This window comes from Heptranchias perlo, chromosome 16, assembly GCF_035084215.1.
Source record: "Heptranchias perlo isolate sHepPer1 chromosome 16, sHepPer1.hap1, whole genome shotgun sequence".
Lineage (NCBI taxonomy): Eukaryota > Metazoa > Chordata > Chondrichthyes > Hexanchiformes > Hexanchidae > Heptranchias > Heptranchias perlo.
The window spans coordinates 9302706-9374794 of record NC_090340.1 but is presented as its reverse complement, the minus strand read 5'-3'; the positions used below and the strand labels follow the sequence as shown (position 1 = coordinate 9374794).

The 72089-nt window shown below is 44.5% G+C and overlaps 1 protein-coding gene across 2 annotated transcripts; it reads left to right on the top strand.

The window, feature by feature from the left end:
* Nucleotides 1-24684: 24684 nt before the first annotated feature.
* Nucleotides 24685-68451, top strand: aars1 (alanyl-tRNA synthetase 1). Of its 2 annotated transcripts, XM_067997637.1 has the most exons (21): nt 24685-24744; nt 28248-28412; nt 31448-31636; nt 32381-32526; nt 36135-36326; nt 37875-38019; nt 38703-38848; nt 42676-42784; nt 44851-45001; nt 46800-46924; nt 50040-50184; nt 52225-52403; nt 53209-53322; nt 53512-53718; nt 54587-54771; nt 56075-56183; nt 56897-57010; nt 59170-59289; nt 60341-60427; nt 65949-66062; nt 67696-68451. In XM_067997637.1, the coding sequence occupies exons 2-21, from the start codon at nt 28269-28271 to the stop codon at nt 67879-67881; spliced, it is 2907 nt and encodes a 968-aa protein (XP_067853738.1). In that variant the 5' UTR covers nt 24685-24744; nt 28248-28268; the 3' UTR covers nt 67882-68451. The 2 variants fall into 2 exon arrangements, with proteins under 2 accessions (XP_067853738.1, XP_067853739.1); XM_067997638.1 differs by lacking the exons at nt 24685-24744; nt 28248-28412; nt 31448-31636; nt 32381-32526 and adding an exon at nt 35460-35638.
* The last annotated feature ends 3638 nt before the right edge of the window (nt 68452-72089 follow it).

The following is a 72089-nucleotide window of genomic DNA, read 5'->3' as shown; positions in this document are numbered from 1 at the left end:
CCACCTTTCCTCCTCAAGACCATCGAACGAATTATGGCCAACCATCTCCATGCCCTCTAGATTCTATTACTGCATTGCTTCTGTTCACCTCATCTTCCACCCTGCACGAACTCCAAATTGTTCAAATCTGAGACGCCCGAACCTTCTCCTACATGAATCTTGCTTGGCCGTCACTATGGACCTCATTGACCTCCACTCCCTCCCGATCCTCAGATCTTTTCCAAACCTATCTCTGCAAGCATGTACCTCTACCACCTAGATCTTAATATCCCTTGGCCCACTCTTTGGCCCTCCGACTCTGGCCCCCTGTCCATTTATATTGCGAGGAGATGGAGCGTGCATGGACCTTGGCTTTACCCTCTGAAATAAACACAGAAAATATTGGAAATACTCAGCGAGTCAGGCAGCATCTGTGGAGAAAGAGTTAAGGTTTCAGGTTGATGACCTTTCCTCAGAACTGGAAGAAGTTAAAGAGTTAACAGTTTTTAAGCAAGTACAGAGCCAGGGATGGAGGTGTGGGGCGGAGGGGAGTAAAAAACCAAAGGGAAGGTCTGTGATAGGATGGAGGGAAAGAGTGATTAAATGAGAAAAGGGATGATGATGGGACACCCTACCACAGACCTGCCCTTTTGTTCTTTCCTCCCCTCCCTCCCCCCTTTCCATGATTCTGTACTTGCTTAAAAGCTGATAACCATTTAACTTCTTCCAGTTCTGATGAAAGGTCTTCGACCTGAAACGTTAACTCTGTTTCTTTCTCCTGACTTACGGAGTATTTCCAGCATTTTCTGTTTTTATTTCTGATTTCCAGCATCCGCAGTATTTTGCTTCTTACCCTCTGAAACTCGCTCCGCCTTTCCACTTCTCTCCCCCGACTTTGAAACCTTCCCAAAACCCAGTCTTTCGAGCACCACTAACTCTCCCACCCTGGATTGCTGTTGGTACTTTTACGATTATTTGTTTATTTATTGATATTTGTTTATTTATCTCCCCCTCCAAAGACTTCTGGATGTTTTCTATTTTAAAGACACCAAATAAATGTCAGACGTTGCTTTTTTTCCAGAGGATACAGAATACACAATGTTTCTAACACAATCCAGGATATCAGTTCTTCTAATTAAATAACTAATTTTTCAAGTAATTTAACAAGTGCAACCAATGGGTATTTCACCATTTTCTTCAACTGCTCTCTGAGTTTAGTCTGGGTCATCGCATAAATACAAGTGTTTGTGCAGCAACTCAGAAGCTGAAGCATTGTTTGGGTACGGTAGCATAGTGGTTATGTTACTGGACTTGTAATCCAGAGGCATGAGCACACATCCTACCATGGTAGCTGGGAAATTTAAATTCAATTAATTAAATAAAAATCTGGAATAAAAAAACTAGTATCAGTAATGGTGGCCATGAAATTACTAGATTGTCATAAAAACCCATCTGCTTCACTAACGTCCTTTACGGAAGGAAACCTGCCATCCTTACCCAGTCTGGCCTATATGTAACTCCAGACCCACAGCAATGTGGTTGATTCTTAATCGCCCTCTGAAATGGCCTAGCAAGCCACTCAGTTGTTCAAGAAACGTGGCTCACCACACATCTTCTCAAGGGTAATTAGGGATGTGCAATAATTGCTGGCCCTGCCAGTGACGCCCACATCCCATGAACGAATTAAATAAATCCTATTTCTTTAACTGCATAAGGTAGATTTATAGAACGATACCCAGCCACCTTATTTGGTACCATACAGAATGCATCATGCACACTGTCCATAAAACTATAAAATTCCCTTATATAACAAACATTACATTAACAGATTTGTTTCAGTTCTCCATCTCTGAATCATTTTGTTTCTCTCCACTGCGTTGGCCCCTGAGTCTCTGGTGGATTCTGTTGGTGGCTAAGATGTGTCATAGAATCATAGAAAATAGGAGCAAGAGTAGGCCATTTGGCCCTTCAAGCCTGCTCAGCCATTCAAAATGATCATGGCTGATCGTCTAACTCAGTACCCTGTTCCTGCTTATTCCCCATATCCCTTGATCCCTTTAGCATTAAGAAATATATCTATCTCCTTCTTGAATACATCTAATGAGTTGGCCTCCACTGCCTTCTGAGTGAAGAAATTTTCTCCTCATCTCGGTTCTAAATGACATACCCCGTATCCTGAGTCTGTGACCCCTGGTTCTGGACTCCCCAGCCATTGGGAACATCCTCCCTGCATCTAGTCTGTCTCGTCCTGTTAGAATTTTACATGTTTCGATCTTATGTTTCAATGTCTTTACATTGATCACTGATCAAACCAATATTGTCAATATACAACCTTGGCACATCACTCATTAAATTCATACTTTCCATATCCAACCCGGACACATCACTGATCTCACCTACACTGTCAATATCCAACCCAGACACATCACTGATCTCATCTACAGTCTCAATATCCAACCCAGACACATCACTGATCTCATCTACAGTCTCAATATCCAACCCAGACACATCACTCACCTGACTTACACTTTCAGAATCCAACCCGGACATATCACTGATCTCAGCAACACTTTCAATATCCAACCCAGACATATCACATTACAGGAAAGATGTGATTGCACTAGAGACGGTACAGAGGAGATTTATGAGCATGTTGCCAGGGCTGGAGAATTTTAACTATGAGGAAAGATTGGATAGGCTGGGGTTGTTTTCTCTGGAACAGAGAAGGCTGAGGGGAGATTTAATTGAGGTATATAAAATTATGAGGGGCCTAGATAGAGTGGATAGGAAAGACCTATTTCACTTAGCAGAGAGGTCAATAACCAGGGGGCATAGATGTTAAGTAATTGGAAAAATGATTATAGAATCATAGAAAGGTTACAGCACGGAAGGAGGCAATTTGGCCCATCGAGTCCATGCCAGCTCTATGCAAGAGCAATTCAGCTAGTCCCACTCCCCCACCCTATCCCCATAGCCCTGCAAATTTTTTCCTTTCAAGTACTTATCCAGTTCCCTTTTGAAGGCCATGATTGAATCTGCCTCCATTGCCCACCCACACCCCCCACCCCAACCTGGAAGTACATTCCAGATCCTAACCACTCGCTGTGTAAAAAAGCTTTTCCTCATGTCACCTTTGGTTCTTTTGCCAATCACCTTAAATCTATGTCCTCTGGTTCTTGATCCTTACGCCAATGGGAACAGCTTCTGTCTATCTACTCTGTCTAGACCCTTCATGATTTTGAATACCTCTATCAAATCTCCTCTCAACCTTCTCTGTTCCAAGAAGAACAACCCCAGCTTCTCCAGTCTATCCACTGGAATCATCCCTGGAATCATTCTAGTAAATCTCGTCTGCACCCTCTCTAAGACCTTCACATCTTTCCTAAAGTGCAGTGCCCAGAACTGGACACAATACTCCAGTTGTGGCCAAACCAGTGTTTTATAAAGGTTCATCAAGACTTCCTTGCTTTTGTACTCTGTCTCTACTTATAAAGCCCAGGATCCCATATGCTTTTTTAACTGCTTTCTTAACCTGCCCTGCTACTTCCAATGATTTGTGTACATATACCCCCAGATCTCTCTGTTCCTGTACCCCTTTTAGAATTGTGCCCTTTATGTTGCATCTCCTCATTCTTCCTACCAAAATGTATCACCTCGCATTTTTCTGCATTAAATTAAATTTAAAAAGCTTCAGAGCAGGGCTACTCAATTGATACCTAGTTTAAGGGCTTTTAATTACCAGCATAGGCAGAGAGCTGAACTCTTCCTTTAGAAAAGCATAGACTTCAAGGAGATTTGATTGAGACCTTTAAAAATAATTGAAAGATTAGCCTTGGTCCATGTGGATAGTTATTCAAGCTAGATTAGGAGGACCAAAAGATTGTTACACAAGCATCAAACAACCCCCGCCCCACCTCGCCACTACCCCCACCCTCAGTTCTATGCTTGGAAGGTAATTTTCATAGAGCTGTCCAACTCTAGAATAAGTTATTGATGTGCAGTGAGTGTGAATTTGTTGCAAGTTTCAAAAGGGAGTTGGATGAGTTCCTGCATAGCTAACCTACATACAGAAGGTAGGTGAGTCAGTGGGGGGTTGTCACTGAATTGCTGTGGTCTCCTGGAGCTTGCTTGATTGCCTGTAGGGGTTGGATAGGAATTCCCCAGACTCTTTTCCTAATTTGATCTAAGGTTTTTTTGCCTCTTCCAGGTGGCTTTATGAGGTGGATGGGAGGATTTGGGCCAATGACGTACATAGGTTGCACCATGCTAGGATGGGACAGGCTCAATGGACCAGTTGGTCTTTATCTGGCCCTTTTCATATGTTCACTTGGCCTGCAATCTAGGTAAGCGTTTGATAATATGTCTAGGTTAACAAACAGAAAACCCTTCCTGATTATTTTAGCTACTGGAATTAGCGTACGTCTTCATTAGGTTCTTCAGTAAACTGTAAAGCATTACATGAGATCCTGTTTCAGATTTTAAACTAAGTGAATTTAATGAAAGATAAACAAATAGATAACAGTAGTACAACAAGCTATCTCACTGAGTGAAAGGGAAATAAAAGGTAACAATCCCTACTAAATGGTTACTTAGAATTAACATTTTATATACACATTGCTTCTTACCACTAGAAACTGAACTAACCTGACTTAGCTTTTGAAAGTATCAAGTAGATTCTCAACTCAATTGCATTCAGCCCAACTTAGCCACTTCCATATTTTCCTGCAACAGTTCTGGATTTGACTATCCAATGGCTGGATTCAAAAATAACTTGGCAGTCATGCATGTAACTGAACATCTCTCTCAATCTGTAGTTGCTTGAATTTAGCCACGATGTTCTGGCTATCATGAGAATGCGGCAGGCTTGATGGACCAGCTGGTCTTTTCCTGTCTGTCAATTTCACATGTGCCTTCGGTCCTGCTCTCTAGCCTATCCATTTGAGCTGTCCTTCCGACATTTATACTGATCTGGGCTGGAACTTGGATTTTAATTGCAGATGGCTTTTAAGCTCCTTGTGCTTTGTCACTGGATGTGAAGGAGCAACAAAACTTTCATTTTGTCCCATTTATGTGAAGATGTGTAGATGTGGCATGGCTGAAGTCTTAGATTTTTTAACATAATCTAAAAGGTTGTAATTAAACTATAAATTCAAGTTGTACAGAAATTCACTGTCTTAACTGCTTACAAGAGTCATCTTGTTTTGGGCCTTGTCACATATCAAAACTTACTCCAGTGATGTTAAGTGAAGCAGGCTCAATTGCCATAGTTACAGAAGGCCACACTGCACAAATTCACTTACGGCAAGCATCCATTTTGCAATGGGCTGGTGGACTGTGGCATTGGATAAAGTGCAGAGGAGTCGGACTGGAGGGGGGCCACCTCAAATAGTGGCCCTGACAGAGGCGGAGGAGGAGGCCTTGGAACTGAGCCTCACGGTCAAATGCCTGGCTGTCAGAGATGTCGAGACTGGCACCCCGCAAACATCTGGTGACAGAACTTTAACATTCTTCACACACGTCATGAAGTGATGTTATCAATGATTGACCTGTTGCATACCTCAGTCTGCTCATCACAACATAACTTCTGCAATGATTCTTAATATTGCTTTATGTTCTCTTCCAGGGCCTTCAATCATTGCTGAAGGATTATACGACAAGGACGAGGGCGATTCCTCAGAGGAGCTCCATGCCTCTGAGGGCGCACCGTCACATCATATCCAGCCATACACCAATGCAGATACTCACACCTTGGTGGGTCCTGTTAGACAGTTAGTTGGGTTGTCACCTGGTGATTCACCACTCACAAGTGAGCACGAGCAGACACTGGTGGGCAGGGGAAGCTGTGGAGAGTCCACGTCGGGGTGCGGGGAGCGCACACCTCTCCAAGCTCTGCTCAGCTGGACGCAGATGCTGAACCCCGGGCGCCATTGTTGAGATTGAGAATGATGGAGGTACAGTTGTATCTTTGCGAGGTGCTGGAAGACGTGCCACGCGCACTCTCCACAATAGCGGAGAGGATGGAGGAGTCCACCTCCAGCATTAGTGGATTGGTGACACAGGTAAGTGCGGGAATGTCTGTGATGGAGAGAATGGCGGCCTCCATTGAGCTTCAAGCACGGCTCACAAATGAGTCCATTCAGGCCATGACAACGGCCTTGTGGACTCCGGTGCCAACTATTCTGCTGCCTTAAACAGGCGGACAGATACTTTAGCAGTGGCCTTACAAAGCGTCACAGATGTGCTCCAAGCTGTTGTCCAGCAGAGTGGTAGGAGTGATGTGGCCGTGGTCCTGGAAAGCGATGATGGTGAATGGGGACATGGAAGTGGGGACTCCACTCAATGTGCTCCCATGTCTCACCCGTCGCCTCCCCCTCCCTCCCCCCTCAACCAGTACCTGCAATGCTGTCTCCTTTCCCTATGGCCGAGTCTGCCCCAGCACAGGTGCAGGTGGAGCAGTCATTGGCAGAGTCCTCACGGGCTCCAAAACCCAGAGGGCTTGGGCCGAGAGCATCTCAGCAGTCAGGGCAGGGACCTGAGCAATCTGCCACTATCTCTGCTGAAGCTACAAGGGATGCACCATGTAGAAGCAGTAGGAACAGGAAGGCGAAGGTTTTGTAATCACCAAGGGTATGCACAAGGGTGTCTGACTAAATGTCATGTTTTTAATTTATGTTTTTTTTGTTACATTCACATTAAATGTTGTACTTATCACCACTACTGCCATGTCTTGTCCATTCTTGAGTTCCTATTGTGAAAGCACCCTTGCATGTGCTTTATTATGAAAACCAAGACTTCATGCCACCCATTAGGCATTTATAATGGGTGCATGTGTGGTTGAAGGATTGTTTTGTGCTGGTGGTGGTGGTTGTTCCGGACGGTCTGACTACTTCACTATCTTCAGTTTGCAAATCTCCTTTTGAGAATCTATCAGATATGAGTGACTCCCTGGCATCACGAGCAGCCATGTGTGTCGCTGCTCTGCCGATGGGTTGCCCATCTTCGTCCTCCTCTTCCTCCTTCTCATCTTTTTCAATGTTGCCAGCAGATATGGGTGCTTCATGAGCACATGGAAGTTCCTCCACCTGTAACCCTCTCTGCTGAGCGATGTTGTGTAGGTCGCAACACACCACTATTATTCTGCACACCATCACCGGTGAGTACTGAAGGGCTCCCCCAGATCGATCCAGGCACCTGAAGCATATCTTGAGCATTCCAATGGCTTGTTCAATGTCAGACAGATATGACTATCATTGTCCCGCTGCTGTGCCTCGCCGGTGGGGTTCCTCAGAGGTGTCATGAGTCACATCTGCAGGGGGTATCCCTTGTCTCCAAGCAGCCAGCCCTTAAATCTGTCTTGTGCGTGAAAGAGGTCTGGGATGTTGCACTCATGCAAAATGAAGGAATCAGGGCAACTTCCAGGGAATTTGGCACACACCTGCAGAAACCTCTTCTGGAGGTCGCAAACCAGCTGCGCATTGATGGAGTGATATCCTTTTTGGTTTAATGAACAGCCCTGGCTCATGTGCAGATCCTCGTATTACTACGTGTGTTCAATTAATTGCGCCCTGCACCTGTGGGAAGCTAGCCAAACTGCAAACCCACTGCCCTCTCAGTATGGCTGATGCCGTCACAGGGGAAGTTGACGTAGTCGGATGCCCTGGCAAACAAGCCATCCGTGACCTGTGGTATACACTTATGTGCAGATGGCTGAGAGATCCTGGTGATGTCACCGGTGGTGCCCTGGAAGGATTGGGAGGTGAAGAAATTGAGGGCAGTGGTGACTTTAACTGTGATGGGCAATGCATGGCCACCAGGCCCAGCCAGGAGCAGCTCTGCATGAAGGAGCCTGCAGATGTCCATGACCACCTGGACACTCAATCTGAGCCTGTGTAGGCACTGCTCCTCAGACAGGTCCAGGAAGCTGTAGACCCTCTCACGTGGGTAATGCCTCCTGCGACCTCTGTTGGTCCCCTCTCTGCTCTCCTGCAATACCTTGTGGTGCACCTCTGTCTTGCAACTCCCAGAATTGCACGCCGTGCCTACCGCAGATGGTGATGTGCCTCCTCCTCAGAAGTACTGTTGAATAAATCCATTGCGCCCCCCCTCCATCCTGATGTTATCAGTTTGAGGGAGTCCAAAATGTAGGTAAATATGTCTGAACACAAGAATTCTGAGTGTGAACCAAGAAAATTCAAAGAACTCCCAGCCAAAGGATTGTCTGAGAGAACTGATCATCCTGATGCAAAAACTCACCTTTTCTTCACTTGTGTCAATCACTGGTTTAAAGGTCCAAATGAGGGTCGGCTGCAACTCGCCTCCGTTTCCAATGCGTCTTTCAGAGGCCACAGGATTCACGTTCAGGAGCAGTTAAAATGGTTTGTGTAGGTCAATACACAAAAAGTTAACAGTTTAAACCCTTTAAATACCTCAATAGACCCTTTAAATATCGGCCAGCGGGACTTCCATGTTTCAGAATGCGTCTGGGTCAAACCCAGAAGTAGGCATGTTGGAGCCTGGATGCGGTCCCGCACCGGAAAGAGAGAATTTTTACTCCCCATCTGCCCCCAACCCACCCGTTCTTGGGGGTTAAAATTTACCCCAGCGTTTCGGGTTGATGACCTTTCATCGACACTTGTTGTTTAACGCATTTGTTCTCGTGTAACTGAAGAATCTCCTTATCTTTTGCCAATAAGACTTGCTGTTCCACAATCTTCACAGAACAAAACTTGTCTGCTCCTGACTCATATACCTCCAGAGGGTAAACTCAATACCTTTGTTGCAAATTCCATTCTGCTGTAGGTACCTTCTCTGGTTCAGTGACGTCAGTCGAGCTCTTTGTGATCTGAGTGTCTTACTTTTATAGGCGTTAACTCATTTTGCCCTATATCTGCATGTTAGCATGACCCAGGAGTGTATTAATCATGCCCCCTTATGACCTGAACTGAATATCTGACTTTCGCACATGCAGTTCTTTAATCTCTCTGATCTTTATGAAGGTGGACTTGGTGAGATGAGGTGCTTTATTACACCATAAGATGAACCTACAGAATAGCCGTTACGATCGGACTCACTTAATTTAATTGGTATAACGTAATACAGAAATAATGAAGGTGATATGCTGCCCCACTTCAGTGGGTTGTCTTAGAATCATAGAATCATAGAAGTTACAACATGGAAACAGGCCCTTCGGCCCAACGTGTCCATGTCGCCCAGTTTATACCACTAAGCTAGTCCCAATTGCCTGCACTTGGCCCATATCCCTCTATACCCATCTTACCCATGTAACTGTCCAAATGCTTTTTAAAAGACAAAATTGTACCCGCCTCTACTACTGCCTCTGGCAGCTCGTTCCAGACACTCACCATCCTTTGAGTGAAAAAATTGCCCCTCTGGACCCTTTTGTATCTCTCCCCTCTCACCTTAAATCTATGCCCCCTCGTTATAGACTCCCCTACCTTTGGGAAAAGATTTTGACTATCGACCTTATCTATGCCCCTCATTATTTTATAGACTTCTATAAGATCACCCCTTAACCTCCTACTCTCCAGGGAAAAAAGTCCCAGTCTGTCTAACCTCTCCCTGTAAGTCAAGTCTTGCTTGGCTTAAAATAATTTTCGAACTCCTCTCTCCTGCTCTCCATTTTTCTTGCAGCCTTTTGCTGCCTCTGCAGCATCCTGGTTCCCAAATGCTTGACTGTCTTGTCAGTGTCTGTGGCTCTTTATTTCTGCCTCTTCACAAAAACCTTCCAACACAAAGGATGTGAAATGTTTATTGATTTAATGAGACAAGCTGACTATTTTCAGTCTGAGGAAATTATATCAAAGCTAACTCATGAGCATCTGAACTACCTACCATCTCAGGCCATTTTTTAAAAACTTGTAAGAATGTATTGTTCTTTAAAATATATTTAAAATATTTTTCCCAAATTCTTCCTGTGGAAAAATGGTCAAAACATCCCAAACTGTGGTGACCTCTTACATGGTTACATTGAGTTACATTGGGCTCAATTTTACAATGGTGGCGGGTTGGCAGCAGAGGGGGTGAAGGTGCGCGTGGCAAACCCGCATGAACAAAACTTACCGTTTCCGATGTGATCACATGTTGATTGATAATGATTAACATCCTCTCTGAGTTTAGTACCCGGCAGCTAGCCTGATTGACAGGCTGGCTGCTGTTAGGAGCTGCAACGAGGCGGGGGGGGGGCGGGCGAGAAACAGAGAGAGCGAGACATCATCCGGCACTGGAACGGAAGACCGGGGTGGGGGGGGGGAGAATGGAAGATCCTGCGCTGGACGGGAAGTCTGGGGGGGGAGGGTGGAGAGGAGAAGATCGGGGGGGACATCGGGAGGGTGAAGAGGGGGACATCGGAGCGGAACACATCCGACATCAGGCGTGAATCAAAAACAGTGGGCAAGCCGCCCAGGTAAGTTAAAAATCTTTCTAATCCCTTCATCTGTCACAGGTAAAGTGTCTTAAGTACCTCAATGAGGTACATTTGGCTCTTTAACTGTCATCCCACTGGCTTTAATTGCCGGCGGGACTTCCGTTTTCGGATCACCCGCGTGCACACAGGTGGGTCCCTGGGAAACTCGGAAGTCGGCGGGTTGGAGCCGGCTTCCAAACCCGAACGGGATTTCCACGATTTTCAGAGCCCCACGCCGCCCCCAACGCACCTGCAATTGCCCCCTAAAATCACCCTCATTGAGTCTACAGCACAGAAACAGACCATTCGGCCCAACTGATCTATGCTGGCATTTATGTTCCACACGAGCCTCTTTTCTCCCTAATTCACCTACCCCTATCAGCATTTGTTCTCCTTCGTGTGCTAATCTAGCTTCCCCCTTAAATGTATCTATGCTGTTTGCCTCAACTACTCCTTGTGGTAGCGTGTTTCACATTCTCACCACTCTTTGGGTAAAGAAGTTTCTCCTGAATTCCCAATTGGATTTATTAGTGAATATCTTATATTTATGACCTCTAGTTTTTGGTTCCCCCACAAGTGGAAACATTTTCTCTACCTTTTTCAATTCTAACCCTTTAAAAATGAATCCCAGTACTTGGTTTGCCTTTTTTTGGCCTGATTAACCTGCGGTGCTACTTAGTGATTTGTGTATCGGTACACCACGATCCCTTTGCCCCTCTTCCCCATTTAAACTCTTATTATCCAAGCAATATGTGGCCTCCTTATTCTTCCTACCAAAATGCACCACCTCACACTTATCTATATTGAAACTGTTGACCGGAGGTCACCGGTTACGGTTACTGGCTTAGCACACAGAGGAGAAGAGTCAATTCTCTCTTAACTCTCAATTCACTTTATTCACACCGTTAGATCATATACATATAGCTTATACGTCTGGTTAGATAGAGGCATGCAGTTTACACCAGGTTATGCAGTTTTATACCCAAACTAGGATCTAAACGCACACCCACTAGGTTTCTCTGACACTCCCTGAGTGATCACAGAATATAAAGGATAATACCAGAAAAGGAGAGCTGACGCTGGCCAGGCGTTCCATTCTCTCTCTCTTTCGACGTCGTCTCTACGTCCCTGACGTTGGTTCTTCCACTTCTGCGATGGTTGGTCTCCGGAGTCTTCGCTCTGGCTCCACGTCCCAGATCTTTCATTCTTATTCCGAATCTTCAAGCTGTGCTGTTTCTCTCCCTTTGGTCTAGGCCTACTCGCTTTTTGCCTGTGTCTTCTCCTCATTGGCTCTGTCCCAAGGACTTAGGTAGCATTACCTCATTACTCCTTTTCTAAATAAGGACTTTTGTCTTATCACATTTCCTTTGTCTTTCACAAAACTTGGTTAATTCAAACCGGTTCCAGCCAGCTGAGGCCAGGACTGAACTCAGGTTACTTTAGTTCAAAAGTCATTCCTGCCTGTGTGTATCAGCAGCTGACGTCTCAGGTTACTGCAGCCCCTGGCCAACAAAACGCATTTGCTAATTACATGCCCATTCTACAAGTTTATTGATGTCTTCTTGCACTTTAACGCATTCTTCCTCTCCATTAATTTCACGTCCCAATTTGGTGTCGGCCGCAAACTTTGAACTTGTATTTCCAATTCCAGAGTCCAAATTGTTAATGTAAATGGTGAACAACATGGTCCCAGCACCGATCCCTGTGGAACACCACTTCCCACCTTTTGTCAGTCTGAGTAGCTACCCTTAATCTCTGCTCTCTGTTTTCTGTTCTACAGCCAGCTTGCTATGCATTCTGCTTCTTGTCCCCTGATTCCACCTGCTCTGACCTTAGTCATGAGTCTACTATGTGGTACCTTATCGAAGGCCTTTTGAAAATCCAAATACATTACATCTACTGCATTACCCTTGTCAACTCTTTCTGTTACTTCTTCAAAGAATTCAATAAGGTTGGTCAAGTATGACTTTCCCTTCTGAAATCCACGCTGACTATTCTTTATTATATTTTTATTCTCTAGATGTTTTTCTATTACATCTTTGAGTGAAGATTCCATTAGCTTTCCAACCACCAACGTTAAGCTAATTGGTCCATAGTTCCCTGGACTTGTTATATCTCCCTTTTTTTATTCGTTCATGGGATGTGGGTGTCGCTGGCGAGCCGGCATTTATTGCCCATCCCTAATTGCCCTTGAGAAGGTGGTGGTGAGCTGCCTTCTTGAACCGCTGCAGTCCGTGTGGTGAAGGTTCTCCCACAGTGCTGTTAGGAAGGGAGTTCCAGGATTTTGACCCAGCGACGATGAAGGAACGGCGATGTATTTCCAAGTCGGGATGGTGTGTGACTTGGAGGGGAACATGCAGGTGGTGTTGTTCCCATGTGCCCACTGCCCTTGTCCTTCTAGGTGGTAGAGGTCACAGGTTTGGTAGGTGCTGTCGAAGAAGCCTTGGCGAGTTGCTGCAGTGCATCCTGTGCACATCCTCTGTAAATATAGAATCACATTAGCTATCCATCAGTCCTCTGACACTATTCCCCTTTCTAATGAATTTTTATATATATGCAATAGTGCCTCTGCTATCTCTTCCCTAACTTCTTTTAGTATGTGCAGATACAATCAATCTGGACCAGGGGTTTTATCCTCTAAGTTTGATTGGTTTATTAATTATCTACCCCCCTTTCTACCTTAAATAATTTTTTTTTTATCTCATCTTCTAATGCCATACCCACCTTGTTTGCCTCCCAGGTAAATACTGAGGCAAAGTAACTGTTCAATATTTCTGCCATTTTGCTGTCATTAACTGTGAGTTTATCTTGTGCATCCCTTAATGGCCCTACCTCTATCCTGCTTTTTCTTTTGTTATTCATGTGTCTGCAGAATACTTTACTATTTTTTTTATATTCCTTGAATTTCGTAGTTTCTGTTTGCTTTTCTAATTGTTTCTTTGACATTCTTCCTACCCTCTTCATGTTCCCTTTTGTCATCCTCCTTTGTTGTCTGTTACTCAGAGTATGCCTTTTTTTTAGTTTCAATTTTACCCTTATATCATTATTCATCCATGGTGTTTCATTATTGGCTGGTTTGTTTTTGTATTTTAGAGGAATATATTTCTCCGTTTTACATATTTCCCACTGCTGTTCCTCGTATCATAGTATCATAGCAAGGACAGCATAGGAGGAAGCCAATTGGCCCATCGTTCCTTTGCCAGCTCTTTGAAAGAGCTATCCAATTAGTCCCATTCCCCTGCCCTTACCCCATGGTCGTGTAATTTTTTTCCCTTCAAGTATTTATTCAATTGCATTTTGAAATTTACTATTGAATCTGCTTCCACCACCCTTTCAGGCAGTGCATTCCAGATCATAACAACTCTTTTGCCAATCACCTTAAATCTGTGTCCTCTGGTTACCGACCCTTCTGCCACTGGAAACAGTTTCTCCTTATTTACTATCAAAACCGTTCATGATTTTGAACACCTCTATCAAATCTCCATGATGATCCATCTCGGCCTCCTTCTCTGTTTTAAGGAGAACAACCCCATCTTCTCCTATCTTGCCAGATAACTGAAGTCCCTCATCCCTGGCAAAATTCTAGTAAATCTCTTTTGCACTCTCTCTAAGGCCTTGACATGCTTTCTAAAGTGTGGTGCCAAGAATTGATCACAATACTCCAGCTGAGGCCTAACCAGTGTTTTATAAAGGTTTATAGCAGCACCTAACAAAGAGGTGCCAACCTGGTGAAGTTACAACACAGGACTACGTGCATGCTAAACAGTGGAAGCAACATGCTGCAGACAGAGCTAAGAAATTCCACAACCAATGGATCAGGTCAAAGCTCTGCAGTTCTGCCACATCCAGTCGTGAATGGTGGTGGACAATTAAACAATTAACGGGAGGAGGAGGCTGTGTAAACATCCCCATCCTCAATGATGGCAGAGTCCAACACGTGAGTGCAAAAGACAAGGGTGAAGCATTTTCAACCATCTTCAGCCAGAAGTGCCAAGTGGATGATCCATCTCGGCCTCCTCCCGATATACCCACCATCTAAGAAGCCAGTCTTCAACCAATTCGATTCACTCCACATGATATCAAGAAACGGCTGAGTGCACTGGATACAACAAAGGCTATGGGCCCCGACATCGTTCCGGCTGTAGTGCTGAAGTCTTGTGCTCCAGAACTAGCCGCGCCTATAGCCAAACTGTTCCAGTACAGCTACAACACTGACATCTACCCGACAATGTGGAAAATTGCCCAGGCATGTCCTGTCCAAAAAAAGCCGGACAAATCCAATCCGGCCAATTATCGTCCCATCAGTCTACTCTCAATCATCAGCAAAATGATAGAATGTGTCGTCAACAGTGCTATCAAGTGGCACTTACTCACCAATAACCTGCTCACCGATGCTCAGTTTGGGTTCTGCCAGGACCACTCGGCTCCAGACCTCATTACAGCCTTGGTCCAAACATGGACAAAAGAGCTGAATTACAGAGATGAGGTGAGAGTGACTGCCCTTGACATCAATGCAGCATTTGACCGAGTGTGGCACCAAGGAGCCCTAGTAAAATTGAAGTCAATGGGAATCGGGGGGAAAACTCTCTAGTGGCTGGAGTCATACCTAGCACAAAGGAAGATGGTAATGGTTGTTGGAGGCCAATCATCTCAGCCCTAGGACATTGCTGCAGGAGTTCCTCAGGGCAGTGTCCCAGGCCCAACTATCTTCAGCTGCTTCATCAATTACCTTCCCTCCATCATAAGGTCAGAAATGGGGATGTTCGCTGATGATTGCAATGTTCAGTTCCATTCGCAACCCCTCAGATAATGAAGCAGTCCAAGTCCGCATGCAGCAAGACCTGGACAACATCCAGGCTTGGGCTGATAAGTGGCAAGTAACATTCGTGCCAGAAAAGTGCCAGGCAATGACCACCTCCAACAAGAGAGAGTCTAACCACCTCCCTTTGACATTCAACGGCATTACCATCACCGAATCCCCCGCCATCAACATCCTGGGGGGGGGTCACCATCAACCAGAAACTTAACTGGACCAGCTCTGGCTACAAGAGCAGGTCAGAGGCTGGGTATTCTGTGGCGAGTGACTCACCTCCTGACTCCCCAAAGCCTTTCCACCATCTACAAGGCACAAGTCAGGAGTGTGATGGAATACTCTCCACTTGCCTGGATGAGTGCAGCTCCAACAATACTCAAGAAGCTCAACACCATCCAGAACAAAGCAGCCGCTTGATTGGCACCCTATCCACCACCCTAAACATTCACTCCCTTCACCACCGGCGCACCGTGGCTGCAGTGTGTACCATCCACAGGATGCACTGCAACAACTCGCCAAGGCTTCTTCGACAGCACCTCCCAAACCCGCAACTTCTACCACCTTGACGGACTAGGGAAGCAGGTACATGGGAACAACACCACCTGCACATTCCCCTCCAAGTCACACACCATCCCGACTTGGAAATATATCGCCGTTCCTTCATCGTCGCTGGGTAAAAATCCTGGAACTGCCCACCTAACAGCACTGTGGGAGAACCTTCACCACATGGACTGCAACTGTTTAAGAAGGTGGCTCACCACCAGCTTCTCAAGGGCAATTAGGGATGGGCAATAAATGCTGGTCTTGCCAGCGACACCCAGATACCATGAACGAATTTTTTAAAAAGCATAACTTCCTTGTTTTTGTACTCTATGCCTCTATTAATAAAGCTCAGGATCTCATATGCTTTTTGAACAGCCTCCTCAACTTGCCTGCCACCTTCAAAGATTTGTGTATGTGTACCCCCAGGTCTCTCTGTTCCTGCACCCCCTTTAAAATTGTACTATTTAGTTTATATTGCCTCTCCCCTTTCTTCTTACCAAAATGCATCACTTCGCACTTCACTGCATTAAATTTCATCTGCCATGTGTTTGCCCATTTTACCAGTCTGTCTACGTCCTCCTGAAGTCTGTTACTATCCTTCACATTGTTTACTACATTTCCGAGTTTCGTGTCATCTGCAAACTTTGAAATTATACCCTCTATACCCAAGTCCAGGTCATCAATATATAACAAAAAGAGCAGCGGTCCGAATACTGACCCCTGGGCATCAACACTGTATACTTCCCTCCAGTCTGAAAAACAACCGTTCACCACCACTCTCTGCTTTCTGTCCCCTAGCTAATTTTATATCCACGCTGCCACTGTTCCTTTAATTCCATGGGCTTTAATTTTGCTAACAAGTCTATTATATGGTACTTTATCAAATGCCTTTTGAAAGTCCAAATACACATCTACCATACCACCCTCATCAAAGAACTCAGTCGAGTTAGTCAAACACGATTTTCCTTTAACAGATCCGTGCTGACTTTCATTTATTAGCCCATACTTTTCAAAGTGCCAATTAATTTTGTCCTGGATTATTGTCTCTAAATGTTTCCCACCATCGACATTAGGCTGACTGGCCTGTAATTGCCGGCCTGGTCGGTTATTTAACACTGAGATGAGGAGGAATTTCTTCACTCAGAGGGTTGTGAATCTCAGTCATTGAGTATATTCGAGGAAAGATTTTTGGACTCTAGAGGAAACAAGGGATATGGGGATCGGGCAGGAAAGTGGAGTTGAGGTCGAAGATCAGGCATGATCTTATTGAATGACGGAACAGGCTCGAGGGGCCGTATGGCCTACTTCTGCTCCTATTTCTTATGTTCTTATGCCGGGTTTATCCCTCTCCCTTTTTTTGAACAAGAGTGTAATATTTGCAATCCTCCAGTCCTCCGGCACCATCCCCATATCTAAGGAGGATTGGAAGACTATGGCCAGAGCCTCTGCAATTTCCACCCTTACTTCCCTCGGTAACCTAGGATGCATCCCATCTGAACCGGATGACTTTTCTACTTTGAGTACTGACAATCTTTTAAGTACCTCCTCTTCATCAAATTTTATCCTATGCAATATCACTACTACTTCCTCCTTTACTGCTACAATGGCAGCATCCTCTTCTCCAGTGACTATGTATGTGATTATTAATTTATTACCTTAGCCATGCCCTCTGCCTCCACAAGAAAATCTCCTTTTTTGTCCCTAATTGGTCCCACCCTTCCTTGTACTATCCTTTTACTATTTATATGTTTAGAAAAGGCTTTTAGGTTCCCTTTTATGTTAGCCGCTAATCTATTCTCGTATTCTCTCTTTGCCCCTCTTATTCCCTTTTTTAGATCTCCTCTGTACTTTCTGTATTCAGCCTGGTTCTCTACTGTATTATGAACCTTACATTCATCATAAGCCTCCTTTTTCTGTTTCATTTTAATCTCTATATCTTTTGTTCATCCAGGGAGCTCTAGCTTTAAATGCCCTTTCTTTCTTTCTTGTAGGGATGTGTCTACTCTGTATCTGAACCAACTCCTCCTTAAAGGCCTCCCTATTGTTCAATTACTGTTTTGCCTACCAATTTTTGATTCCAATCCACCTGGGCAAGATCCCTTTTTGACTCACTGAAATTAGCCCTCCTCCAATTTAGTGTTTTCACATTTGATTGTTCCTTGTCCTTTTCCATAACTATTGTAGACCTAATGATATTATGATCACTGTTCCCTAAATGCTCCCCCATTGAAACTTGCTCCACCTACCCCACTTCATTACTCAGAACTAGATCCAGCACTGTTTCCTTCCTGGTTAGGCTGGAAACACACTGTTCCAGAAAGTTCTCTTGTACACATCTCAGGAATTCCTCCCCCTCTTTACCCTTGACACTGTTAATGTCCCAGACTGTATTCGGATGACTGAAGTCCCCATTATCACTACTCTATAGTTCTTGCATCGTTCTGTAATTTGCCTGCAAATTTCCTCCTCTACCTCCTATCCTTCCCACTATTTGGTGGCCTGTAGTATACACCCAGTAGCGTAATAGCTCCTCTATTGTTCCTTAATTCTAACCAAATAGATTCTGTCTTAGACCCCTCAACTACATCATCCCTTCCAGTGCTTTCCAGTTTCTTTGATCAATACTGCCACCCACACCCCCAACCCCCTCCTTTTTTCCTTCCCTGACTTCCCTGAATACTTTGTAGCCAGGAATATTAAGTACCCAATCCTCCCCTTCTTTGAGCCAGGTCTCTGTTATTGCCACTATATTGTCCCATGTGGCGACTTGACCTGCAGCTCACCAATCTTATTTACCACACTACATGCATTTACATATGTGGTGGTTATTGTTCTTAGTTTTTATGTCAGATAAACAGCAAAGTGCCTTAAAGCTAAACAAACAGTTTAACATGGCAGGTCAGCCAGGGCCCATTGCATGCACATCATGTGCGATGTGGGAACTCCAGAACACTTTGTGCATCCTAGAAAACCACATGTGAAGGAAGTGCCGGCAACTGCTCGAGCTCGAGCTAAGTGTTTCAGAGCTTGAGGGGCAGCTGGCATCACTACAGTGCATACGGGAAGCTGAGGGTCCCGTGGATAGCACGTTCCAGGAAATGGTCACCCCGCAGCTACAGAGAGTTCAGGCGGAGAGGGAGTGGGTGACCACCAAACAGACTAGGAAGAACAAGCAGACAGTGCAGGAGTTGGGCTTCTCATATACTGGGTAAGAAAGGAGTCCTGTGCACATTGTAAAAACTCCATTCCCTTTTCCCCTTTCCGTACCTCTTCTTGCCAGTTTATTTGGGTGTAGTTGAAATCTCCCATGATTATTATTCTGTGTTTTTTTACTTATTTCATAGATTTGCCTACCTATTTCTTCCTCCACTTCCCTTCCACTATCAGGGTGGTCTGTAGAATAAACCTATCAATGTGATCGATCCCTTCTTATCCTTTGTCTCAATCCATATGGATTCTGTTCCTATCTTAATATCATTTGTGTCCCTTTTTTCTATTGCCATAATGTTGTCTCTAATTAGTATAGCTACTCCACCACCCCCCTTTCCTTCCCTATTCTTTCTAAATATATTATATCCTGCAATATTTAACTATCCTGTTCTTTATGTAGCTATGTTTCAGTTATTCCTACTACATCTGACTCCTCGCTACGAATTATTGCTTCCAGTTCCCACATTTTGTTTTGGATGCTGTGCACGTTGCTGTACAGGCAATTTAATTTGTTTTTAATAATTGTTCCCCTTATTTTATTTTTAACAGTCATTTTGTACTCATATTCTATGACTGTTCCCTGACCGTTTATGTTACCCTTGTTACTGACCTTTACTCTCATCTCCTATTTCTTTTATTGTCAGACTTATGTTATTTTCACCAGATCCCTTCCCCCATCTTACTAGTTTAAAGTCCTATCGACAGCCCCATTCATCCTTTCCACTAGGACACTGGTCCCATTCCGGTTCAGGTGGAGCCCGTCCCAATGGTACAGCTCCTTCCTGTCCCAGTATTGGTACCAGTATCTCATGAAATGGAACCCCTCCTTCCCACACCAGTCTTTCACCTTTCTGATCTGCCTATCCCGATGACAATTAGCACATGGCTCGGGTAGTAATCCTGAGATTACCACCCATGAGGTCCTGTTTTTTAATTTAGTTCCTAACTTCTGATATTCCCTTAGCAGGACTTCCTCCCATTTCTTCTCTATGTCATTAGTCCCAACATAGACCACAACAACTGGATCTTCCCCTTCCCTTTCCAAGTTCCTCTCCAGTTGCTCTGAGCTATCCTTTACCTTTGCACCAGGTAGGCAACACACCCTCCTGCACTCTCAGTTGTGACTCTTCCATCTACCTTTAATTTTCTCTGGTTGAAATAATGAAACAAGAAAAGAATCATCCAGTTCCTGGCATTCAAGGAAACCAGGGCTGTCAAAGTAAGTTTTTTTTTAAAGTGCATTTGCCCTCTTCATATCTCATTCCCCCTTTTCTCCCCACAGGAGTTGTCTTATGGGCGGCCTGCTCCCAGGTGCTGCGCTTGGTTGACCACCAGGAGTCAAGTGTGTTGGAGACTTCCCATTCATTTATTCTCTCCATCTAGACTCTGCTCAGCAGTTCCCTAAACAGAATGTTAAGATCAGAGAATTAGACCACAGAAATAATCAGAGAACAGAACGGAAAGAGTATGAGTAAGAGGAAGTTACTTGTCCTAGAAATATGTGGCGAGTGATGATTCACAGGGATCTGCGCTCCATACACCCTTATTTACTATACACATAAATGATCTGGGCTAAAGAATTGTGACTAACATTTTGATAGACTGCAGAAGGACATGGGCTAGCAGGATGGGCAGATAGGTGGCTGATGCAGTAGAAAAATGAGGTGATGCATTTTCAAAGTAAGAATAGGAAAAGAAAACTAATATTTTAAGCGGAGTAGAGGAGCAGAGAGATCTTGGCTTGCAAATACATAGATTGTTAAAGGTGGCAACACAAATAGATGAGTCCAGATTTTGGGGCAGATTTTCAATATAAGCCTGGCATTGTGGATTGGCTGCCCATTATAGACACTGTCCGATTTCCAAGTTGAAAATCTACCCTCTTGAATCTGGGGACATAAAATATAAAGAGGAGGAAGTAATGCTGAACTTGTACAAGACCTTAGTGAGGCTGCAGTTGGAGTATTGTGTACAAGTTCTGGGCATCCCATAGGAAGGATATAAAAGCAATGGAAAGAATGCAGAATAGATTCACTGGGATGTCACCAGGGATGAGGGGGTTACTGTTATGAAGAGGGACTTGACAAGTTAAGATTCTCCTTCATTAGAGCAGAGAAAGTTAAAAGGATGATCTAATAAAGGTCTTCAAGATTTTGAAGGGTTATAATCAGATAAATATTAATACAGTCTACTAATAATTCAGTTATTTTTTGTGCTAAAAGAATTGAATTATCTAATAATTTGGATTAATAATCTAAATAATGTAGGAATTTAGTGCCAAAAATGAAATGATCAGATAATTTAAATGAAACAAGTTTGAATTAAGAGCAGACTGTGGATCGTTTTCACTGGTGACAACAAGACACAACGCTTAAGATAATTACAAAAAGAACAAAAGGAGAATTAAAATTAAAAGTCCTTTATACAAAGGATGGTTAGAATGTGGAACAAACTGTTGTTGAAGCAGAGACTGCACATTCTTACATTTGCTTAAAAAGGAGGACTATTAAAGAATAGGGCTAGCAAACAGAAGAGTGGGATTAGATCATATGGAGAAAAACATAGACACAGACTGAAGGGCCTGTTTCTGTGCTGTGACATTCTATAGTTCCATCTTTCATATCATAACTCAATACAGTTATAGATTTACAATATAATATGATAGCCAATCTTTTCAAGATAATTTTGACAGTTTTAATACAATAGAACTGAAATGCTGCCTCAGCCCTGTCCCCGCTGTCGAATGCCTATATTCTGTATCGCTCTGGTTTCTCCGACTTATATTTCATGTACCTGGCAGTTTTGGAAAGGTCTCTACAGCCGTGTTCCCTCATTGACTGATTTGAGAATAGTCCACAAATGAGGGAGCAGTATTGAGAACAGCCCTTTCAACAGGTTGTATAACTCAAGTTGGAATGAGATCAAAAGGAAGATGAGTTACTGGGACTTTGTGGACTGCAGGCCATAGTTTGGACATTCCAGATATAAGGCCATAACCATTCGCAAACATTGGGATCTATTTGTAAACTTGTAAAGTTGAAGAAATATTGATTTAGTAAACTTTTTTCTTTATAATGACAGTTTGGTAAAAATATTTTTCTTTAAAATTACACATAAGAACATAAGAAATAGGAGCAGGACTAGGCAATATGGCCCCTTGAGCCTGCTCTGCCATTCAGTAAGATCATGGCTGATCTACCTCAAATCCACTTTCCCGCCCTATCCCCATATCCCTTGATTTCCTTAGCGTCCAAAAATCTATCGCTCTCAGTCTTGAATATACTCAATGATTGAGTATTCACAGCCCCCTGGGGTAGAGAATTCCAAAGATTCACAACCCTCTGAGTGAAGACATTTTTCGTAATCTCGATCCTAAATGGCCGACCACTTATCTTGAGACTATGACCCCTAGTTCTAGACTCTCCAGCCAGGGGAAACAGCCTCTCAGCATCTACCCTGTCAAGCCCTCTAGGAATTTTATAGTTTCAATGAGATCACCTCTCATTCTTCTAAACTCCAGAGAATATAGGCCCATTCTACTCAATCTCTCCTAATAGGACAACCCTCTCATCCCAGGAATTGATCCAGTGAATCTTCGTTGCACGTCATCTAAGACAAGTACATCCTTCCTTAGGTAAGGAGACCAAAACTGTACACGGTACTCCAGGTGTGGTCTCACCAGAACCCTATATAGTTTTGGCAAGACCTCTTTACTCTTATAGTCTAACCCCCTTGCAATAAAGGCTAACACCACCACAGGGACTGCAGCAGATCAAGAACGTGGCTCACCATCACCTTTTCAAGGGCAATTAGGGATGGGCAATAAATGCTAGCCTTGCCACCGACGTCCACATCCCATGAACAAATAAAAAAAACATACCATTTGCCTTCCTAATTGCTTGCTGTACCTGCATATTCACTTTTTGTGATTCATGTACAAGTACACCCAAATCCCTCTGACTACCAACATTTCTTAGCTTTTAGAAAATATCCTGCTTTTCCATTCTTACTACCAAAGTGGATAATTTCACATTTTCCCACATTATACTCCATCTGCCACCTTCTCACCCATTCAATTAATCTGTCTATATCCCTTTGCAGCCTCTTTATGTGCTCTTCACAGCTTACTTTCCCACCTAGCTTTGTATCATCAGCAAACTTGGATACATTACATTTGGTCCCCTCATCTAAGTCATTAATATAGATTGTAAACAGCTGAGGCCCAAGCACTGATCCTTGCGGCGCTCCACTAGTTACAACCTGTCAACCCGAAAATGAACCGTTTATTCCTACTCTCTGTTTTCTGTGTGTTAACCAATCCTCAATCCATGCTATTATATTACCCCCAATCCCATGAGCCCTAATCTTGTGTAACAATCTCTTGTGTGGCACTTTATCAAATGCCTTTTGAAAATCCAAATATACTACATCCACTAGTTCCCCCTGCTAGTTGCACCCTCAAAAAATTCTAATAGATTTGTCAAACACGATTTCCCTTTCATAAAAACGTGTTGACTCTGCCTAATCATATTCTGATTTTCTAAGTGTCCTGTTACTATTTCCTTAATAATAGATTCTAATATTTTCCCTACTACTGATGTCAGGCTAATTGGCCTGTAGTTCCCGGTTTTCTCTCTCCCTCCTTTCTTGAGTGGCGGGGTTACATTTGATACCTTCCATACCACAGGAACCGTTCTAGAATCTAGGAAATTCTGGAAGATCGAAACCAATGCATTCACCATCTCTGCAGCCACCTCTTTTAAAACCCTAGGATGTAGACCATCAGGTCCTGAGGATTTGTTGGCTTTTAGTCCCATTAATTTCTCCAGTACTTTTTCTTTACTAATCTTAATTACTTTAAGTTCCTCACTCTCATTAGACCCTTGGTTCACCACTATTTCTGATTTTTTTTGTGTCTTCTACTGTGAAGACAGATACAAAATATTTGTTTAGCATCTCTGCCATTTCTTTATTCCCCATTATAATTTCCCCTGTCTCAGCCTCTAAGGGACCCACATTTACTTTCTCTAACCTCTTCCTCATTACATACTCATAGAAGGTCTCACAATCTATTTTTATGTTTCTTGCTGGTTTATTTTCATATTCAATTTTCTCCCTCTTTATCAATTTGATAAGACATAAAGGGAATGTTTCCCAGCGCCTCTTGTGTGTGCAGGGGACTTCTGATGTCCTGACCAACAATTTTCCCTCAATCTGCACCTTCAGAAAAACAATTGTAAACAATTTTACAACACCAAGTTATAGTCCAGCAATTTTATTTTAAATTCAGAAAAACAAGTGAACTGCTCATTCATCTAATTTGCTGCGTGTGGGACCTAGCTGTGCACAAACTGGCTACTGCCTTTGCCTGCAATAATAACAGTGACTGCACTCCAAAAGCAATTCAGGGGCTGTGAAGCTCTGGGAAGTGAAACACCGGTATAAACGCGAGTTCCCCGGTCTGGTTTGAACACTGCAATCACTCCCATCCATCCTTAATGCTGATTGTGATTGACAGTGCCAACCCCGCAGTCACGTGGACCCGCTGCCTGCCGCTCGGTTGCATCAGCCAGTGCGCGACGCTAACAGAGGGGGTGGAGCCGGCTCCTCATGACTGACATGCCTCTGGACCAGTCAGAGGCTGGGGTTTTAGTCACGTGACGCCGACTCAGCCAATCGTTGCGGCGTGGGGGCGGGAGCTGGGCCGGGCTGTGCGAAGGCCGGCGGCGGCGGCGGCGGGCGGGCGGGCGGTGGTGACGGCGCTGGGTTCGCTGAGGTAATGTGAAGGGGCTTCGGGACTCGGTAACTTCACGGTGACTGATTTTAACATGTCCTTTTTTTTTTTATTTCGGTCTGGCGGGACCTTCTCAGGTTCGGGTCGGCGGGTTCAGACCTGTGAGTGTAGCCTCGCAGCTGACCGGCTCCATCCTCTGCCGGCGTTACGGCCCATCTACTCCCATCAGTGAAGGGCCATGGGCGAGGGTCTGGCGGTGGGTGTGTGAAACTCTGGCCAGTATTAAAGATCCTGCCTTTTGTCAGCTTGACTCAGTGGTTATAGTCTGACCCAGAAGATCGTGGGTTCAAGCCCCACAGCAGAGACTTGAGCCCACAATGTAGGCGGACAGTCCAGCGCAGCACTGAGGGAGCGCTGCCCGGTCGGAGGTGCCATCCTTCGAATGAGATGTTAAACCCCGTCTGCCCTCTCAGGTGGATGTGAAAGATCCCAGGGCGCTAGTCAAAGAAGAGCAGGGGAGTTCTCCCCGGTATCCTGTCCAATATTTATCCCTCAACCATCATAATTAAAACAGATGATCTGATCATTATCACATTGCTGTTTGTGGGATCTTGCTGTGTGCAAATTGGTGTTCCCTACATTACAACAGTGACTACGCTTCAAAAGTACTATATCAGCTGTAATACATTTTGGTCATGAAAGATGCTATGTAAATACAAGTTTCAAATAACCTTAAAATTGGAGCCAGGCCATTCAGGAGAGAAGTTATGAAACACTTCTTTGCTCAAAGGGTGATAGAAGTGTGGAACTCGATCCCGCAAAAAGCAGTAGATGCTTGCTCAATTAATAATTTTAAATCGGAGATGAATGCTAACCAAGGATATTAAGGGATATGTAGCAAGGTGTAGGATACAGTTCAGCCATGATCTCGTTGAATGGCCTACTCCTGATCGAGGGGCTGAATGGCCTACTCCTGATCCTAAGTTCTTTCTTTCCAAGTTGGGGCGAAATGGCCTCCCTGAAAGGATTCTCATGGAAAAAGGGGAGGGGGCAATACTGCGCTTGTGGAGAGCAGTTGAGGACACAGGATCTTTACGTCGACACAAAGATAAAGAGGGAGACATCACTGGTGCAGATTTTCACAGGTCTTGCAATCTGTTGTCAGTGTTGGTGCCTCCTGACTTGGCCTTTATTTTTTTTTCTCTTTCCTTTGCCGTCAACATTCAGGAAAACAAGCCCCTTAACCTGCAGATTTGGATAAAATTGCATCTTATTAAGCTGTTATGAAATTTTTAGCCTTCGTTGTGCAGTGGAACCTTGACTATCGGCAAAATTTTTCGGGGTTTAATTTGGTATAAGTCAGTTTTTGATCCAGCAAGGTAAGTCTGGACGTCCCATACCTGTTAGAATTTTCTAGCCATAAGGCTCTGCTATTTAGTCTTGGATTAAGAGGAAGGGCTTCAGGCTTGGGAGAAGAGAAGATTATTTTTCCCCTCAAGAATATCTCATTCTTAAAATGGGTTTTATCTGCACATCCTCGGGATTTGATTAGATAATCTAAATGGAGCAAACTGCAGCTTAAAAAAAATCACTGTGACTTTCTGACAGTTCCCATTATTTGCTGGACGAGGGCCCTCCACTGCAGCAGATCATCAGGGTTTTGCTGTTCAAGCTATTCTTGAGCTCTCTGAGACCTGGCATGGCATTGGTTTAAATTGTTGCAGTTTTACTTTCAGTTGAGCATCATTATTCCAGGCTATTAATATTAATATTAAGCTCTGCCTGTCGTGTCAGAATTGGGCTGTTACCAGTTTTCTTGTAGTAAGTCATTCACCAGAGTTTTGAGCCTAAATTTTAACCCCACGAACGGGTGGGAAGATAAACAGTAAATATCAAAAACCCGCCCAGTCCCAGTTTTAAGAAAGGTGGAACGAGGGGTGGGCGACCGAAAGCTTTCAAGCAAGCTGTGGGCCTCCATTTTTACAGCATTTTTTATTTTTGACCCCTGGGGGCTGGGATTCCCCGGCCGCCTGCTTCACGCTACGTGAGAGGAGGCGAGAAGGCCCAGAACAGCAGGTAAGTGCCTTTATCACACTGCTTGTGGGCCCGGAGGAGCAGGAGTGCTTCCCGAGACCCAACAAGCCTACTTGCACCACCACCAACCTCCCCCACCCCCCCCCATGATGATCTCCAACCGCACCCCCCCCCCCCCCCCCTGCACTGTCGATTTAGCACCCACCCGCGGTCCCCAAGGACCCCCCCAGCGCCCGCCCTGGTCCCCAAGGACCCCCCAGCGCCCGCCCTGGTCCCCAGGGACCCCCCCGCAGTCGCCGAGTACTACCCCCATGGTCTTCGACCCACCTGATGACTTACTAATACCTGTACAGCTCAATACTTTACCAGTCGGTGATTCTAGGTTGACTGTATCTTAGCTGATAACATCTTGCTCAGAACTTTCCTTATTGGATACAAGAATGCAGTGCAGAATTTGAGCTTCAGTGTTCATAAAATGATACAGAAGGAGGCCACATTCGGCCCATCGTGCCTGTGCCGGGTCTTTGAAAGAGCTATCTAATTAGTCCCTCCCCCCCCCTCCCTTTCCCCGTAGTCCTGCAAATTTTTCCTTTTGAAGTATATTCCCTTTTGAATGTTGCAGTCCTTTCTCCAAGTTGGGTTGCATTTAAAAAAAAGAAAGATCTGGTGAGGCTTATTGCATTTTCTGACCTTACAAATTGTATTGAGTTCACTTACTCTGTTGGTAGAACTCGGAGGTCTAGAATTTTGCAGTCTTCTATTTTCTTCATTGCGAAATAGAGATTGTAAATCACAGAATTTTCACGTGTGCCTTGCTTTTTTTCTGATTTCATCAGCCCTTGTCCCACGGAAATTAAAATAGTTGCAAATCTTTCATGTTGCACAATATTAAAGCTGAACAGGCTCACATTTTTTCTTAAACTTGTGCTCAGAAATGAAATAAGGAGGAAGAACGAACACTACAAATCTTGCAGTGTAAAAGGTGAAGGCGTTCCCTGGGATGAATTTCAGAACCTGCAGAAACATGTCAAAGGGCAAAAAATTCTTACAATTACGCTCCAGATAATATTGGAAGCTTGCTTTTGGCTGCCCCAATGGCTCGGCTGGTTAATGCAGTGATTAGCTGACTTGCAGGGCGATATGGTCCCAGGTCTGATTCCCGGACTGTGCTCAGTTAGCTGATCTCAGACAGGGCAGGGACGGGTTGCTACATTTTACATCAGTGCCTTTGGGCTAGGGTATATAACTTGGTTATGCACTATCAAGTTTGGGTTATAACTTGGTTATACACTATAACTGTAAGTTTGGCTATGGTTCCCTTTCTTGCCCTCCCCCTGACTCCATTCAAATAGCCTGCTGTCTAGAAGAGGTGTAGAGGTTGACTAATGCCAGTGGAACTGTAGCTCATCAGGAAGTTACCCACTTCAGAGGAGAGTAAATTGACAGGAAAGATAAAGGGCGAGACAAACTTCAAAGTCGAGCATTTTGTCGCCTACTCTCATTTCTTTCAGACCCTGTAGATTGTTTCCAAAATGGATTCTACACTGAATGCCGGACAGATTCGCCAGAAGTTCATTAATTTCTTCAAACGTTGCAACCATGAATATGTCCACTCCTCAGCGACGATCCCTCTCGATGACCCCACACTTCTCTTCGCTAATGCCGGCATGAACCAGGTAGGTTAACAGATTGCCATGTTGCTGTGGAAATCCCTAATCTCTATGGCCTTGAAATTATGCTGTGCGAATATTAGTACTTAATATATTTGTATGAAATTTCTGTCTGTTACATTAGAGGCATCAGCCTGTGATTAGTTTGTATCTGTTCAGAATAGGGCCCAGTTTGACATTTCATCATTCAGTTCTGGTCAGACCACAGTATAGATATGGATGAAGAAGACCCTTTAGCCTATTTTATCTCATCCTACAATACCAACCCAATCATCCTCCCAACAGCCATCCAGCTGTTTCCATTCTGGATGGTCACTGATTGGTAGGTAATCTCCGAGCGGACTTCAGTTTTGAATGTTATGAAGTTGTATCTAAATTTTTTTTCTTTTGTTTTGATAATGTCATTGTCCACAAAACTGTTGCACAATTCATTATTTTAAAACCAAAAAAAAGTGAACCATACAGGGTTCATTCCACCCTGAGTACGAAGTCAAGAGCTATTTGCTTCTTCGGATTGTATGATCGATAAGCCTCCTTATTAATCTCCTCTCTGCCATATCCCAAAGTGGACTTCTAGTTAGCAGTTTGTGCTGTAATATCACAGGACCCTAATATTTTTCATATAGAATAGCAAAAATACATATTGGAAGGAATTGGATAGGCTGTGTCACTTTGGTAACGAAATCTGGTTTATAACCATATTACACTGCAGCCGGAGATTTGCTGTGTCAGGAGTCAGTGGATGGAGTATGAAAGACAAAACAAACATTTCAACTTGAGGAAGAAAATGCTGGAATCGCACAGCAGGCCAGTCACGGTCTGTAAAGAGAAAAGAAGGGTTTAACGTTTCGGGTGCGTACACTTCACCAAAGCGTCCCGTTGAAGGTTATGTACCTGAAAGGTTGTAACCTCACTTCTCCACAGATGCTGACTGACCTGTTGTGCACGTCCAGCATTTTCTGTTTATATTTGATTTCCAGCATTGGCAGTTTTTCCCTTTCTATTAAACTTGAGGCAGATGGTGAAGGCCAAGATGGTTGCTCCCGGATCAGTGATATGTGAGCAGGCACCAGGCGATGTGCGACAACGTGGTGGGGAGACTGGCTTTTTTCCCTCTTCCGCCTTGTAGAGAAGTGCCATGCTCCCCTTGACCCCTCCCGATGATGCCGGCTTAAGGCAGTCGGCATCTCTCAATGTGGGGGATCCCGAGTGTGAACTCTAATTGTCAGAGTTTCCATGTACTGGGTCATATTGTTAGCCCGAGTCTCATAATAATGGCTTCACTAAAATAAAATTGTGGTTTGGCATTCTGTATGAATTTGGTATTTAAAGGGTTAATCTTGAACCTTACTATTGAGTAATGCCTGTTTGACAAGAAACATTCATTATAAATCGCTAACAACTGAAGAGTTATGTTCTTGTCTTAACTTCTTGAGGGCTGCAGACATATTTCAGCTGCAACCTTTCTAGAACACTGCTGGGATTGTGGCATCACAAGGTGCCGAGGGTGGTGAAAAATGCTTTCATAAACATGGCACCTAACCTACAGATGCTGTGGACCACATACCGAGTACTGAGCATGAGCATTGTTACGAAATAGGAGTTGTCAGAGATTTGCCTACTGCATTAGAGAGAACCCGAAATGCACTGCTCCTGTCCAGGCCCAGGAGGGCCAGCAGTTCCTGCCCTGAGCCATTAACACAACCCGGGGCACCCAGGTGCAGGGCCTAACACTGGGAGTTGGATTTTACGCCTCTGAAATTGGGGCCTACTGGCTGCTGATGGGGATTGGCAGGCTGAAGGTCTCAGTGACTTTCTGGGAGGGAGTTTAAAAAGACTAGAAGATCACTTTCTTCAGCCTGCCCCCAGGACCCCCGCAGACCCTCCGGTCATTCAGGATCTGGAGACAGGCCAATGTACCATGTTTCACTGGATGCTTCCGTGCGCAGATGCCCAGCTGGAGTTGCAATAGGAAAATGAGGCAGGTGGCTGGGAATGCCCCATTTAAATGGGAATATTGTGCCTTTGCCTATTGTGAATCCCATCTCTGCCCCTTTTTCTTGACCTCTGCACTAGGGGAAATGGTCAGGAAAGTTGGCCCTTGGATGCCTTGTGTTAATGAGAAACTGTGCAGAGCTTGTATAGGAGGGCATCTGTACAATTCCTGTACCTTCCTGGGATACTAAGCAATTGAATTTCAGCTCTTGCATTACCAACTCCTGTATATTGGGTCCTCCCCTGTGGTTAGTACACTGTTTACCTAGTTTACACCATTGATCTGGTACATACTGTCTACGTGTAGGACTTAACGTTGTGACATTCATGAGTTGCATGAACACAGCTGTGAGTGAATTGTGTGTTTTCACCTTGTTATATAATGTATACAAGTTGTTGCTGAGATAGCATGAGATGGCCAGGTAAGAGTGAATTGTCTGCTTTGAAAAGTATAAGCATGTCCCCTCTTAACCCAAATCAAAAAGGGGGGAAAATACTAAATATTGGTAATCTCAATCTAAAACTGTACCCTTCATCAGTCTTTCCCCTGATTACCTAGTGGGTAACGGCATTGTCCAGTCCAGTACTAAGCCATACAAACCAGGCCTCCCAAGTTGGGTTTCCGTTTATGCTGAGTTGGCTGATTTCAGATGAAGAAGCAGCTAGGTTTCTATAATTGGGTTCACCACTTCTGGGGTAGGATCGGAGAGGGTAAAGTCATCTCTGGTTCCCACCTCATCACTGTAGAGGAACCCCTGCTTGAAAGTAAGTGTGTCTTTGTGTGGAGCTCGGGTGAAGACAGGATCAGCCTCGGCTGTGATTTTAACTGCCATAGTTAACACTCGCTGCCCAGGCTCACGTTTGACGATTAGCCATTTGGGGAGACACTGGAGGTCTGGCAGCAGTTATGGAACCGTACCCCAGCAAGAGTCAGCGCCTTTGGGGGGGAAGGGAGCATAAATTTGTTGGTTGGGGGGGCAGTGGGGAGAGTATTCGCAACTAGAAGCATTTTTTTGACCAATGATTTATTTACTTTTCCTTCACAGTTTAAACCAATTTTCCTGAACACCATTGACCCATCCCACCCAATGGCAAAACTAACGAGAGCTGCAAACACTCAGAAATGTATCCGTGCCGGAGGGAAGCACAATGACCTGGATGACGTAGGGAAGGATGTCTACCATCACACTTTCTTTGAGATGTTGGGTTCTTGGTCCTTTGGTGATTACTTCAAGGTAATACGAGTGGATTTCTTATAAACTGTCTTAGGTTAGTGAATAAAGAACAAGTAATGTGATATTGCTGGTAAACCCAACAAAGCCTAACTGTTAATGATTCTTGGTGAATCGCATAGAGGATAAGGGGTGGGTGCGATGGAGCGAAGACAGGAGCATGTGGACTAACATTCTTTGGGGGTGGTGTCATTCTCCGGCAAGTGTGGACTGCATTCCTGGAGGGCTTTACGGCAAGATCTCCAACCCTCACCACCTCAACAAAGGACAGCAACACTCGCCCCAGGAGCTGCCCAACCCCATACAAAGTAGGGCAAGTGAAGGTGCGCACGGTGTCATTAAGGAACGTGCTGTTGTGTGTGGTGATTTGGTTGGCAGTGTAAGGAAACCAAAGATAGGAATGTAAAAATATGTCTAACTATTAACTATGCAATGGAAGCCCTCGCCACCTTGGGTCAATGTCACTTAGTCGTAGCTATGTTACTTGCTAGTGGATGACCTACATAGTCTACTGTATAATTTGGGGACTAATTTATCCAGGGACAGACTACCGCCTCCACTCCCATTACAATATATCGATTCACTTTATTGATTGAAACTGGCCTGTCTTCAGTATATACTCCACAAATACAACCCGTGTTGCATTTTTGTTCAAATGGAAAACTATTTTGAGTGAAGTTGTGGAACCTAATTTGAGGTAGTTCAGTATATGTGGAGGTCACATATTTTTGTCCTTTTTCTCTGTAGGGACTAGCTTGTAAGATGGCCTTAGAGTTGCTGACGAAGGAGTTCGGGATCCCCATCGAAAGGCTTTATGTGACTTATTTCGGAGGGGATGAGAAAGCGGGTCTGGAACCAGATCTTGAATGCAAGCAGATCTGGCTAAACCTTGGGTGAGAGTGTCTTAAGATTGTTGTTCTTTTTTTCCCTTTGTTTAATTGCCTTTTGGTGCTTTTCCTCTGTCATTCTGTACTCCAGTGATAAGAACGGATGGAGCTATCTGTTATCCCCTTTTCTAACTCACTACTGCTCCACATGTCAAAGCATTTATTTTATTTTTTACATATGCATTTGACTAGATACCCCTTTTAATCTAAGCTTTTTATTCTTAAAAGCTAACTCATCATTGATTAGGCCAATATGCCCACTAGAGTTGAGCTTGTCTGAGTGCTGGGCATGGCCATAGTACTCATGGGGGTGATGGTTATTGTTCTTGTCTCTTGCTGGCAACGTTTCCAGTATCCTAGCGGAGCCAATCAAGAGGGAATATAAAAGGGATTACTGATCCTCTTGGGGGAGGGGTGACGGGTACAGTGTAAAAACCCTTCAACAGCTAAGTCCAGGGAGTGTTTAGAAAGTTTGATATGTCTAAAAGCGTTGTCATCTGGTTCCCTATCAGAGAGCTGACATGAAAGCCCAGTTTAAATGATGGTCAGGCCTGGGATTTTGGACTTTGTGGGTAGACGTGACAGCGCTTTGGATAGAAATCTTAACACTCTGCCGATTAAAATACGTGGCTGCCCCAGTAGTAAACATTAAACTGCTTCCTGTTAATAGCCTATTACAGAGTACCATTGGAGAGGTGTGAGATCAAGACACCTGCCTGTCTTTTTGACTGATGAATGGCCCATGGCATGGGGCTCATTGAAGAGTGGTGAAAATAACAAAAACATGTTTGAGGCCTGTTTTAGAGAGCCCATGTTGTGTTTGCTGCTTCTGCAGAAACGTTAATGTACTAGAGGGGTGAGCTTTATGTTAATGTACTAGAGGGGTGAGCTTTATGTTAATGTACTAGAGGGGTGAGCTTTATGTTAATGTACTAGAGGGGTGAGCTTTATGTTAATGTACTAGAGGGGTGAGCTTTATGTTAATGTACTAGAGGGGTGAGCTTAATGTTAATATACTAGAGGGGTAAGCTTTATGTTAATGTACTAGAGGGGTGAGCTTTATGTTAATGTACTAGAGGGGTGAGCTTTATGTTAATGTACTAGAGGGGTGAGCTTTATGTTAATGTACTAGAGGGGTGAGCTTTATGTTAATGTACTAGAGGGGTGAGCTTTATGTTAATGTACTAGAGGGGTGAGCTTAATGTTAATATACTAGAGGGGTGAGCTTTATGTTAATGTACTAGAGGGGTGAGCTTTATGTTAATGTACTAGAGGGGTGAGCTTTATGTTAATGTACTAGAGGGGTGAGCTTTATGTTAATGTACTAGAGGGGTGAGCTTTTTGTTAATCATAGTAGGTACAGCACAGGAGGAGGCTGCGCCTACTACATACCTGTGCTGGCTCTTTGAAAGAGCTAGCGAATTAGTCCCATTCCCCTACTCGTTCCCCGTGGCCATGTAAATTTTTTCCAATCAAGTATTTGTCCAATTCCCTTTTGAAAGTTATTACTGAATCTGCTTCCACCACCCTTTCAAGCAGAGCATCCCAGATCATTACAACTCGCTGCATAAAAAAATGTTTTGTCATGCTGCCTCTGGCTCTTTTGCCAATCAACTTAAATCTGTGTCCTCTGGTTAGCAACCCTTCTGCCATTGGAAACAGTTTCTCCTTATTTACTCTGTCAAAACCGTTGATGATTTTGAACACCTCTATCAAATCTCCCCTTAACCTTCTCTGTTCTAAGGAGAACAACCCCAGCTTCTCCAGTCTGTCCACATAACTGTAGCCCTTCGTTCTTAGTATCAGTATAGTAAATCGCTTCTGCACCCTCTCTAAGGCGTTAATGTCCATCCTAAAGTGTGGTGTCCAGAATTGAACACCATATTCCAGCTGAGGCCTAACCAATGTTTTATAAAGGTTTAGCATAATTTCCTTGCTTTTGTACTCTATGCCTCTATTAATAAAGCCCAGGATCACATATGCTTTTTTAACAGCCTTCTTAACTTGTCCTACCACTTTCAAAGATTTGTACATATGTACCCCCAGGTCTCTCCTTTAAAATTGTACCATTTAGTTTATATTGCCTCTCCTCATTCATCCTACCAAAATGTGTCACTTCACACTTCTCTGCGTTAAATTTCATCTGCCTTGTTTCTGCCCATTTCACCAATCTGTTTTTGTCCTCCTGAAGTCTGTTACTATCCTCCACATTGTTTACTACATTTCTGAGTTTCATGTCATCTGCCAACTTTGAAATTATACCCTCTACAACCAAGTCCAGGTCATTAATATATATCAAAAAGAACAGTGGTCCCAATACTGATTCCTGGGGAACACCACTGTATACCTCCCTCTAGTCTGAAAAACAACCGGTCACCACTACTCTCATCTTTCTGTCAATTAGCCAATTTTGTATCCATGCTGTCACTGTGCCTTTAATCCCATGGGCTTTAATTTTGTTAACAAGTCTATTATGTGGTACTTTATCAAATACCTTTTGAAAGTCCATACTAGAGGATTGAGCTTTTTGTTAATGTACTGGAGGCATGAGCTTTATGTTAATGTACTGGAGGAGTGCGCATTATGTTAATGTACTGGAGGAGTGCGCATTATGTTAGTGTACTGGAGGAGTGAGCTCTCTGCTAGTGTACTGGAGGAGTGAGCTCTGTGCTAGTATCCTGGAGGAATGAGCTCTGTGCTAGTGTACTGGAGGAGTGAGCTCTCTGCTAGTGTACTGGAGGAGTGAGCTCTGTGCTAGTATCCTGGAGGAATGAGCTCTGTGCTAGTGTACTGGAGGAGTGAGCTCTGTGCTAGTGTACTGGAGGAGTGCGCATTATGTTAACATAGAGGAATGACCTTGAAATGGGCCTATCTAATCCATGGATTTTCTTGTGTCCTTATGTGCTGCTGCCCTGGCTGAGATCAGCTAACTCAGCAGGAGATTAACCCTGGGATCTTCCTAGTCTGTACGGCTGTTATTCAGTGAACATTTGAAGGAGCCCTACCATTTGTCAAGTCTTTAGGAGGAGAATAAAAGAAAACAGCCACCTTTTCGGTGGTGACAGTTTTAATTATGAAAAAAATCACTTCTGGCTCTGAACTACATAGAACAGTGGCTGTAAGTACAGTTAGAACCAGGCCAGGTGCTATCTTGAAGTCTTTAGACTTGCTACTGAATTAAATTTAGAGGTTTAGGAGCATGAGGGGTGATCTCATTGAAACAAATTGATTCTAAGAGGGCTGGACGGGGTTGATGCTGAGAGGATGTTTCCCCTGGCTGGAGAGTCTAGAATTAGGGGACACAGTCTCAGGATAAGGGATTGGACATTTAGGACTGAGATGAGGAGGAATTTCTTCACTCAGAGGGTCATGAATATTTGGAATTCTCCACCTCAGGGCTGTGGATGCTCAGTCGTTAAGTATATTCAAGACCGAGATTGATATATTTTTGGACTAAGGGAATCAAGGGATATGGGGATTGGGCAGAAAGTGGAATTGAGGTGGAAGATCAGCCATGATCTTAATGAATGGCGGAGCAGGCTCAAGGGGCTGTTTGACCTACTCCTCCTATTACTTATGTTCCTAAATATAGTCCACTGTATCTTTCTGTTCAGAATGGCGGAGGAAAGGATTCTGCCAGGCAGCATGACGGATAACTTCTGGGAGATGGGTGACACCGGTCCTTGCGGCCCCTGCAGTGAGATGCATTACGATCGTATCGGAGGGCGTGATGCTGCTCACCTGGTCAACATGGACGACCCCAACGTTCTGGAGGTCTGGAACCTTGTGTTCATTCAGTTCAACAGGTAACCTTTACCTGTCAATCAGCACTTCATCAAAAGTTCCTGCTGTGCCAAGACTTGGCTCAATATTGTTAGTTATGACAAAGCAAGATAAATGAATGTTGCCACATGACTTGAAGCCAGACCTGGCTGGACCACATAATGAACTATCGAGCCCTGCTCTCCTCTGTCAAAACTATTCACTATTCCAGGATCATCCTGGAATGCAAAGATAATCCCTGGCTTCTCTTCACTACAAACCGTCTTCTTAAACCCCTTTCCCCTGCCTCCACCACCCTCGCCTCCAACAACAAATGCAAGGAGCTCATGGACTTCTTTGTCACTATGATTGAGACCATCCGTTCAGCTGCAGCTTCCCTCCCTTCCCCTAGCCCACCAAGCGAAACTTCCCCTAAGGTTCCCTCCTGCCCTAGCCCTGAACTCTGATCTTTCTCTAGTTTCATCCATAACATTGCCTGTCTCCATCCCTGCCTCAACTCATCTGCTGCTGAAACCCTCATCCATGCCTTTGCTACCTCTAGACTTGACTATTCCAATGCTCTCCTGGCCGGTCTTCTATCTTTCTCCCCCCCCCCCCCCCCCCATAAACTTGAGCTCATCCAAAATTCTGCTGCCCGTATCCTAACTCGCACCAAATACCATTCACCCATCACCTCTGTGCTCACTGACCTACATTGGCTCCCGGTCCAGCAACGCCTCGATTTTAAAATTCTCATCCTTGTTTTCAAATCCCTCCATGGCCTCACCCCTATCTCTGTAACGTCCATCAGCCCTGCAACCCTCCGAAATCTCTGCGCTTCTCCAATTCTGGCCTCTTGCGCATCCCCAGTTTTAATCGTTCCACCATTGGCGGCCATGCCTTCAGCTGCCTCGGCCCTAAGCTCGGGAATTCTCTCCCTCCGCCTCTCTCTCCTCCTTTAAGATGCTCCTTAAAACCTACCTCTCTATCCTCCTTTAAGATGCTCCTTAAAACCTACCTCTTTGACCAAGCTTTTGGTCACCAGTCCTAATATCTCCTTATGTGGTTTGGTGTCAAATTTTGTTTGATAACGCTCCTGTGAAGCACCTCGGGACGTTTTACTGCGTTAAAGGTGCTGTATAAATGCAAGTTGTTGTTGAAGTGATTCATTCTCTTTCTGATCTGTGCCCTAATATGCTGTATTTGGGTGCTTTCTGGCAGTGGTACATCACCTTGCTCCCTATCACATAGACTTGGGTCCCTTTTACTTCCTCACAGTGACAGATGGTAAATTTGGGTCTCGTACATTTAGTGCTACATGTTATGATGTAGCTGAATGTGCACCAGCTCCTTGACACATGTGAGAAATCTCACTTACTGTTGAAACATCCTTGGGAATTGAACATTTAGTTAAAATTGACAGGGGAGCATCAGATATTTGAGCTCTAGTTTCCTCTGACTGAGCTGGGTACTGAACTGAAATGACATTTCATAGTAGTACACCTACTGCCTGTCAGTGGCCGTCACTTCGCACAGATACAAGAGATGCTTCTGTTTCATACCTAACTGCTTCTTTGCTTCCACCTCTGTAGAGAGGTTGACGGCAGTCTGAAACCCCTGGCTAAGAAGAGCATTGATACTGGAATGGGTTTGGAACGACTGGTGTCAATCCTGCAGCAAAAGATGTCAAACTATGACACTGACCTGTTTGTACCTTACTTTGAAGCCATTCAGAAAGTAAGTCATTAAAATAGTCAATTTATCAACTGCAGTTTCAAGTTATGGTGCCTTTTGTCCTGTTTGTCTACTGTGACCACGTATGTGTGTCTCTCTCTCTCCATTGAATGAATTTTGTGATCATGGGTTATGGATTTCATAGATGGCAATAAAATTAAGGTTATTTTTTATTTTAGACTGTACAGGACCTTCTGTATGCTGAGGAGGCTGTGGTGTTAGTAATGAACTTCCCCTCCTTTTCAATTGGTTGCAATGAGTGTTCTCATGTGAGACTGCAGCTCTCAACACAAGTCTGGGTTTGTAGACATCACAACTTAAAGGGGATTGACACTGAAGTGAGAAACCCCCTGTACTTTACCCCGAGTATGTGTTTCACAGTTCTGGATTTAAAACAAGAGCTGCTTTTAAACACCAGCCTCCATTTTGAGGCTTCCTCTGCAGAGCTGTGGGGTCAGTTATTTTAGTGAAGCAGATATGCATTATGCTGTGGTGTCAGAATGCCAGGGGATAGGGGCTATTCCCCAAACACCAACTCCCCTTGCCAGCATGGCTTTGTGTAAGATTGTTGAGTACTCAATGATCAAGAATTCTTGTTTCTAGTCTTAGACCATACCCATTTGCTCTATTTGAAAGAAGGTTGTTGAATCATGGTGTTAACTGTTAATTTACTTACCAAATTCTAGGGGACTGATGCCAGACCATATACAGGGAAGGTGGGTGCTGAAGACGTTGATGGAATCGACATGGCATACAGAGTGCTGGCAGATCATGCAAGGACAATAACAATTGCTTTGTCTGATGGAGGCAGACCAGACAACACTGGTAGAGGGTAAGTTGGAAAGCCCTAGTAAATCACGTAATGATATTATTCCATCTCGGCCATTACGCCACTCCCAAATAGTGGGGACAACCTGTTTACTCACTAGCATACATCCCCTGGTTGCTGTGTTGGCACTGCACCGACATCATTCTTGCCCATTAAAGCAAGACAGTTATGTGAAACAAAAACAGAAAATGCTGGAAATACTCAGCAGGTCAGGTACCATCTGTGGAGAGAGAAACAGAGTTAACATTTCATATCAATGACCTTTCATCAGAACTGGAAGATGTTCGAGATGAACAGCTTTTGAACAAGTACAGAGCCAAGGAAAAGGGGGCAGGGAAAGAATAAAAGGGAGAGGTCTGTGATAGGGTGGAGGGCAGGAGTTATTAAATTGCAAAAGGGATGGTGCACGGCAAAAGAGGAGGTGTAAATGGTTACAGCGGAATAGCAGGGGGGCTGGGAAGCATGGAAAATCTGGCAAAGAGGAGAAAGCTCCTGTGCGCCGGGCCGGGAATGTAGAGGAACAAAGGCCGGTAGGCCGTCTGAGATTTGCTTCAGCTCTTGATTCTTAGAAATTTGCCAATTTGCAGTGGTGCTGCAACTGTTTAAAATTCAAGTTGTATCTTTTAACAAAACAAAATTTCTGCAAGGCGTAAAGTTAGCTGGGCTAGCGATGCAGTTATTAAAGTTGGTCTTGGTGTCCCCTGGGTCAGTGATTGGAAAAGTCAGCCAGTGGGGTTACTGCTCCTAACCACTATCTATTGGAGAGTGTGAGTGCGGACATCAGGAGGGGTCAGATTCACATTGGCTGTGATGGCCCTGGCCAGTATTCACTCAGGCATGAAGAATGGCCACTTGGGAGAGGTACTAGAGGGCAACTGGTGTCCATGGAACCATACTCCAGTAAGAGTCAACACGTTCAAGAGAGAGGGGAGAAAAATTGGCAACAGCAAAAGAGTTGTAGCAGAAATATACCACAGAAGCACATATTCCTGGTTCAGGAACTGAGCTAGCTAAAAATTCCAATTACTGTATGAGCCATGTGCGAGGTCCTTCTATCAAGCAGATGAGTGGTCAGCAGACTGCTAGTAGGTCCCATCCATGACATGGGAACAAGGGGTGGTGTAAATTCTTTCCTCGGGTGGGTAAACTCTTTTGTCTCAGCTTGCAGCTGCCTCGGGTGTCCATAGGTGAAATTGGGAACTCAGAAGTTACAAGTGTGAGTCCGACCCTTCCTTGGCATCTTGTGATGGCAAACTATCTTGCTGTATCAACTGTGTGTGTGAAGTTATTCAGCTCCAATCCAATGTAAGGAAAGGGTTAATCAGACTGTCCTGAAGTCTGCTAATGTTATACTGCTATGGATTTCTCTTTATATTGTAGTAACAGTAACCTTTAACTTTGCCTGTTAAGTAAGGAAGTATAAGTCAATTTAGATGCAGTGACCACTGAACGGTTGAATTAAGACTGACCTTAAAGGAATGGTCAGTTTAGACAAACCTAATTAAAAGACATTCCAGTGCATATATTTCAGAGAGATTAATTAGTCGACAACAAGTTGTGCAGAAGGGACTACATCATCCTTTTCAGAACCAGGAGATTGATATGAAATGGTACAGATTTATTATTAGAAGTTTCACTTGTAGAATAGGAACAAGATTGAAATTATTGATAAGTTAACAGAGTTGGCAACTTGTACCAGTCTAAGGGAAAAGAACCTGTTAACACTAAAGTTATTGATAAGGGTTAAGCTCATTAAAATTATGGAGTTGCATTAGGTAATGAAGACGTGTGTATTGTCACATAGAAGGGGTGGGAAAAAAGGTACGGAAAGTGGCTGTTAAACAGATACCTTATGTCTGATCAACCTGAAAACCGAGCTCCGAACTGTAATGTAGTAGTGTCATAGTATGGTGCAGCACAGACAGAGGTCATTCAGCCCATCGTGCCTGTGCCAGCTCTTTGAAAGAGCTATCCAATTAGTCCCACGCCCCTGCTCTTTTCCCATAGCCCTGTAAATTTTTTCCCTTCATGTATTTATCCAATTCCCTTCTGAAAGTTACTATTGAATCGGTTTCCACCACCCTTTCAGGCAGTGCATTCCAGATCATACAACTCGCTACGTAAAAGAATGTTTCCTTATGTCCCCTCTGGTTCTTTTGCCAGTCACCTTGAATTTGTGTCCTCTGGTTACTGACCCTTCTGCCACTGGAAACTGTTCTTCCTTATTTACTCTTCTCAAAATCGTCCATGATTTTGGACGCCTTCATCAAATCACCTAACTTTTCCAGTCTCTCTACTGTTTCAATTCTTCAGCTAAAATTCGCAAGGTTTTTATGGAAGTGTTGCTGTTAAGTGTATATTTAATTATTATATGCTTAATAAATATGTGACAGCTGACATTTGATGTTGCGAACCCTATTATTATGAGCAGTAAATTATAAGTAAGAACACCAACGCCAACACCAACCTTGTCTGGAATTTCTTGTTGCTACATCTGGGTAATTTGAAGGTCCACACCCTAGAACCACCCACTCTCGGTCATTATGGGAATATGAGCAATTTCAAGCTGTGTATGAATGTGCCAAACACTGCTGCAGTTTGGGGACATGCACTCGACAGAAAGTAGCAAAAAGTTTAGAACTTTTATCACTAGATTGAATTCATTGTAATTTCAAGTTGTGATCACTCTCTTCTTTTCACATCTCCCACAACCACTTATGCCAGTTTTACGTTGTGTCCGTTAGGGTAACAGGGAGAAATCTGTTTCGCATTCTCCTTCATCCCCACGCCACTTTTAAGATCACACCCATCACTTCTTCAGTGCCTTTCTCTCAGTAACCAGACTGACAGCAACTGCCTTCCTGCAATAATACTAAGGACCTAGTTACATTCATCAATGGCTTAGTTGTTTAAGGGAGTGATTTGTGCTGAGTTAGCTGCTCTCAACTGTGGTGGTGATAGGGGTGCTTTAAGTGATTTGAGAAGGGGAAACAATCAGCTGGAGTTCCTGCTCCTGATCCCCCTCTCTCCCTCTTTTTCTACTGGCCCCTGCTGGAAAGTGCTTGAAGAGAACGTGGTTGGGCCTTGACTGATGCTTTCTGTGGGCAAATAGTGTGCTGACACTCGCTTGCACAAGAAGAATGGCTGCTTGTATTTGGTACGGAGGGAGGGTGTTGGAATCCTGGCAACTATAACCCAGCTGCAGCTTGCATAGCAGATCCTTCAGGCGAGATGGGGAGAAAATTCTGAATAAAACAATATGAAAATGGAGCCAAAGGGTAGGAACATTGGCAGCACGGAGGAGTAAAATTGACACTGGTTTGTAATTGAAGATTCTTAGGATTTTACTGATTACACAACGTCTGTAACACTCAAGGAGAGGCACTGGGAGCCGTGCAGAAATGCACAGCCGAGATCCTCCGCCAGCTTGGCTTGATCCATTCTTAATCCAGGTGTCCTAACGTGAAGTGGCACCCATGATAAAAGCAGAGCAGCACTTGAAACTCCCATGTTGGCAAAATTGGCTTATTTTCTGCTTCTATGTAAAACTGCATGGTTTCTCCCCCACCTGATAAACACTGATCCAAACAACCTTTTCGACCCATTGCAGGTTGAGCGCTATCGTAGCATGTTGATAATGTGTGGTGACACGAGAGGGTGACATAAGGGGGAAGGAGGATAGAGATTCAAAAAGTCCCACCCAAAACATTGCCTTTCTCTTATGTGTTCAGTACAGAAATTTAAACAGTTAGTTGGGTTGTAAATCCTTCTACACAAGTTTAGTTAAAGTAACACACCAACGGTGTTATTAAAGATTTTTTTCTACGCAGGTATGTTTTGAGAAGGATTTTACGAAGAGCAGTGCGATACTCCCACGAGAAGCTGAATGCATCGAAGGGTTTCTTTGCATCCCTGGTTGACGTGGTGGTGGAATCTTTGGTATGTATATTACAGCCTCCGTCATTAGTGCAATTTGCTGGGGACTGCACAGTTCTTAATGAAAGATTTCTCCTATCGGGAACAAAAGCAGAAAATGTTGGAGGGACACAGTAGGCCTCGACAGTAACCTGAAAGAGAAAAGGCAGGTTAACATTTTGAGTGGAGACCCCTGATCAGACAGTCCTGACAAAGGGACTGCACCTGAAACATTAACCTTCCCTCTTTTAGGCTTTGACCGACCTACTGTGTATTACCAGCATTTTCTGTTTTTGTTTCCAATTTTCATCTTGGCCCAACTCCTCAGCAAGGAGTGCCTGGCAGAGCCCTGGCGCTTCAACACAGGGAAGGGCAAGTCATCCTAGGCCACTCCTAAGAACATAAGAAATAGGAACAGGAGTAGGCCATACGGCCCCTTGAGCCTGCTCCGCCATTCAGTAAGATCATGGCTGATCTTCTACCTCAATTCTACTTTCCTGCCCGATCCCCATATCTCTTGATTCCCTTAGAGTCCAAAAATCTATCGATCTCAGCCTTGAATATACTCAATGACTGAGCATCCACAGCCCTTTGGGGTAGAGAATTCCAAAGATTCACAACCTGCTGAGTGAAGAAGTTCCTCCTCATCTCAGTCTTAAATGGCTGACCCCTTATCCTGAGTCTATGCCCCCTGGTTCTAGACTCTCCGTCCAGTTCTTCGAGGCCAATTACAAGCACTACTGATAAAGGATGTGGGGACAGGTCATTTGTCGGCCCTCTCAGTCAAGGGAGGATGCACAGCATGAGGGGAGAGGAGAAATTACAGAAAAAATTTAGCTGTCTTGAACATCAGTTGAACTGTGATACTAAGTTTTGCATCAAACCTATTTCTATTCTGTTTAATAATATAGAGGTTTTTTGGGGGGCTAAATTTTCTGCCACCGGCTCCTGAAGGTGTTAGCTTTTACTGGGGTACAGTTGCATAGGTATCTTGCTCAAGCGGCCATTCGTCGTGTGAGCCTAGACAATGAGTGTCTGCAGGAGACCATAAGTCTGGGTTTGCAGCAGTGCATGTGGACCATGGTGTAGTCAGTGTAACATAGATGAAAAGATAATAAAAGAGGCAGGAGCTGAATGTAGAGGGCATTGTGTGTTGTATGTTTAATTCCTGCATTCATAATATGTTTCTGCCTGGTGACTATAGCAGAAACCACACGTTAGACCCGCTGTGCAATTTCTGGTCAGAAATTGCACAAGCATTGTTAAGTTTAGTACTGTGCAGCAAAGAGACCAGGTGCCAATACATTTACTTATAATAAAATGTAAATAAATATATAAAGTTGGGGGCTCATACAGACCAGATTAGGTCTCTGGCCGGTAGTTGCAGGTGTGCTACCATTGGTCTTAGCTCCCTGGGTTGGGGAGGGATAAAATCAGCTCGGGTTCGTTCTCCTGCTCACTGTCTATTGGCCCTTGTTCAGTTGTGCTTGTGTTAGGCATCAGGTGAGAACAGGATTGGTTTGGCTATGATGCCCTTAGCAATCAATTAACCTGCTTGATGTTCGATGTCCAGGCTCACGCATGAAGAACGCCACTGAGACAAGGCTGTCAATAGGCTATGGGCGGTTGTGCAACCAAACCTCAGCAAGAGTTGGTAGCTTCAGGAGAGGAAGAGAAAAGATTGAATGTCGAACTCCAGATTTCACATTTTGTTACATGTACAAAATAGTCTTAAAATGCTGGGTGTTTCTGAGCTGCAGCCTGAAACTGGCAAATATGTTCCAATCTGCAAAGTTCCCTCATCAAAGTGCAATTAAACTCTGATTGACCTGAGCCTGCGTTTACTTAAAAAATTCTACTTTGCAGCTTTGAAGAGGCACAGCTCCACCTTAGCAGAATAATACATTGTGCTTTACATGCTACCACTCCCCTGTCCTTACATAGCAGCCTATCTTTCAATTTACCATAGCAACACCACAAGAGATCAACTAGTAAATCAAAATAAGGAAAGATAAAGGAATTGATTTCCCAGTAATCTGTACGGTCCAATTGAAATAACATATCATGATAATTTACTGTTTGCTCTTCAGGGAGATGCATTCCCAGAGCTAAAGAAAGACCCAGATATGGTGAAGGATATTATCAATGAAGAGGAGGAGCAGTTCCTGAAAACACTCAACAGGGGGCGGCGTATCCTGGAGAGGAAGATCCAGAGTTTGGCAGATAATAAAATAATCCCAGGTTTGTAAAAGGATTGAAGAAACGTTTGTACAAGAACAGATTTATTGCTGGTTACTGAGTTGAGTACCTTGGCTTCTCTCATTGCTGTGAGGGTGGGGTTCCCTCTTTTTTTCCTCCTCACCCTCCTAAAGGCGCTGACTAAAGCTGGAACATCGAGATCTCTCTGCTGACTCACCCACATGGCTGTTCTTTATATCTGAGCGCAGACCACGAGGGTTGGCAGGCTATTTATGAGGGGTTTTGATAGAGTAAAGAAGAAGAAACTCTTTCCACTGGCAGGAGGGTCGGTAACCAGAGGACTCAGCTTTAAGATAATTGGCAAAAGAGCCAGAGGGGGAGATGAGGAGAATATTTTTTTACACAGCGAGTTGTTACTATCTGGAATGCGCTGCCTGAAAGGGCGGTGGAAGCAGATTCAATAATAACTTTCAAAGGGGAATTGGATAAATACTTGAAAAGGAAAAATTTATAGGGCTATGGGGAAAGAACACGGGAGTGGGACTAATTGGATAGCTCTTTCAAAGAGCCGGCACAGGCATGATGGGCCGAATGGCCTTCTATGCGCTATGATTCTATGATTGGACTATTGGTGCCATCACAGCCAAGCCTGATCCTGTCCTAACCTGTCAGCCACACACTTGCAATTTCCAGCAGGAATCACTGTATAGTGACTGAGACAAGAAACCTTGGCTGACTTTTTTTGGCTTAAAATTCTCATCTTTGCGTTTAAATCCCTTCATGGCCTCTTCCCTCCCTATCTCTGTAACTTCCTCCAGCTCTACAACCCGCCGAGAACTCTGCGTTCTTCCAATTCTGGCCTCTTGTGCATCCCTGATTTTCTTCGCCCCACTATTGGCGGCCATGCCTTCACCCGTCTAGACCCTTGGCTTTGGAATTCCTCCCTAAACCTCTCCGCCCCTCTACCACTCTCTACTCCTTTAAAACCTGCTTCTTTGATCAAGCTTTTGGTCACCTGACCTAATATCTCCTTATGTGGCTCGGTGTCAAATTTTGTTTGATATCGTTCCTGTGAAGTGCCTTTGGACCTTTTACTACGTTAAAGGTGCTGTATAAATGCAATTTGTTGCTGTTGGTATGGGAGGGCTGCTGGCGCCTGTAGAAGCACGTCCCAGCCTCGAGCAGCACCTGCAGGGGCGGAAGGAAAGGGAGAAATAAAAATTACATCATCAGGAGCAAAATAAGACTGCTGTGGTGGAATGTGAGGACTGTAACATGAGAAAGAAAGGTTGAGATGCTGTTGAATTTGTTTATGGTTTTGTGCATCTAATATTACTTTTATTAATACACTAATCATATGAAATGTTTATTTATTTGCCATGCGAGTAGTTAGAAGTGTAAACCAGTTACACATGCAGGGTTCCAAGTGAGTTCATTATTTTAAGCATATCTCAATCTAGGAAGGCATGAGTAATTCCTTAAATTTCTTTCTTTCTGCCTCAGTGAACCTGTGCTAGGGATCGGGGGTAAAGTAAAGTTCCATTCTCAGATGCTCACTCCTAATCACTATCCAGTGATGGTGATTTGCTGGAAAGGGCTGACAGCAGGACTGAACTTTGACTGTGACATTGCCTCATTTCAAGTACTGGAGGCTTCTGGCATATTCCAGACAGGGTCATGATTTTCAGGAGAGAAAGGGGGAGGGGAAAGAACCTATTCCCAATCCATTTTATGACAATTGAAAATGAACTTAAAATTTGGATGATCAATTACTCTGATGCTTTGGGATGCTTTCTATACAGAAGATGATGTAAAATGATGATGTGGCTGCTATTTCCAGGTGACACTGCTTGGCTCCTTTATGACACCTATGGTTTCCCTGTGGATTTGACTGGACTGATTGCTGAAGAGAAAGGACTGCGTGTGGATCTGGCGGGCTTTGAGGAAGAGAAGAAAGCTGCTCAAGTGAGTTGGTGCTTATACCTGGGTTTTATTTCCCAGATGTGAGGTGATAGGTGGCTGCCAGTCAATCACGGTTTTGATTATGTCCTAAATGTACCAGAAAGCTCCTGAGCTATTTACATAGAAACATTAGGAATCGGTGTAGGCCATTCAGCCCCTCAGACCCGTTCCATCATTTATTAGATCATCGCTCATTTGTGCCTCAACTCCATTTTCCCGCCTTTGCTTCATATCCCTTGATACCCTTACCTAACAAATATCTATCTTACCTCAGTCTTGAAAGCTCTAACTGTCCCAGCATCCACAGCCTTCTGGTGGAGAGAGTTCTAAAGTTCTACATACCAAGCTTGTTTTGTAGCAGGAAGGCTGTGAATCCAAACTGATTGATTTCCTGACCCAGCTAGATCTCCTAAAATGTTCTGTGTGTATAATCTCATCACACTGTGTTCCTTTTGAATTATTATTAATGCTTAATATAAGATTTCAATTAATACAGAATCAGTTATACAAATGGTCAAGGGTACGGTAGCGTAGTGGTTATGTTACTGGGCTAGTAATCCAGAGGCCTGGACTAAAATCCAGAGTCATGAGTTCAAATCCTGCCACGGTGGCTGGCGAATTTAAATTCAATTAATTAAATAAAAATCTGGAATTAAAATACTAGTATCAGTAATGATAGCCATGAAACTACCGGATTGTCGTAAAAACCCATCTGGTTCACTAATGTCCTTTAGGGAAGGAAACCTGCCGTCCTTACCCGGTCTGGCCTATATGTGACTCCAGACCCACAGCAATGTGGTTGATTCTTAATTGCCCTCTGAAATGGCAGAGCAAGCCACTCAGTTGTAAAAATCTCGCTAGGGATGGGCAATAAATGCCGGCCTTGCCAGCGACGCCCACATCCCGTGAACGAATAAAAAAAAAAATTATTCTAACTGGTGTTTTAAACACTTTGTTGAAAATCTCTGTTGTTAATGGCAGCTATCTGTTAGTCCTTTTAAAATATATCATAAACATGGCTAAATACTGAGGATAGAAATTAATATAACACTTGGGGATATAGAGTGTTCCCCCGAAAGGACAGCGTGGACCTTAAATGTTGTGATATAGCTCAGATGATCCTGTGGCAAGGGGAAAGCTACGGAGTGAACTACTCTGGGCAGACATCTGTAATGCAAAAAAATGCTCCAACCTAACACTATGGGTATGCCCCAGATCACCAGGTCTGCACAAGGAGGCAGACAATTTGCCATATGAAGTGATGGGAAGTGTATGTGGGAATGGGAAAGTTATTTTAACGGGAGACTTCAATCAACCAAACATAAACTGGACAGCCCAAGCGGTTTAAAAACACAGTTGGTAAATGTGATGCATGACTGACCAGTGCAGCAAGGAAGCAACAAGAGGCAGTGCTCATCTTAACCTGGTTTTTATAAATAACCCAGACAACATACAGGAAATGAATGTTGTAGCATCTACTGAGGGTGGGGGCGGGGGGCAACAATCGCAAAATGATCAAGTTTAACATAGAACCACAGAAAAGATACAGCACGGAAGGGGGCCATTCGGCCCATCGTGTCCGCACCGGCTGGAAGAGCAAACAGGTGCCCATTCTAATCCCACCTTCCAGCACCCGGTTCGTAGCCCTGCAGCTTACAGCACTTTCGGTGCAGGTCCAGGTACTTTTAAAAAGAGTTGAGGGTCCCTGCCTCTACCATCAATTCGGGCAGCGAATTCCATACACCCACCACCCTCTGGGTAAAAAAGTTTTTCCTCATATCCCCTCTAATCCTTCTGCCAATCAGCTTAAATCTATGTCCTCTAGTTCTTGAACTCTCCGCTAGGGGAAACAGCTCCTCCCTGTCTTCTCTATCTGGGCCCCTCATAATTTTGTACACCTCAATCAAGTCTCCCCTCCGCCTCCTCTGCTCCAAGGAAAACATGAACTGGGGTTCAGAAATACCCAAGACCAGGAGCCGGGTTAATAAACTTGAAGCTGAAATTCAATGAAATGAGGCAACCACTAAAACATATAGATTGGCGGAGTTTGTTCAACAACACTTCAGTGGAGGATAAGAGGAACACCTTAAAAGGTATAATGCTGAACATGCAGGATAAATATATACCGAAAATCCACAAATGTGACCCAAAATGGATTTTAAAAAGTTAAGTGATATAAAGAAGGAAAGTGTCTTGTTCAAATCCTGCAGGCTAAAAGGGGATGGGTTCAATGGATGAATAGAAGAAATTGCAGAGACACAATAAAAAGGTGATCAAAGGTTCCTAGAAAAAAGCATAGCTGAGCAAGCTTAACATAACAGCAAAAGTTATTTCACTACTAAAACAGTGAGAGGGTAGTCAAAGAAAAGGAGAAAACCATAAAAGTTGTAAATGGAGTTGAAACTGAGGATGAGTAAAATAATCTGAATGATTGCTTCCTCCAAGATTTCACAAGAGAAAGTAAGCAACATACACTCTTTAAAACAGAGATAGCGAAAATAAAATCAGTGACTTTAATGTAAATGCGATGGAAGCCCTAGGCAAACCGAATGAATGGGCTCAAAACTAATAAAACATCAGGATAAATTGTATTGATCCCAGAATGCTGAAAGGGACTAGGGAGGAGATATGTGAGATTCTGACAATTATTATAAGGGAGACACTGGGGAGGTACCAGTAGATTGGAAAGAGGCTAATCTGGTGCCCACATTCAAAGCGGTTGATGAAACAGACACGGGCAGCTCCAGATTCATTAGTCTTGCTTCCATTCAGTGTAAAATAACGGGATCAATTATCAGAAGTAAACTTGAGGATTTTCCGTACAACAATAGCCCAGTCTGCATGGATGCAGAAGAGGAAGTTCCTGTCTGCCCAACCTCCTCAATGTTTTCAAAGAAGTGACAACCAAATGGACTGTGAAAAACCCCTGTTGCATGTGGTCCTGTTTATACAATTTCACGTAGACTCCTTAGTGGTGTTCCAAGATATTGTTGAGCTGATAACCTGCCGGCCTGCTGAAGTGTTTGCGTGCTGAAAAATAATTTCTCACCTATGTTTTTTAGTTTGTAGGATGAAGTTTGTCTGCATAAATGACATTATTTTCGGTTTAAATTTGCAGCTGAAGTCGCAGGGGAAGGGTATGGGTGATGATGACCACATCATGCTGGACGTCAATGCAATCGATGATCTGCGTGCCAAGGGCTTTGAGGCCACCGATGACTCACCAAAATATAATTACAAGTCAGATGACAACGGAAACTATGGTAACTTCAGCATTATTGCTATGACTTGTTAATTGTTTTTTCATGAAGAAAATCCTGGGTGGGGCATGTACATCTACTTTTTAATGAGGACATTTGATTTTCTTCACTCATTTTCTCCCCCCAGTGACAACTCCTCGCTGAGGTACTGTTCCATTTGTGCCAACAGGCCTCTCAAACCTCACCTAAGTGCCCATTCTTCAAATGTGAGCCTTGTGTGTGCCAATAGGCCATTTGACTGTGGGAGATATCAAATGCAAGCCCAGTTCCATTAATGTGTAGGAACCACTGGGGTGCGTTCTGGAGGTGCTGATCTCCCCACCTCCCTAATGGGGTGTTGAGGCCAGTTGTGTCTCTACTGCCACTCTGTCAGAGACCAGTTCATTTAGCACAAACCAGGGAACCAACGTTGGGACCTCCCTGATCTCTGTGCATCAGCTGGTTGAACTTGCTGAGTCATGAGTGGAGCTTTGCTTTCATCTCTTTAAGGTTTAGGTTTGCATTGTACCTTTGAGGTCAGCCAAGATGGAATCCGACCACAAAGAGTACTTGACCTTCATATTGAAACAAAATGTCTTTGGGCCGTTGGCTAGTGCAGTGGGTTACACACTGTTGTTTCACCTTTGGGACCCGAGTACAGATCTGGCCTAGACTGGCTGTGAAGATCTTGCATGAACTGGACAATCTGAAATCCAGTTTCCAGTGAACATGGGCCCACAGCGCAAAACTGGCCCTGTTTAGGAGTCATGGTCACAAAGAGGATGGCTTGAGTGTGAAATGGAAAAATGTCCCCCTGTGTACAGTAGGGAATGTTGCTCTGAGGTTGGGACTTGGGGCCCAATGTTGAGGCTGAGTAGGCCAGCACCAACCAGCAAGGTACCAAACCTGGAAGTGCTTGATGCTGACACTGGGCTCCTAAATTAGCAAATGTTTCGCTCCTCACCTTGATGAGCACAAAAGTTGAAACCAGTTATTTTCTGTTTGTACCTTGGTGATGTTGCTTCAGGACTGTTACCAGCTGGAATTGTGAATCACAATTCTTGTGTACATTGAGAATCAGACTGAACAGTTAAACTGTATGAAATGGAGCAGGATGGGGAAGGCCTCTCAAAACGTGAACAATTTACCAAATTTAATAGCTCAGATGGAGTTGCATTTGCATCCAAGTCTTACTGAATATGACATCTGGGATACTAAATGTTTGAACTCTCCCAAGACTCTGTTAGCAGAGATATAAACAAGAAGTTTAAGAAATTGGGCAGAATTTTTTTCCCTCTATGAGCCTGTCTCTTTTTGATAGATCAACTCAACTACTCGCCTTCTCACCATATCCTTCAATATCACTGTTCTCTAAAAACACATCTAATTATTTTCTTGTACCCATTTATAATGTCCATTTCAAAGGCCTTCCCGAGCAACTTACTCCATAATTTTATTACCTTTGTTCTGCCCAACTTCTTTCCTATGGGCTGAACAACTGATTTGAGTCAGAGTCCGGGACACTGAACGAGCTTGTAACTTTCACACCTGAATGCTGTGCAAAAGACAGCATAGCCACCACCACCTCCCCTCAACCACTTCTGCCCTCTTGTAGTTGACTTACACCCTCATAAAGTAGCAGCTTACACGTGTAAAGAGATTCGGGTTTTCTTTTTTGTACCATTACCTTCAGCAGTGAGTAGGGAAAAATTCTTATAGGCTGTCTGAGCCTTATTTCCCTTCCCAAAAAACACTTAGAGAACAGGGTTAGTCGAGGCTAGGAGCAGGTCACCTACCTACTGTCTGGATCTGAATGCTTTTAAAGACGCAACAGAGAGAAAATAAATGATACAACAAGAGAGAAAATAAATAGCTCTACCAAAAGAAAGTGACAAATAACCTGAGGGTGTAATGGTACATCGCAAACATTTCACTAGCGGAATCGCCATGTAATGGGGGGGGGGGATTGTTGGCTTCAACTGTATCTCACTGCTGTTCGTTATTCCCTGTCTGTTCATGTTTTACCGTTAGTGACCAGCTGCTGCTGACTGTTTCTCTGTACAGTTTTCGAATCCATAGAGGCCACGGTGAAAGCGATCCGCAGGGAGAAAACGTTCATGGAGGAGGTGAAGATGGGCCAGGATTGCGGCGTGCTGCTGGATACCACATGCTTCTATGCTGAGCAAGGCGGCCAGATTTATGACGAGGGCTACTTGATAAAAGAGGACGGCAACAGCGAAGATGTAAGAAATTTTAACCTCCTATTTCTGCTGTTAGCTAGACAGTGGAGCTAAGTTCTTATGGGATGAAGAATCCCCACCCCGACCACTGGGCTGTGGTATTGTGCACCCCCCTCTGAACAATATATCCTCATTCATCCGTTTGCACTTGAAATATGTGTGGTCCCAAGTTGACACACATATCCTCCTGGCTTCCCAGTAGGTAAACTTTCTGCATGGCATGGTATTGACCTACACAGACCGTAAGGGTCTATATGACCATTGGGTGCGTCATATTCAGTTCTATCCATGCAAGTGCAGTTTCTCAGCAGTAGTCACGGGGTAGCGATTAGGAGCAGGAACCCTACTTGATGGTTCTCCTTCCTAGCCCATAGACACAGGTCATTCGTAGTGTCCTGATCGCTATCCAGTTGATCAGCTACTTCAGCACAGACTGAGAATTGAATTCACTATTATGTATTTGTTTCCTCTCCCCTCCCCATCTGTCCTGAGTGCCTTACTTGTGTGTGATGCAACTGAAGCCAGTCACTCTGCTACCTTGAGCAATTGGCCATTATTCATGTATGAGCCTTGACTGTGAATGTTGGCAGGCTATTCAACTGCAGGTGGCACCACAACTTAGCCATAGCCAGTCCACACCCGAAGTCCACCTGTGCGCAGTATCAGCTGGGGTTGCTAGATGGCAATCGGGAGTGGGACCCCTTCTATACCTAGGCTTTCTCATTTTACTTTTAATTCACCAGGCATGCTGGCAGTTGAGGGACCTTGTGCGTGTTCTGAACCCAATTTACTGTCATTTCTTCCACAGAAAACTGAGTTCACGGTAAAAAACGTACAGGTACGAGGTGGCTATATCCTCCATATTGGAACAGTTTACGGGCACCTGAAAGTAGGGGATAAAGTTCGTCTCTTCATTGATGAGGTAATGCCCTTTCATTGGGTTTAAAATCCCATAGTTTGATGTTTGTTTCGAGCTCAGCACCGGGCAGTAAATAACCCGTGTCCTAGTTAATTGAGGAGGTGAATTTCACACAGCTTTGATTTGTGGCATGAAAATTATTTTAAGATCCTGCTGGTTAGAATGCGATTGATAATTTTTTTTTCCATCCAGGCCAAAAGGCGCCCAGTGATGAGTAATCACACCAGCACCCACATGCTGAACTTTGCTCTGCGGTCTGTGCTGGGTGAGGCCGACCAGCGCGGGTCACTGGTGGCACCGGACAGGCTACGGTTCGATTTCACAGCCAAAGGAGCAATGAGCACTCAGGAGATTAAGAAAAGTGAAGAGATCACAAGCAGAATGATCGAAGAAGCCAAGGTAAAGCGTTGGTACAATTATACCAGTTCAATTAAAAATAAAAGCTTGCAGTTTTAACCCTTCAAATCGAGAAAATGAAGGAGGAAAAAGAGATGGATCAGTTGATTCCAGTGGGGATTGATGTCTCAGATGTTGATTCTGAGCTGTCTTCTCTTTCTTCCTTTTAAAGTCATTGCTACGAGCCAGGTACAGATAGTCACATACGCAATCATATCACCTAACATGGAGAGACTATATATGTGTGAAAGTAAATTGATTTTTAGAGAGTCCCTCCCATTGTATAATGTGGCATAGTTCAGCCTGACGGATGAGTTCCTGTACTAGTGTCTGAGTAGTGTAAATTGGTATTGAAAGTGACAGCTTAGAGGGCAGTAAGTGATGCAGTGGCTTACACACTGCCCTTTTGCTACCGGGGCCTGGTTCAAGTGCAGCCCAGGCCGATGGGGTGAAAGACTCTACTGCCAGCTAGCTGTAAGGGTCCTACACCAAATGAGTTTGGGTGATCTCGATCTCATGGCACAAAACTGGCATTAAACTGTCCGTCTCATTCAGAGAGGCCACTTGATGGCTGGTGTAGGAAATAGAAAAATGTCGCACTGTGGCAGGAGTGGGTGTTCTGATGTTGGAAAAGAGGCAGAGTAGAGAGAGCTTTATTCTACATCTAACTGCTATACCTGACCTGGAGTGGTCGTTTCCTGAAGTGGAGAGGGTCCCATTTCCCACCACTAACATCCCTCACTTTGAGGAGTGCAAAATTGCTCTCTTTTTGTTTACTGTGAAATTCTATCTAAACTGTACAAGAAAGGAATTGAAACCTTTTACTTGCTTATACTTGGGATCCACAATAACTTTACACATTTGCTTGCAGCCAATTTATGCCAAGGATACTCCCCTTGCTGTGGCAAAGGCTATTCAGGGTCTGCGCGCTGTATTTGACGAGACATACCCTGACCCGGTGCGAGTGGTGTCTGTGGGGATCCCAGTGGAAGACCTGCTGGCTGACCCATCCGGACCAGCGGGCTCTGTCACTTCGGTGGAGTTCTGCGGTGGAACGTGAGTGCATTGCCTGAGACCGAATACAAGACAAGAGGGCTTACACAGGGCTGAAAGAATAGGGGGGACTGGTCGAGTTTAAAAAATAAAAATAAAATAATTTGTGTCCAAATGGTTCATTTGTTAGATCTTTCAAGGCCACACAGCACACTACAGGGAAGCACAGGTCAGAGATAAGGCTACAACATTGTAGGAGAGTTGAATTGATGCTGACAATCCACTGCCCAGGCTCTCTCTTGAAGAACTTTTGGATGAGATGTTAAACTGCCCCCTCAGGTGGATGTAAAAGATCCCATGGCACTATTTTGAAGAAGAGCAGGAGAGTTCTCCCCGGTGTCCTGGCCAATATTTATCCTTCAATCAACCAACATCACTAAAATAGATGGTTTGGTCATTATCACATTGTTTGTGGGATCTTGTGTGCAAATTGGCTGCTGCGTTTCCTACATTATAACAATGATTGCATTTCAAAAGTAATTAATTGGCTGTAAAACGCTTTGGGACGTCCTGAGGTCTTGAAAGGCGCTAAATGAACGCAACTTTTTCTTTCTGTCTGTTCTTTCTGTTCTTCCTTCCTTTCTGTTCTTCCTCTTCTTTCTTTCCGTCCTGTCTGTCCGTCCGTCGTTTCGGTCCGTCCTTTCGGTCGGTCGGTCCGCCCCGCCCTGCCATGATGTTATGTATGATACTTCCTGGAGGGCTGACGGCTCTGGCGATGCTATGCCCCAATGAAAGCCAGCGCCTTTGAGGGCGGAGGGAGAAAATTGGCTTGTTTTAAAAAGTCCAAACATTTATTTGTTTTTTCTGATTTTCACAAATTCCTGGCTTCTCCCCCGGAAATTAATGACATTCGCCAACCAGTGAAATTTCCTGAAGTTGTCTGAGTCTCCCTAGGTTTGTTTCTGAGCAGCTCTTTTGTTTGGGACGAACATTGTGCTTTCCCTTCCAGTGTCCCATCACGAAAATACGAAAAATGGTACAACCTGGAAGTTGGCTCTCCACCAGATAGTCACAAACTTTATAAATATTTCCTAATATTCTGAACAGTGATGGATTCAAGGAAGTGACGCAGTCTAAGGTTCCACACTTCTTCTGAACCCATTGCATGTTTTGCTGAGAGATATTGTTATCCTCTGACACTTGCATTTTTAAAATAAGTATGTGTTGAACTAGTGAAGCACAGAGCAGTTCTGATGAGATAAAGTAATTGATATTCCCACAGCAAAGTGTAGGGACGAGTGCTAGAAAAGTGGTTTTGTTACGCTGAGATCCCTTCTCTAGGGTAATTACACCGATTTTATTCCAGGCACCTTCGGAATTCGCGCCATGCTGCTCCTTTTGTGATTGTATCAGAAGAAGCCATCGCTAAGGGCATCAGGAGAATAGTGGCAGTCACAGGATCCGAGGCTCAGAAGGTTAGTGGGCGTGCTCAACAAATTTTAACCCTTGGACAGCTGTCAGCTCCATGGAATGTGGGTCCTGTTGGCGGGACTTTTTTTTGGATTACTACGTTTCATTTCATCTGACTTTTTAAAACAAAAAGCTTGCAGCTCACTTACGGCATTACAAGCCCTAGTGTTATGGTAATATGTTCAAAGGGCCGTGTCTTCTGTCGATGACCTGGTGCGGTGATGAGCAATACAGGTCAGAAGTCCCCTGGTCTTTGCTGAAATAGCTGCTCTCAATTGGAGCAAGCATTTTCTCTCTCCTGCACACTGTCTCATGCGGCTTCTCTCTTCTGCATGCTCTTTACCTTGTGCATGCTCTCTGTATTTCACGCTGTCTCTCCTAGTTGCTATCTCTCCAAGCATGTTCTCTGTTTCAAACAGGCTATCTCTCTCTTGTGCGTGCTCACTGTACCTCTCACACGTACTGTCTCCTTTGCATGCTGTCTTTGTCTCTCGCAGCATTTTCTGTGTGTGTCTGTCTCAGGCAGACTTTCTGACTGTTTCTGTCTCTTATTCTCTTTCACTTTTTTTTCTCTCTCTCTCTCTCTCTCTCTCTCTCTCTCACACACACACTTTTTAGGTGTTGCTCTGGCTGCATGCACCAGGTTTATGCAGTTGTACCGATTAGATGTTGGATGTACTAAGAGACTGTGTGATTTGAATGCTTTTGTCTTTTATAGGCACTAAGAAAGGCAGACACTCTACAGAAGTCTCTTGTTGCACTAGAGTCGAAGGTCCAAATCCAGACCTCTCCCAATAAGGAGATCCAGAAAGAGATTGCAGACCTCACAGAGGTAAATCAGAAATGCAGCATCAAGAATTCTGTATGCTCTGTAACTTTTATAAAATCTGTTTAAATATAGAGCTTTGAATAGTTTTTTTTAAAATTTAAACTTGAATTATTGAATACCATTTTCAAGAGTGATCAACAAATGGAATGGCCCTCTGCACATGGTAGTGGGAGTGGATTCCCTGGAATCATTCAAAATGGTATCACTGGGTGGGGGAGAGGCTGTGGGGACTCGGATGGATGAACTAGGAATGGGCTGAAAGGCCTTATCTGCGTCCATCTTGGGAACATTTGTCTCATCTTTGTTCCTTTTTAAAATTATTATTCTGGGATTTGCCATCAACAATATTTCAATAACATTGACTTAGATCAGTGTACAGCTTAAACAAAACCAGTGACCCAAGGGATGATAGAGTAAACATAGATTGAACTGGGTAAAATAACCTACGAGAACTGGAGGTGAACTCCCTCCCTGAATGAGAGGACCCTGACCGAAAGGGTACAATGGATCAAGTGAGAGAAGGGTGAAAGGTGAGTTAACCGAGCCTTCAGAAGAAGTCACTTACATTTATAAGGCGTCTATAACATAGCAAGAAGCTCCAAGGCACTTCACAGTTGAGGGTCAGACACAAATATAAGGGAAGTGATGGCAGATGCCCAAAGACCCAGTCAATGAGGTGGGTTTTAAGGAGAGTTTTGAAAGTGGGGGTAAATGCTGCAAGGTGGAGAGCTTTAATGAGGGAGTTCCAGAGTGGGGGCAAGATTGTTGAAGGCTGTGCCACCAGAGGTAGATTGGATGGTGGGAGTGCAGTTAACCATAGTTGGAAGAGCAGATGGTGCTTGTACAGGCACAGAACTGGAAGAGATCGCAGAGATATGGAGGAACACAACTGTCTTTGAAGTAATTGTGTTGAGGAATGGGAGCCAGTGGAGTTTGGCAAGGATAGAGGTGATAGATGAGTGGAGTTTAGTACAGGATAGGGTGTGGGCAGTGCCGTCCTCGGTGAATTAAAGTTTATAAAGGGTTGAGCTCAGGAGGCAGTGAGGAGAGTTTCGGGAAAGTGGAGTTAGAGGCAAAGGTATGAATGAGGGTTACAAAGCAGGTGAGGTAGGGACACCGATGGGCATTAATTTGGATATGGAGGTGGGCAGTCCTGGTAATGGACTGGATGTGGGGTTTGAAGCTCAGCTCAGGGTCCAGCAGGACACTGAGATTGTAACAATGTCAGGTTGATTTTGAATGGGCATCCAGGAAGGAGGAAGGGAATCAGGGGCTAACGTGTGTAGTTTCTGGTGGGGGTGAATGGGATGGCTTCAGGTTTGCAACACTGAACTATAAAAAGTCCAGGCCCATCCATGACTTGATGTTGGACACACAGTTGGAAATGAAAATCAAGAGAGATGTATAACGGGCAGTCGATCCGATATCACTGGCTTTACACTATCACCAAAAGTGAAAATTACCCCCCTCTGATCTTTCTTACCTGTACCTTTTGATGTGCATGGAGGAGGGGCTTGATCTGAAGATGACCAGACAAATGTTTAAAAAGAAATGAGAAAATTCAATTTTTACATTAAAGAAACATTAGGTTCTTGAACCACTCAGTGGGTAAATACTCCGTGCAGTGTAGTACTGAGCCATGCAGATAGAAGATCCCAGGTTTGATCCCTAGTCTGTGCTAAGTTAGCAGATCTCAGCATTGGTTAGGTTGCTACAGTTGGCATCAGCTCTGCTTGGTTGGGAAGGAAAAAAACAGCTCTTGGCTGCTATCCAGTCACTCTCTGCTGGAAAGTGCACATGTTTGCAAACAATTTAGGACTCCTCTGTGGTGCCCAATATCGATGAATAGCCCGCTGACACTAACTGGGCATACACATGAAGAATTGCCACTAGGGTGAGGTGCTGGGAGGTTTCCAGTGTCTGTGGAACTGTATCCCAGTAAAAGTCACCCCATTCAGCAGATTAGAATCAGAGAAGCTGTTTGTTTAAAGTGCATAATGGAATAGCTCTGCCATAGCTCTGCCCTAGTTAGATGGAGATAACCCTTCCAGCAGAGTGATTCGTGGATCTTTTAGCATAGAATGTACTCTTCCTTGACTTGCAACAGTAAGTCATTGCACAGTTTGTGATTGAGTTTTTTCCGTGTGTCTGTTTAATTGCAGACGATTAGCACCGCAGTCATTCCCCAGTGGCAGAAGGATGAGCTGAGGGACAAGCTGAAATCAATAAAGAAGGTTATGGACGATCTGGACAGAGCCGGTAAAGCTGACTTGCTGAAGAAGGTGAGTAATCAAATCCCTGCTGGTTAAGAGTTACTGACTCTCTGAATAATATTGCTTCACTCATGAGGGATGAGAAAAGACTCTGAATGTTGTTCTATATACGGAACTCTGATGTTTTTGCTTTTGCTCGTAACTCCCAACTGGAGTTGGTCTTTCACTCGGCGAGGAAGACCAAGGCTTCACCTGGGGCATCTTTACTGATAATGAAGGTGCTCTTATGTTTCCTGGTTTTTTGGGACCAGTCTGGGGAGAGCAACCTCCGTTAATCTGTGCAGAATTTGACCCTTGCTCTTGAAAGTGAAGACTCCTTCATCCCCTCCACCACCATCAATTGATTCAGCTGTCAAGTGGTGGTAGGAATCGTTTAGAGCATAAAGAAACTTTAGGTAGGAACAAAAAAAGAGCATTGGCCCAACAGCTCTGACCTTTTTTCCACAGATCTGCCCCACCTACCCATATCTATCAGTCCTTCTCTCCAGCAATGCATCCAGTTGTTTTTTGCGCCTGTTTATATTTCTGTTTTCGTATCCTACCCTGGAACTGTATCCTAATTTGGGTGATAAAGTTCTACCTAATTCATGCCAGGATTTGAGCAAGTAACTAGTCTATCACTTAAGTACAGTACTGAGGGAGTGCTGCATTGTTGGAGCTGCCATCTTTCAGATGAAAGGCGCAGTATTTAGATGGATGTAAAAGATCCCATGGCACTTTACAATATAGTGACCAACATTCTTCCCTCAACCAACATCATCAGAAACAGATTAACCGGTCATTCATTTTGTTTGCTATTTGTGGGATCTTGTTGAGTGCAGATTAGCTGCTGCCTTCGCTACAGCAGGACATTGGGATGTGTGGAGGATGTAATAAGGTGCTATATAAATTTCTCTTTCTTTATCTCCTTTTCTTCCTCCTAACATCCTAGTTTATAACATGTGTGCCCTGGTATTTGAACCCTTCACAATAGTGAACAATTTGCCTGGATCAGCTTTGTACAAAGAAGGAATAAAATAATTGGATTATTACTGATAACGTTTGTGGATTTCATCGCTAGGTACGAGAGAAGACCAAACAGTTCATAGACACTAATCCAAACCGACCTCTGGTAGTCATGGAAATGGAAGCAGGGGCACCGGCCAAGGTGAGGAAAACATTCTGAACAGTGACTGCAGCATTTTTTGATAATCCAGTAGACTTGAATGAGTGCAATTGAAAATAGCTATTTAGAGTAGACTCTCTTTCTTTATTCATTAAGTTTTCACGGTACACATTTTTACATATTTTTCTGAAGTTGTTGCATGATGGTCGAGGGTGGGTATGTTGGTACATTCTAATTATATTGTGCTTGTGCTATAAAACGTTGTACTTCATAGTGTGAGGGTACATTAATGTATTTCAACTGTATGGTGTGAATGGGAGGGTACATTGGTATACTTGGATTGTATGGTGTGAATGGGAGTGTACATTGATATAAATAGAGGCATAGAGTACAAAAGCAAGGAGGTTATCCTAAACCTTTATAAAACACTGGTTAGGCATCATCTGGAGTATTGTGTCCAATTCTGGGCACCAAACTTTAGGAAGGATGTCAAGCCCGTAGAGAGGGTGCAGAGGAGATTTACTAGAATGGTACCAGGGATGAGGGACTTCAGTTCTGTGGAGAGTCTGGAGAAGCAGAGAAGGTTAAGAGGAGATTTGATAGAGGTGTTCAAAATCATGAAGAGTTTTGATAGAGTAAATAAGGAGAAACTGTTTCCAGTGGCAGAAGGGTCGATAACCAGAGGACACAGATTTATGGTAATTGGCAAAAGAACCAGAGGCGACGTGAGGAAATAATTTTACGCAGCGAGTTGTTATGATCTGGAATCTGAAAAGGTGGTGGAAGCAGATTCAAAAGCAACATTCAAAAGGGAATTGGACAAATACTTGAAGGGGACAAATTTACAGGGTTCTGAGGAAAGAGCAGGGGAGTGGGACTGATTGGATGGCTCTTTCAAGGAGCCAACACAGGAACGATGGGCCAAATGGCGGCCTTCTGCGGTATATCCAGAACTAGCTGCGCCTCTAGCCAAGCTGTTCCAGTACAGCTACAACACTGGCATCTACCCGACAATGTGGAAAATTGCCCAGGTATGTCCTGTCCACAAAAAGCAGGACAAATCCAATCCGGCCAATTACCGCCCCATCAGTCTACTCTCAATCATCAGCAAAGTGATGGAAGGTGTCGTCGACATCGCTATCAAGCGGCACTTACTCACCAATAACCTGCTCACCGATGCTCAATTTGATGTTCCGCCAGGACCATTCAGCGCCAGACCTCATTACAGCCTTGGTCCAAACATGGACAAAAGAGCTGAATTCCTGAGGTGAGAGTGACTGCCCTTGACATCAAGGCAGCATTTGACCGAGTGTGGCACCAAGGAGTCCTAGTAAAATTGAAGTCAATGGGAATCAGGGGTAAAACTCTCCAGTGGCTGGAGTCATACCTAGCACAAAGGAAGATGGTAGTGGTTGTTGGAGGCAAATCATCTCAGCCCCAGGGCATTGCTGCAGGAGTTCCTCAGGGCAGTGTCCTAGGCCCAACCATCTTCAGCTGCTTCATCAATGACCTTCCCTCCATCATAAGGTCAGAAATGGGGATGTTCGCTGATGATTGCACAGTGTTCAGTTCCATTCGCAACCCCTCAGATAATGAAGCAGTCCGAGCCCGCATGCAGCAAGACCTGGACAACATCCAGGCTTGGGCTGATAAGTGGCAAGTAACATTCGCGCCAGACAAGTGCCAGGCAATGACCATCTCCAACAAGAGAGAGTCTAACCACCTCCCCTTGACATACAACGGCATTATCATCGCCGAATCCCTCACCATCAACATCCTGGGGGTCACCATTGACCAGAAACTTAACTGGACCAGCCATATAAATACTGTGGCTACAGGAGCAGGTCAGAGGCTGGGTATTCTGCGGCGAGTGACTCCCCTCCTGACTTCCCAAAGCCTTTCCACCATCGATAAGGCACAAGTCAGGAGTGTGATGGAATACTCTCCACTTGCCTGGATGAGTGCAGCTCCAACACTACTCAAGAAGCTCGACACCATCCAGGACAAAGCAGCCCGCTTGATTGTCACCCCATCCACCACCCTAAACATTCATTCCCTTCACCACTGGCGCACAGTGGCTGCAGTGTGTACCATCCACAGGATGCACTGCAGCAACTCGCCAAGGCTTCTTCGACAGCACCTCCCAAACCCGCGACCTCTACCGCTGAGAAGGACAAGAGCAGCGGGCACATGGGAACAACACCACCTGCACGTTCCCCTCCAAGTCACACACCATCCTGACTTGGAAATATATCGCCGTTCCTTCATCATCGCTGGGTCAAAATCCTGGAACTCCCTTCCTAACAGCACTGTGGGAGAACCTTCACCACACGGACTGCAGCGGTTCAAGAAGGCGGCTCACCACCACCTTCTCAAGGGCAATTAGGGATGGGCAATAAATGCCGGCCTCGCCAGCGACGCCCACATCCCATGAACGAATTTTTTTTTAAATATCATTCTATATGATGCTTGGATTGTACAGTGTGAATGGGAGGATACATTGATACACTTGGACTGTGCGGTGAATGGGAGGATACTTTGATATACTTGGATTGGCTGATTGTCAAAAGGTCCTGGGTGTCCTTGTACACCACTCACTGAAAGCAAACATGCAGATGCAGCAAGCAGTTAGGAAGGCAAATGGTATATTGGCCTTCATTGCAAGAGGATTTGAGTACAGGAGGAAGGATGTCTTACTGCAGTTATACAGGGCCTTGGTGAGACCACACCTGCAGTACTGTGTGCAGTTTTGGTCTCCTTACCTAAGAAAGGATATACTTGCAATAAAGGGAGTGCAGCGAATGTTCACCAGACTGATTCCTGGGATGGCAGGACTGTCGTATGAGGAGAGATTGGGTCGACTAGACCTGTATTCACTAGAGTTTAGAAGAATGACAGGGAATCTCATTGAAATGTATAAAATTCTGACAGGGCGAGAAAGACTGGATGCAGGGAGGCTGTTTCCACTGGCTGGGGGGGTCTGGAACGAGAGTCACAATCTCAGGATACGGGGTAGGACATTTAGGACTGAGAGGAGGAGAAATTTCTTCACTCATCGGGTGGTGAACCTGTGGAATTCTCTACCACAGAAGGCTGTGGAGGCCAAGTCACTGAATATATTTAAGAAGGAGCTAGATAGATTTCTAGACGCAAAAGACATCAAGGGGTATGGGGAAAGAGCGGGAATATGGTATTGAGATCGAGGATCAGCCATGATCGTATTGAATGGCGGAGCAGGCTCAAAGGGCCAAATGACCTACTCCTGCTCCTATTTTCTATGTTTCCATGATTGTACGATGTGAATGGGAGTAACGTTCCCGCCAGACAAGTGCCAGGCAATGACCATCTCCAACAAGAGAGAGTCTAACCACCTCCCCATGACATTCAACGGCATTACCATCACCGAATCCCCCACCATCAACATCCTGGGGGGTCACCATTGACCAGAAACTGGACCAGCCACACACATACCGTGGCGAGTGACTCACCTCCTGACTCCCCAAAGTCTTTCCACCATCTACAAGGCACAAGGTAGGAGTGTGATGGAATACTCTCCACTTGCCTGGATGAGTGCAGCTCCAGCAACACTCAAGAAACTCAACACCATCCAGGACAAAGCAGCCTGCTTGATTGGCACCCTATCCACCACCCTAAACATTCACTCCCTCCACCGCCGGTGCACTGTGGCTGCAGTATGTACCATCCACAGGATGCACTGCAGCAACTCACCAAGGCTTCTTCGACAGCACCTCCCAAACCCGCGACCTCTATCGCCTAGAAAGACAAGAGCAGCAGGCACATGGGAACAACACCACCTGCACATTCCCCTCCAAGTCACACACCATCCTGACTTGGAAATATATCGCCGTTCCTTCATCGTCGCTGGGTCAAAATCCTGGAACTCCCTTCCTAACAGCACTGTGGGAGAACCTTCACCACACGGACTGCAGCGGTTCAAGAAGGTGGCTCACCACCACTTTCTCGAGGGCAATTAGGGGTGGGCAATAAATGCTGGCCTTGCCAGCGACACCCACATCCGATAAACGAACAAAAAAATACATTGATATACTTGGATTGCACGGCGTCAATGGGAGGATATATTGATATACTTGGATTTTACAGTGTGAATGGGAGGATATATTGATGTACTTGGATTGCACGGCGTCAATGGGAGGATATATTGATATACTTGGATTTTACAGTGTGAATGGGAGGATATATTGATATACTTGGATTTTACAGTGTGAATGGGAGGATATATTGATGTACTTGGATTTTACAGTGTGAATGGGAGGATATATTGATATACTTGGATTTTACAGTGTGAATGGGAGGATATATTGATATACTTGGATTGCACGGCATCAATGGGAGGATATATTGATGTACTTGGATTTTACAGTGTGAATGGGAGGATATATTGATATACTTGGATTTTACAGTGTGAATGGGAGGATATATTGATGTACTTGCATTCAGATGGTGCTTATGAGCTGCCTTTCCCTTTCCCTCTTTTCTCCCCCAGGACTTTAAAACAAGCTGATTGGCATTTTTTTTTAACAACAAAATGAAACTTCCCTGAATTTGTGCAAATGAACTGCCTGTGGCAGCACTAGACTGTACAGAGTTGAAAGTCCCAGGTTGACTCCCACGACAGTGCTGAGCTGGCTGATTTCAACCAACAGTAGGGCCACTACATTTGGATTCTGTGCTCCGTGGACTAGGAAGGGGGAAATGGCCAGAGTTCCTACTCCTGATCCAATGATTCCTGCTGGCAAGTGCATGTGTGACATCATAGGGTGAGAACGTGATTGATTGGATTTCGCTGGGATGCTTTTGACATTTGAATAACCAGCCAGCATTCACTGTCTAAGCTTACACATCAAATATGAGGCCCTGGTGGCCGCCAGAGCCCACAGAATTGTACCCCAGCTAGAGTCGGCACTTTCAGGAGAGGACAAGCTGTATTGTGTGAACAATAAGGTGGTATTTGCCCAGGAATTAGTACCTGGCCATTTAATCCTGTCATCCGTCATGCTGAGAGGGCTTATTATTTTCTGATTTTATCTGCATTACTTCTGAAGGCGCCGACCCTTGCTGGGAGGCAGTTCCAGAGGCTCTGGTCGCCCCCCAGTATCTCAAGTAGCAATTCTTCCTGTGTGAGCCCAGATAATTAGCACCAACAGGCTATTTGACCATACCAGGCATCACAGTTGAGCACTGCCTCTTGCTCACTTTGACATCCATGTATTCCAATAGGATTCAGTGGGCAGAGGGGGACTCTGGATTTGTCTCTTCAATTGCTTGAATGTCTTACCCCCATCCCCAACCACCACCCATCCCGTGGAGATCATCTAGGCCTTTCTAGCCCCCAGGGCTCAGTAACACTTCAGTTTCATTTTAGGTTTGGAACCTGGCATCCTGTGAAACTGTTAATAGCGCCTCTTGCCTTTCTCGATGCTTGCAGGTTCTGGGGGATCAGCTACCAGAATGTTTAATTGGTGCTTCATTGTTGAGATTGGACGATAATTTGTCTGACAATGTGTTGTCTTGTTTCCACCAGGCACTGAATGAAGCTCTGAAGCTGTTTAAGACACACTCCCCTCAGACAGCAGCAATGTTGTTCGCTGTAGACAGCGATGCAGGAACGATCACGTGCTTATGCCAAGTGCCCAAGGTAAAGATGGATATTTAAGTGCTGTCAACTCCAGTGTCCACATGGACAATGTTTCTTCTTTAAAGGGACTCTTTGGCTATACCTTCAAATTGCATTTGTGTTTTTCTCAAATAAATTGGGTCAGATGATTTCAAATATTGGTCAAAGTTGGGATTCAAACTGCCTGAAGTGAGAGTCCACGGGCTCGGCTGTTAAAACTACCATGTTGCATTTATTAAATATATAAACTGAGAATTATTGAATATGTGACGGTAGTTTGATGGAATGGTGCTAATGGTTCCCATGTGTGTACATTAGATACCTGGGAGTTAGTTACAGGCTGGAGTCTAATCGAGGGGTTCAGATGGTTTATATGTAAGAATAATGGAAACCCAGGAGAGAGTTACCAGCTGGAATCTAATCGATGGGTCAGATGGTTTATAGATAGAATATATAGAATAATGGATACCTGGGCGTGAGTTACAGGCTGGAATCTAATCGAGGGGTTCAGATGGTTTATATTCCGGACTGGTTTGATGAGATCATAAACTGCAAGAACATAGCTTGGACACCTTCTAGTGTGTACCTTGTACCCTGGCTGAGGTCACTCCAAAGTATGTACTCTGTCCATCCTGCCTGAGATCGTGGTTTATGGAGCCCTGTATGAAATGCATATTTCTCTTCCCCTCTCTAATGTTAGCGCAGATGTCAGCGTTGGTGTAAGTGGGTATAAAGGAAAATACAACAACAACTTGCATTTATATAGTGCCTTTAACATAGTAAAAACGTCCCGGGGGCTTTAGATGAGCATAATCGACACCAAGCCACATAGAGATATTGGGACAGGTGACCAAAAGCTTGGTCAAAGAGGGAGGTTTTAAGGAGCAACTTAAAGCAGGCGAGAGATATGGAGAGGCGGAGAGGTTTAGGGAGGGAATTTCAGACTTTAGGGCCAAGGCAGCTGAAGGTATGGCCGCCAATGGTGGAGCGATGATGATCAGGGATGTGCAAGAGGCGAGGATTGGAAGAGCTCGGAGGGTTGCAGGGCTGGAGAATACCAGTTATACGTCACTTGTTGGTTCAGTACCTGTATGCAGTGGTGCCTGGGTGTAGAGAATTCCTTTTTGGCAATTTTTTTAACCTCATGCACTCCTGAAGGTGAAGACTGTTGGGATTATGATTCCATACATGACGGGTACCTTTTGATACCTCACCCAAGTGACCATTCTTCATCTGTGAGCCCAGGCAGTGAGTATCAGCAGATGTGAACTACATCACAGCCAAGTCCAATCCTGCCCTTCCCCCGTCCTGCACACCTGTCCACTTCCCAGCGGGGGCCACCGATTAGCGATCAAGAACAGGATCTCTGACTGGGTTTCCCCTTCGCTAGCCCAGGGGAGCTGAGGCCAATCGTTGTATCCAAGCTACTTGTCCCAGCTGAGACCAGCTAACTCAGCACAGACCAGGTATCGAACCTGCGATCTTCTGGTCTGCGTAGGTCAGTTACACACTGCCTTTACAGCTAAGCCATTCTGGGAAGCATTGTCTCAAAGTCCAAGCACTGCTGTACATTGTGCAAAGCCAATTTAAATAAAAAACACATTACTGAATTTTATTTGTGTATTATTTCTCCCTTTTGTATCTAAACTTTCAGGACGTGGTAAGCAGGGGTCTGAAAGCCAGTGATTGGGTCGGCCACATCTCGGAGTTACTGGATGGAAGAGGAGGAGGAAAGGACATGTCCGCCCAAGCCACAGGGAAAAACATCAATAGCCTGGACAAAGCGCTGAAACTGGCAACCGAGTTTGCCAAGCTTAAAATAGGAGACCTCAAAAACTAACTTTAAAAAGTTGCAGTTAAAAATCACTTGAAAGATTGACCTGTGGAATTAGGGTCCTCCTCCTGTGGGAATCGGGCCCTGCTCCTGCTCCCGTAGGAGTCAGCTCCTGCTCCTGCTCCTCCTCCCATGGGAGTCAGCTCCTGCTCCTGCTCCTGCTCCTGTGGGAGTCGGGCCCTGCTCCTGCTTCTGTGGGAGTCGGGCCCTGCTCCTGCTCCTGTGGGAGTCAGCTCCTGCTCCTGCTTCTGTGGGAATCGGGCCCTGCTCCTGCTCCCGTGGGAGTCAGCTCCTGCTTCTGTGGGAGTCGGGCCCTGCTCCTGCTCCCGTGGGAGTCAGCTCCTGCTTCTGCTCCCACTCCCGTGGGAGTTGGGTCCTGATCCTGTGGGAGTGCTGTTCTCCACCAGGTGACTGATTACAATGCTGTCTGTAATTAATGTGATATTAAGAAATTAATGTCTGGAAAAGTCAGTGGAATAACTGTAATTGATCATTTATGTTAAGTGTTTTATTGTTGAAATTCCTGCAGTTGATTAATGTTAAATAAAGTGTAAGCGATGGGTCTGGGCATAAAAAGGTTTCTGTTTCATAATCCATTTTAAAAAAAGTATTGCAACCTTAACCTTCACTTCATAATATCGTTTACACATTTTTTTGTCTGCGCTAATTCCCTTGGCTTCAGAATCACCAGTCTCTTTCGTAAGCTCCCCCTTATAATCAGGAGTTTACCTGTGCTGCTCATATACTAGTCGTATGATAGCCTTATCCAGGGGGCCATAACAATGAAATCCCTTTATTATAGGAACTGGATGTTGTAATCTCACTTGTCGCTCCACATGGACCTCCAATTTTCAGAAGGGTAGACTGTGACTGAGGTACTGAATGAATACTTTACATTTGTCTTCACAAAAGAAGAGGATGAAGTTAATGTGGCAGTAGAGGAGGAGGGAGTAGAGATATTGGATGGGATAAAAATAGGTAGCAAGGAGGTTCTAAATAGATTGGCATTACTCAAAGTTAACAAGTCACCTGGTCCAGATGGGATGCATCCTTGGTTGCTGAGGGAAGCAAGGGTGGAGATAGCAGAAGCTCTGACCACAATCTTTCAATCCTCCTTAGATATGGGGTCGGTGCCAGAGGACTGGAGGATTGCAAATGTTACAGCCGTGTTCAAAAAAGGGGAAAGGGATAAACCCGGTAATACAGGCCAGTCAGCCTAATGTCAGTGGTGGGAAAACTACTAGAGACCATTGTCAAGGACAAAATTAATTCTCGCTTGGAGAAGCATGGGTTAATAAAGGACAGCCAGTACGGATTTGTTAAAGGCAAATCGTGTCTGACTAACCTGATTGAGTTCTTTGGTGTAACAACAACAACTTGCATTTATATAGCACCTTTAACGTAGTAAAATGTCCTAAGGCGCTTCACAGGAGCTATTATCAAACAAAATTTGACACCGAGCCACATAAGGAGGTATTAGGACAGGTGATCAAAAGTTTGGTCAAAGAGGTAAGTATTAAGGGGCATCTTAAAGGAGGAGAGTTAGAGATAAGGAAAGGTTTAGGGGGGAGAGTTCCAGAGCTTAGGGCCTAGGCACCGAAGGCACGGCCGCCAATGGTGGAGCGATTAAAATCGGGGATACGCAAGAGGCCAGAATTGGAGGAGCGCAGAGATTTCTGAGGGTTGTACGGCTGGAGGAGGTTAGGACATGGAGGGAATCGATAACAAGGATGAGAATTTTAAAATCGAGACGTTCCTGTATCGGGAGCCAATGTAGGTCAGCGAGCACAGGGGTGATGGGAGAACGGGACTCGGTGCGAGTTAGTTTTGGGATGAGCTCAAGGAGGGTGGAGAAGCCTGATGTTACGGAGGTGGAATTAGGCGGTCTTGGTGATCGAGCGGATATGTGGTCGGAGGCTCATCTCAGGGTCAAATAGGTCAAAGTTGTGAACGGTCTGGTTCAGCCTCAGACAGTGGCCAGGGAGAGGGATGGAGTCAGAGGCTAAGGAACGGAGTTTGCGGCGGGGACCAAAGACAATGGCTTCGGTATTCCCAATATTTAATTGGAAGAAACTTTTGCTCATCCAGTACTGGTTATCGGACAAGCAGTGTGACAAATGAGAGACCGTGGAGGGGTCGAGGGAGGTGGTGGTGAGGTAGAGCTGGGTGTCGTCAGCGTACATGTGGAGTCTGACGTGTTTTTGGATGATGTCGCCGAGGGGCAGCACGTAGATGAGAAATGAGAGGGTTGAAGGTAATGCAGTAGATGTGTATATAGGGACTTTCAAAAGGCATTTGATAAAGTATCACATGACAGACTTATTCGGAAAATAGAAGCACATGGGATTAAAGGGACAGTGGTAACTTGGGTACATAATTGGCTAAAGGATAGGAGGCAGAGAGTAGTGGTGAACGGATGTTTTTCTGACTGGAGAGAAGTATGCAGTGGGGTCCCCCCAGGGATCGATATTAGGACCATTGCTTTTCTTGTTTTATATATATCTCACCTGGTCTTGGGTCTAGGGAGTACAATCTCATTTGCGGATGATACAAAATTTGGCAACATAGTAAATAGGACGATTATAGCAGACTTCATTGGGACTTAGGCTGGTGAAATGGACGGACAAATGGCAGATGCAATTTAATAAAGACAAGTGTGAAGTGATGCACTTTGGGAGGAACATGGAGAGGCAGTATAATCTAAATGGCACTATTTTGAGGGGGGTACAAGAGCAGAGAAACCAGGGGGTGTATATTCACAAATCTTTGAAGGTGGCAGGGCAAGCTGATAAGGCAGTTAAGAAAGGGTATGGGATACCTGGCTTTATAAATAAGGGCATTGAATACAAAAAAAAGGAAGTCATGCTAAACCTTTACAAATCACTGGCTAGGCCTCAGCTGGAGTATTGTGTACAATTTTGAGCACCACACTTTAGAAAAGATGTCAAAGCCTTGGAGAGGGTACAGAGGCGGTTTACCAGGATGATACCAGGGATGAGAGACTTCAATTATGTGGAGAGATTGGAGAAGCTGGGATTGTTCTCCTTAGAGCAGGAAAGGTTAAAGGGAGACCTAATAGAGGTATTCAAAATTATGAGGGGTTTTGATAGAGCAAGTAGAGAGAAACTGATTCCTCCGGCAAGCGGGTCGGTAACCAGAGATCACAGATTTATAATAATTGGCAAAAGAACTACAGTTTATAATGAGTGCTAAATTGGGCCGTGTAGCGGCCGTTGTTTCGGCGCTACACGGTCTCTCTGACATCCAAGATGGCGTCTTAGATGCGCATGCAAGTTTCCTGCACCAGACGCCATCTTGGTATAGGAGTTAGCGGAGGCGCAGATAACAAACGCTGGAATCATGTAAAGTAGGGAGAAAATGGCTTCAATCAGTGTGCAACGCTAATTTAAAGTGATAGACGCCATTTTAGGACTTAACACTCAACTCAATACACAGTCTTAACCCCGACCATCTGAACATGTCTTAGAGTGCCTGGAGGACCCCCACCAGCGCTATTTAAAGGGACCATGCAGGATTTACAGGTTAGTGGCTGGATTATTGTTTCTGGCTGCCGAGACATTTGTAACTGTTTTTGGAGGTCCCCTAGACTTCAATACTAGGACGCGGGGACATAGCCTAACATTTGGAGCCAGGAGGTGCAGGAGTGAAGTTAGGAAACGCTTCTACACGCAATGGGTGGGAGACGTTTAGTTCACTCTTCTGCAAACAGCAGTTGATGCTAGCTCACTTGTGAATGTTAAATCTGAGATTGGTCGCTTTCTGTGAACCAAGGGTATTAAGGGATATGGGGCTAAGGCGGGTATATGGAGTTAGGTCACAGGTCCACCATGATCTCATTGGATGGTGGAACAAGCTCGAGGGGCTAAATGTCACTGCCATTTGCTGCCTCTTAATATGCGCCACCTTCTCTGTGTGTCTAGGTGATGTGCCTGTCATGGTTGAATAGCTGCCAGTGTGTGTGGCCTGTGAGTTGTGGGTGGGCGGCTTGAAACAGTGGTAATGTGTAAGGGTGAGAGGAAGCATCTGATTGTAAGAGTTGAGTACTGATGGAGAGAGTTTGTTGGTATGTGGGGGATGGGGGTGCAGAGCGTGGAGCAGTTGGTAGGAGACGCCACTTGACAGTTGACCTCACTCACCTTGACCACTCGTTTCAAAGCATTGAACTTATTCCTGCACTGTATCCATGTTCATGA

Bases quoted from the DNA above. Each gene is read 5' to 3' on its own strand.
- aars1 (XM_067997637.1), top strand. From the start codon at position 28,269: ATGGATTCTACACTGAATGCCGGACAGATTCGCCAGAAGTTCATTAAT. The intron at 36,327-37,874 runs GTAACCTTTACC...CCACCTCTGTAG, and splicing joins GTGTTCATTCAGTTCAACAG to AGAGGTTGACGGCAGTCTGA. The intron at 38,849-42,675 runs GTAAGTTGGAAA...TTTTCTACGCAG, and splicing joins CCAGACAACACTGGTAGAGG to GTATGTTTTGAGAAGGATTT.